Source organism: Pongo pygmaeus, chromosome 5 (assembly GCF_028885625.2).
Source record: "Pongo pygmaeus isolate AG05252 chromosome 5, NHGRI_mPonPyg2-v2.0_pri, whole genome shotgun sequence".
NCBI lineage: Eukaryota > Metazoa > Chordata > Mammalia > Primates > Hominidae > Pongo > Pongo pygmaeus.
Window position 1 is genome coordinate 127,767,303 of NC_072378.2, and position 50,463 is coordinate 127,817,765.

The window sequence follows — 50,463 nt, forward strand, 5'->3', positions numbered from 1 at the left end:
TATATATATATATATATATATATATATATATATATATATATTTGGCTGAGCAAGGTGGCTCACGCCTGTAATCTTAGCACTTTAGGAGGCCGAGGAGGGCAGATCACCTGCGGTCAGGAGTTCAAGAGCAGCCTGGACAACATAGTGCAACCCCGTCTCTACTAAAAATACAAAAATTAGCCAGGCATGGTGGCACATGCCTGTAGTCTCAGCTACTCGGGAGGCTGAGGCAGGAGAATTGCTTGAACCCAGGAGGCAGAGGTTGCAGTGAGGCGAGATCGTGCCACTGCACTCCAGCCTGGGTGGCAGAGTGAAACTCTGTCTCAAACCAAAACCAAACCAAAACAAAACAAAAACAAATATTTTTTTTTAATGAAAAAGAATCTTCTTTACAAATTAATTATTGGTTTCTGCGTTTGGTTACATAACTGGATACTTTTCTCCCAATTTGGGATTGTTCATCAATATTTTATTCTAGCATTTTTATATTTACATTTTTTCAATAACTCATTAACATGGATTTTTCTTTTCTTTATAAAAACCTTTCAATTTTTTGTTATGATGTAGAATATATTTCTCTGAGGTAGTGGTCTATCTTGATGTTTAGTCACTTAGCCCAATGCATTATTCGAAAATCAAACTGATTTAAAATTATACTTCTATCATATACCAAATTATTTCAAATGCTTGGGTCAATTTCTTGTCTTTTTTTCTTCTTCTGTGTATCTGCTTGTTTTTAAACTATTGACAAACGTCTTGTTTACTTTTCTAGTTTCTTTCCTTTTTTTTTTTGTTTGTTTGTTTAGGGAGACAGGCTCTCACTCTGCCACTCAGGCTGGAGTGCAGTGGCATGATTATAGTTCACTGCAGTCTCAAACTCCTAGTCTTAAGTGATCCTCCTGTCTTGGCCTCACAAGTAGCTAGGATTGCAGGCATGAGCCACCACACCTGGATCCTCTTTCTTTATTTTTCTCAAATATAGAAAAGTCTTTAATTTTTTATTTTTTTTTCCAGAAACACTTTGCATTTCTAAATTCTCTCATAGGCACTGACATTTATTTGATTATCTTGGATTTTCTAAATAAATAATCTTATTGCTTGTAAATAATAATAAATTTGCCTTTTTTTTTTTTTTGATGGAGTCTCACTCTGTCACCAGGCTGGAGTGCAGTGGCATGATCTTGGCTCACTGCAGTCTCTACCTCCTGGGTTCAAGCAATTCTCCTGCCTCAGTCTCCTGAATAGCTGGGACTACAGGCGTGCGCTGCTATGCCCGGCCAATTTTCTTGTATTTTTAGTAGAGACGGGGTTTCACCATGTTGGCCAGGATGGTCTCAATCTCCTGACCTTGTGATCCACCTGCCTTGGCCTCCCAAAGTGCTGGCATTACAGGCGTGAGCCACCATGCCCGACTGACTCTTTTTTCATAATTATACTCTACTGATTTCCTTTCTCCTTCCATTCTTCCCTCCCCACCCTTCATTCTATCCCTGTTTCTTTTTTTCTCTTTCTCTCTGTCTCTCTCTTTCTCTAGTTTAAAGCTTTCTAAACAATGCTGAAAAAGAGTAGGTAATGGTGCAGTGTCATCTTTATCACATTCTTCATGACTGTAATGGAAATAGTGGGGTTTGGCTTTGCTTTTGTTTTTCAATCAAACATAATAGTTGCTATTGGATTGATTACTAATATACTATTTGGGCCAAGTGCAGGATAGGTTGAGAGCCTGTGAACAGGCCTCCATGCACTTTTGTAAGAGGGGTGTAAAGTAAGATTGAGAATTCTCTTTCTCCTTCTCACCCATCATCCTCTTCTTTAGGCTAGGCTTGCCTGTATTCGTTGCCAAGCAGAACTTCATCGTGTTTTCAGATCTTTCTGAAAACTGTCCGTTGGCTTTCCAGGTGGGCTAATAAACTGCTGGGTGGTTTGCCATTCAGTAAGTTTAATCTCATCAGTATCGTGTCTTCCAGAAATTGCTTGAAGTCACTCTTCTCTGATTTCCCTTAACTAAAGTTAATTCCCTTAACTTTAGTTCTTTTGAATTTCAATGAGAACTAAGTAAAAAAATAAATAAATAAATAAAAAATCAGCTCAGCCAACCAACTTGAAATAGTTCCTTTAAAAATAAAAATTATCATTTTTAATTCTCTAGTGTTAAAATATAAATGAATCCTCCATTAAGTAATAATGACAGATGGAAATACTATATTAAAAACTCAGCTCCTATCACATATCTGCAATGGTAACTCACTTAAAAATGTTATCCTGCATTGGACTAAGTGGTTTCAAAATGAAAATATGAATATAAATAAACTGTTCTTTTACAGAAGAACTGAAAACTAGCAAGTATACTGAAAAAGTCCTTCTTATTCAAATTAATCTATGAATTATTTTCCTTTTTTGATATTGACAAAGAACCTTGCTAAGAAACAATGTTGAATTTTGTATCAACGCTGAATACTAATTAGGAAAAAAAAGCACCCTTATTATTCTCTCTGAATAACAAGTATTTTTCCAGTTGGATCACTGTACGTTTGTGCATGTTAATGACTTGTTTTTCAAAGATTTACCACTCTGATGTATGTTTTGCAGTAGTAGATTTCCTCGTGTCCTCCACAGTGAAATATCATCATTATTTGAATCACATTTTTGGCAGGATGGTGTTCTTTTACATTTTGGGGGAATCATAGGAGCCTGAGAGAGGAGGGAGACAAATCTTATCTATAAAGCTTATTCATGAATTTTTGTTTTGGCGTGGGAAATTTGCCCCTGTGTGTAACAAGGGCATTTAACAAAATCTGTAATGCTTGTTTGAAATAAATTAGTTTCTTACAGCAAAGCTGTAAGAAGCTCTCTTTTCAGTTGTTAACATGCTTTCAGACTAAGTTCCAAATTCAAAATGAATATGAACGCCGCCTTCAATCTACACCACTGCACCTCATCTTTGTTCTTTTTTCTTCCTTTCCCAGACACCTATATTCTCATTTTATTTCTTCAATGGACATCAATTAGCACTTTGGTCCCTAACCCAGATCGGTTTTGTCAGCACCTCATGCTTGGAGTTTTTATTCTCATCGTTTGACTCAACTAGTCCTCTGATTTCCCTGACTCACTTCCCTGATTTCCAAGGTAAAAGCTGGCTGATCTGTCAGACCAATTCTAAATCTGTCCATAGTCTTTTTCTCTATGCTATACTCTCACATCAACTCATTATTATGACTCGGTGTTAAAGATGTGGTAGTATGAAGGGTTACATTATTTTTCAGGAACTGGATACTTGGTTTAACATGACTTTGCCCTGGACAGCCTGGCCAATTATCCTGACTCCCCTTCTTTCAATCATACTGAAGATGTTATATAAGTAACGTGTTATTAAATATATTTTTAATGTCTGCAAATGCCCTTCTTTTATAGCTTTCAAATTCAAGAAAGTTATCTCAGAATTCTATAAAGCCTCAGAACAGATAGTCTTCAATGACACACACTGTGGATGCTAAGATTTACCAACCCAGTAACTTCTTGGGCTGACTGAAATTTTTTTCAAGAAGGCAGCTGTGCACCTCCTGCTGGTGGGTTGGTGGCCTCACTGGTGCAGCCACTCCACTAGTGGAAAGGCCCACGTGTTCCTTAGAACTGTTTCTTCTTCTATATGGCCAGAACAATCCTCTGCTCACCCTCCTAATTGGTACACTGATGAAGCTATTTATTTATTTATTTATTTATATTTTTTAAGACTGGACTGTGGCAGAGGGTAGGGGGCTGGCTTTGCTGTGTTGCCCAGCCTCTGTGGCCAGAACAATCCTCTGCTCACCCTCCTAATTGGTACACTGATGAAGCTATTTATTTATTTATTTATTTATTTATATTTTTTAAGACTGGACTGTGGCAGAGGGTAGGGGGCTGGCTTTGCTGTGTTGCCCAGCCTGGACTCAAACTCCTGGGCTGAGGTGATCCTCCGGTCTTAGCCTTCTGAGTACCTGGGACTATAGGCGTGTGCCCCAGCACCTGGTTGATGCAGTCTTTTACATACAGGGCACTACCCTTGCAAATAAAAGTGCCAGATAAAAGAACTGTACAATCTACGTTATAGGTCTGGTTCTATTCCTGATCCAATATGTGATTCTGGGCAAATCATTGTCTCTAGGTTGGACCTCAGTATTCTAGGAAGTAAAATGAGTGTTTTGGATTATATGATATTTAATGACATCTCCTGTTCTAAAATTTAAAACCCTCATTCATCTCAAGGTTACCTTTCTGTTTGTCTATGACTTGCTGTCCTGGCCCATTGGCTGTTGAGAGAAGTAATGAGGCAATTGGGGTATCTGAAACTCAAGGTTTCTAGGAAATTAAGTCCTGGCCCAAGTATGCATTTTATTTTTCTCCATGTAACTTATCCCCACCTAGTGGTTGAAAGTTAAAATAGCAACTCATACTTGGAGAGAAAAGGGATTTTATTTATCACACCCATATGAACATCATTTCTTGGGGAAATGATACACGGTGTATATATGTAGGCCATGTTTTTTAACATCAGGTTCAAGATGATGGCTGACAATCCTCCTGTATCCACCCTGCATGATAATTACAAGGGCTGGAGTTACCAGAAAGGCAGAAAAAGGTTTTTTAAAAGGTTGTTTCTAGAAGCTGCTTTGAAGACCTTTATCTCTCAAATGACTAAGAATTTTTCGTGTGCCTTGGTTTTTTTTTACAGTTACTTTGAGTAATGAGATTTGAAGGCAACTAACCCCTGACAAAATCAGAGACAGCATGAGAGAATAAGAGTCATCTGTTTAAAGTTGACACACAGACAGGGCAAAGTTTATTTATTCCTTTTTAAATCCTGGAAGGTGTATGCAGAAGGGAACTACAATACCCAATTGTCGAGAACACACCCCATTTGAACAGCTGAGTGGAGTTTCTGTTTTTTGCCACTTCTTCTCATTTGTTCAGGCTGCCCCTGTGGGCCACTGAACAAGTAGGCTAGTTATAGAGCAGCTGGGAAGTTCAGGAGCCTAGGTGAAATTTTGGATAAAGGCAGTGGCATAAAATAAGGACTCAGGAAACAGATGTACTACTCAGAATTCTGAAGCTCAAAACACTTTGTTATAATAGTTGTGCTTAGGCTTTTTATTATGGATGAGGATAAAAGAGTGGAGTAAGAATCTTTGCTATTACTCAGAGTCTTCTTATTTGAGTTCTTCTAATACTGTTAGGCCACTTTTGTTAGATCAATTTTATTCAGAAGCCAACAGCTAAAATTTAGGCCAGGATCTGTGGGATCATTTAAATTCCATGTAATTCATCAATTTGAAGAAAGAGTTACAATAATTTTCACCCAAACTATTACATAAAAGATTCTTTATAAATTAACGATATGACTTGGAATTCATTCTTTTACTTTGTCTTGGTTAAGCTTGCTGGAAGTTTATGAATTTTGTTGATCTTATCAGAGAATCAGCTTTTGTAACTGTTTATTTTCTAGATTGGTTTCCTACTTTCAATGTTTTAAATTCATGCTCTGATTTTTTGTCTTTTTTTCACTTCTACTTTCTAAATTTAATTTGTTAATCTTTTCTAGCTTCCTAAAGTGGAATAGGTTATTAATTTTAACCTTTTCTAACTTCTTGTTAAATATATGTATTAAAAGCCAAATATTTCCTTTGAAGCACTACTTTTACTAGCTATAATTTCATTCAAAATATATTTTAATTTTTTTCAAGTCTTATTCTTTGACCCTAGTTTTATTTAGAGATGTTTTGTTTAATCTCCAAATATTTGGAGATTTTCCAGTCGACTTTCTGTTATTACTTCTAGCTTAATTCCGCTGTGGTGTGAGAACATACTTTGTCTTAAATCTATTACTATAAATTTGCCATGTAGGGAAATAATAAAAATGTGAGCATAAATTTGTTTTCTCATTTTCATAAAGTTTCAACTTTATGAAAATGAGAAAACAGGATGGGTTGGGTGGCTCACACCTGTAATCACAGCATTTCAGGATGCCACAGAAAGGTGACTGCTTGAGGCTAGAAATTTGATGCCAGCCTGAGCAACATAGCAAGACCCAATTTCTACAAAAAGTAAAAAATAATTCAGGTGTAGTGGCAGGTGCATGTAGTTCCAGCTACTCAGAAGGCTGAAGTGGGAGAATTACTTGAGCCTAGGAGTTTAAGGTTACAGTGAAACGTAACCATGCCTGGTTGTTAGAGCAAGACCCTGTCTCAAAAAAAAAAAAAAAGAAAAGAAAAGAAAAGAAAATGAGAAAACAATATAGAAAATATCTAACACCAAAGGTAGTTACTTGAAAAGATCAGTAAAATAGGTAAACCTCCAGCAAGGCTTACCAACACACAAAAATGTAGGGAGAAGACATGAATTACCATTTCACAAATGAAAGAAGGATCATTACAACTGATTTCATGGACACTCAAAGGAGAAAGAGGGAATACTATGAATAAATGTGTGCCCACAAATTTGATAAGTAGATGAAATGATGAAATGGACTGATTTTTTTTGAGAGACACACACTAGCAACATTCACTCAAAGGGAAAAATAATAACCTTAATCTCTCAGTATATATATTAAAGAAATTAAATCAGCAATTAAAAAATCTTTCAAGAAAGAAAGCACCAGGGCAAGATGATTTTTAGGTGAATTCTATGCAGCAATTAATGAAGAAATAATAATTATTTTGAATTTCTTCCCAAAATAGTAGTAAATACTTCCTAACTCATTTTATGATGCCAGAATCACTCTAATACCAAAGCAAGATAAAGACATTGTTAGAGAAAATAACCGACAGGCCAATATTTCTTGTGAATATAGACACAAGAGTTCTTAACAAAATATCAACAAACTGAACTCACACTACTGGAATTCTGAACTCACTATACTGGAGTGAGTTCAGAATTGAATAATTAAGTAACTGGATGGTAGATCATGAGTCAGGTTTCTTATTTATGGAGTGGGAGATTACAGACAGGCAAAAAAAGAAGGCTAGAATGGTCTACGTTGCAATAGATTAGAACTGGAGACATCAGCATGAACTCATGTTCAGCTTAATATAGGTATAGATGGCCATTTATAGGAATATTTATAAAAACATAGGTTAGTATAGATACGTATTTGAGAAGGTCTAGAAGCAATGATTCCCCAGTAGTAATGAACACACCCAGTACTCAGATCTTGGTTTCCAACACCATTTTCCAATACAAAGAATCAGGGCTCTTTAGAGAAATTGCTGATTCTAAGACCAGGGCACAAGCATAGGAGATGAGCCTGGAGCATTGTGTGGTGCCAGAAAACAAGAAAGTGCTGAAAACAAAATATCAAACAAATGCACACACACACACACACACACACAAACAGAAAACCTCTCATAAAACATAAAACACTACAATGGGGTATGTCCATGAGGCATGAAAGCCCACTAAAAGAGCTCTCTATGGCCAAAGCTGGAATAATCTGAGCAACAAAATAGCATGGTGTTGGAGTAAATGCAAAGTATAAAACAAATATCCATGATTCCACACAGATGTAAATAAATGACTGAATAACTAACTTCCCACATCATCAGTGTAGGCTGTGCACAGTAACTTCCATAGAGAGCAATAGGGAAGGGGAGAAATAATAATTTTACACTGGAGAAATCTGACAAACACAATCTCAGCCAGGTGATCACAGTTAACATCAAGAGTGATGTCATGTTCCAATAATAAGTAATGAGACTGAAGCCATAATAAAAAGCCTCCCATCAAAGAAAAGTCCAGGACCAAACGGCTTCACTGTGAATTCTACCAAACTTTTAAAGAGAACTAATACCAATTCTACTCCAACTATTCCAAAAAATAGAGGAGGTGGGAACACTTCCAAACTCATTCTGTGAGGCCAGTATCACCCTAATACTAAAACCAGACTAAGACACATCAAAAAAAGAAAGCTACAGGTCAATGAACAATAGGATGTGTTTTACCCAGTTATGTGCATATTTATATACTAATCCTCCCCTTTGCAGGATACAAATTTCAATTTTTTAATGAGCCTAACTACAATAAACATTGCCTTTTTATCACATAAATGCTTCTATCCATCCAAGGGCCACTCAGGGAAGTTCTTCACTGGGTTGCTTTGTCTTGCCTGAGCAAGCAAGGAAACTCAGTGTTTATATTATTGAAGGAATGTCTTTGACATTCTTTTAAAAAAGACATCCTACTGAATGAACCTGTTAGCTTTCCTTCATCTAGATTGAAGTTTCTCAGCCTCGGCACTATTGATGTTTCAGGCTACATAATCCTTTATTGAGGGTGGGGGTGCTGTTACGTGCACTGTAGGATAATTAGCCTCATCCCTGGCCTCTGCCTTCTAAACATCAGTAGCACCTTCCCTTCCAGTTGTGACAGTAGAAAATGTTTCCAGACATTGCTATATGTCCTCTGGTAGGCAAAATTATCTCTAGTTGAGAATCTGTTGTTTAGATCAACAAAGGACTTGAAGGTCATGAGCAGCCCTCTTGAGTTTATGTTCCTGGGGTCTACTGTTTCCAGTGGTCAGCAACTCAGTGATGACAGAGTTTTTACTGTCCTCACTTAGTTTCGTTTGTATTGTAGCCAGCAGTCTTCTGTGAGTGGTACACAACACCACTATGTTGTGCCCAGAGCTGGTTGATTGCACTCCCATTCATTGTTTGTGGTCTGTTTGTCCACAACATTTCTACAGAAAATGAGAAGTATTTGTTGTCAAGATTTGGAATACATAGTTAATTGGATCTTCAATCAATCTGTACCTCATCTACCTCTCCTTTGTGTCTTTTCCCAACTTCTTTAACCCATACGCAGACCTTCATTGGCCAAAATATGGGCCAAAACTCAGGTGGAAAGTTGCTCTGTGTCATTCCTTGCACATTACCTTTGTCATATTTGGCTTACCTTCCTCTGAATCCTATGATAAACATGGGACCTCTGAGCTCAAAATAGTGAACAATCTGAAGGGAATCCCAGTTTTTAATGGTATATTCATTATAATGCTAACTTCTATGTTTATTGGTTTATAATTACTAATATATTGCTGATATCATTTTGAAAAGGGGAAACTGAAGGATTTCTAGAGAAAATGTACTTCTATATTATTAAAATATGTCAATTCCTTAAGAAAAAACTGTTTTGCCAAAGTTTATCTTACAAATAGAAAGACTTTAACTTTGAGTCAAGTTAATGGCCATGCTTACAATGTTACTATGTATGAGTTCATGTCACACTAGAAAAAAAGACCTGCTAACAGAACTGGAGGGCTTTAGAACAATTTAAAAATTTTAGTAGGTGGCATATAAATGTAACAAAAGTTCAAGAAATATCCTAAAATTTGGTAAATACTTAGACATTAGACAGGGTTAATATCTTCTTTATTTTATCATAGTTTCAAAATAGTATTAACATAAAGGGTAGCACAAAAAACATAATGTTAAAATAATAGTATAGTTTATGCAAGGCATGAATTTACTTACTGTGGAATGCCTAGACAGATGGGCTAACATTAATTTGGCAGAATTTTACAATTATGAACATGCCAACAGCTGTTCAAGCAAATTAAATTATAGTATCAAATATCCTTATGAAATGGGTTGATTCATTTAATTTGTCTAATATTTTAAAATAACAATTATTCTTTTATTTTTTGACCATCTGAATTCTCTGAGAAACTATTTATATAATAAATTTACATGTTAGATTTAATGATTTAAAGAAGACATAATTGCATCAGAAAAATTTAATAATCCTTGTAAAGTCAACACAATCCAAGTTGAAATATTTGTCCCATATTACAGAGAAAATTTTAATATCCAGACCATGTTATGTAAATAGGTTTTATAAGTCATTAAGAAAAAGAAATAACTTAGAGAAGTAGCTAAACAGAGTGAACAGTCAATTAATCTGAGAGAGAGAAACTGGCTAAAAATAATTTGTAAAGACTGTTGATCTCACTAAAGGAAGAATACAAAGAAAACAATTAAAATTTTATTTTATCAGATAGGCAAACATTACAATGATTTATAATAGAATTGTTGAGAGTTAGTGAGATGTGCAAATTTATTTCATAAGAGAGGTAGTATAAATTAATATATCCTTCTTGGAATCCCATGTGATAAAGTCTCTCAAAATTTAATTTCAAGTGATATATATTTTAACACAAAGAAAGTTTTCCTACTGTAGATGCACATGTTTTCTTAAGTAAACATTCATGATCACCTTTTATGTGCCAGGCACTATGTGAGATACTGGGAATAAAATGGCAAATAATATTTACCACAATTTGCAACCAATTAAAATTTCCATGCTAACAGGTTGGTTATACGAACTTACAATGTAGTATTGTGTCAACCTTGAAAGAACAAAGTAAGTCTGTAAGAACTGGTATTTTAAAAAATTTATCAATATCTCTGGATAAAACAAAGGATTAAATTATATGTAAATAAATGTTGACAAACTGCATGATATATTTCCTTTCTGGTAAAATAAATTTAAATATGCATAGAAAGAATACAGAAGGTTGTCTACCAAAATTTTACCACTAAATTGTTAAATTGTTGATTTTGTTTTGAATCATTAAGGCCACTTTCCTAAGTCAATAAATAAATGAATAAGGAAGTAAACTAATCAAGGTTAGATCATCAAACACTTAACTACCTAATTTTTAAATTGTATTATTCTTTACATGTTTTTCCCCAATAGCATGAGCAGAAAACTTCATTAATGAAAACTATTAATGGAAAGACCCTAGCATATAAAAATTCTTGTAATTTATTTCAATGGTCTTTACAATGAAGCAAATCTAAAATGAAACAAACTCCCTCAAAACATAAAATTATGTCGGCCTCTTTATGTTTCCCCTCTCTGCCTTTTACCTGGGACCTGGTGCCTATTTTCTTTAGCCGAATGGTGGCAGCATTTGAACACTGTTACTCATTGCCTGCTGGGCATGTGCCCTGATTAGGCAAAACCAGGGTTGGTATGATGTGCTCAGGTAGGTATGGCTAAATGAGACCTCTATGCTGAGACCATATCAACAGGCTCCACAGTGCGTTTGTATGAAAATACATCAAAGAAGAAAAGAATATCTACCTTTGATTGCCATGTATGAAAATTATACATATTTTAGAATGTTTTAATTTTTAGAAAGACCTTAATATAAATTAAATAACTTGAGAATTAGTATTAGTGCTAGTAGTGCTTTTCACAATTAATCATATATTTTTTTTACTTACACTCTTGAAAATGACACTTAGTAATTCTGAGTCTTAAATTACTCCTGCTTCTCTTATTAAAAGAAAAGTAAAACATGTTTAATGTGTTTTCTGGAGAATGGTGAAGAGCTATTTTAAAGCAGTCTATTTCAGTTTTAGGAAATTAGATTGTCACCATGTGAATGTACTCATTGGCAGGATGGTACATAGTTTTCACATAGTTTTCATATTCACCATTCTCTTGGAACCTAACACTTTGTCTGAAATGAATAAATAAATGATGGTCTAATTCACCACCTGGTGATTAGTTTCTTGGAGCTGCTGTTCTGGTTAATATCATCATAAAATAATACTAAAATTTGCATAAAATATAATTTTATGGATTTGCATTTTTAAAATATCTGGAGCACAAATATTTAACATGAATGTTAACAAAACATCTTTAAGACTTTTACATTACTTTTCTTGCAGTGTGTGAGTGTGGTTTGGTAAGCAGTTTTTAAAAATCATCTTTAAAATTTGTGGTTCATAGCAAAAACATTGAGTGAGATACTGAAATGTTCATATAACATCAATAAAAAATTATTGTGTCAACTCTTAGCAATTCTATTATAAATTAAGAAAATATATCTTCTGTTTAGCTATTCCAAATCCATGTTTAACCACATACTGATCTAAATCTTGCACGAAGGCTTAAACTTTCTAAAGTTCCTGCTTCCTCATCCATAAAGTGAGGATGAAAATACATCTGTTATCTTGGAATATTCACTATTTGGGAAGATTCAATATGATAATGTACGTAAAGCACTTAGTATAGGGCCTGGAACATACTGAGTTTTATAGAGAATGCTCTAGTTTATTGTGACTACTGAGTATACTTCTGGAAGTGGGAAATTTCTGGATTAGAGCAACACAGTGTAGCAATGGTAAATGGGGTAGACTTTGCATAGGGATTAATCTCCAATTATAGGCATGGCTTACTCTATGAACGCACTTGTGTGTGTGTGTGTGTGTGTGTGTGTGTGCATGTGTATTAACTTTTCTCCAGTAGATGGAATGGATCATTGTCAATACTCAGCCTCATTCTGGCCTATGATTTTTGTTACTGCAGAGATATTTCTATCTTGTATTCTAAAAATATATTTGAAAAGCTTCACCAGTGGAAACTGAAAAACAATTTTTTGGTGTGTAACTTTTATATTTTAGAAATTTTTGGCCATGATTATTTTCTATCATGAATTTTAGAATCTCTGGCCAAGTTCCCAAATCATAACTTTTGGATTTCTTGGGATTGAATTAAATTCATCAGTCATTAAATATGCTTCTAAAGTAAAACCTGAACAAGTCAGTCAAAAATTCCAAAATTGGAGTGACATCAGCAAGACGGCAGAATAGAAATTCTCCACCTCCGCTCTCTCCCCACAGAAATCCAACTAGCAACTGCTCACAGACAAGAATAACTGTGGGAAATCCCATAACTCAGGAGTGAGGCTGAGAGATCCGCTTGGACCACCAAAGTGAGAAAAACCATGTTCAGGGGATCAGAGGAATGGTTCTCTTTGACTGCACCACCCATACCCTAAGACACTACAGTGCCACACACAGAGGATTCCCATGGACCCATGGTTTCTACAGTGAGAAAAATGAGTTGGAGGTAGACATTCAGTTTCCATACAATTCTGGGACCCTTCATAGAAATCTAACTCCTGTCAGCCTATGGGAAACATTGGGAGTACCAGCAGGATTACATCATGACTAGGCAACAGCATAGTGCTACAGGAACACAGTCCACAAGTTTGCCAGGATTGAGTCCCTAGCCAGCTACTCCATACAGCCTTGGTACTCACAGAGAGAGCATGTGGCCCCACTCAACCTAAACTGAAGAGCAGTGACTCCAAAAAGTCTTGGTGCTCTGCTTAAGCCCACCATAGTCCAGGAGGCAAGACTACATGCATATCTATGAAACATGGCCTCTGGCCCTGCTCATCTTATGTGGTTGAGCAGCTACCCCAGCCACTTCATCCAGTCTCAGAGCCCAGCGTATAATCCTGCACAACTACAGATTCTGAGCAACAGAATCACTCAGCCAAGGAAGAAAATCTACAACCCTGTCCATTCAGAGACAAGCATAGAGTCCAGCCAGAAGCCCCATTTGACAGTAGAGTCCAGTTAGTGGTCTCACCAAACCACCGAGTACAACCAGCAGTAACATTAGACCTCAGAGCACAGGAAGTGACCCAGCCCAGTTAGGACACCTGAACCACAGTTAGCCTGTCTGAGGTTGCTATTAGCTGATTCCTCCAGAATCCTGGGCTAGACTATATAGTAAAGGTCTATCACCACCAAAGAACACCTGCAAGGGCTGGAAGAGATGGCTGTCTGCTAAAACACACAGGTATCAATATAAGGACACAAAGATTATGAAAAATCAGGAAAATATATGATACCACCAAAAAAAAAACAACTAATAAAGCTCCAATAATTGACCTGGAAGAAATGGAGGTCTATAAAATGACCAAAAAATAATTCCACATAATCAACCTATAAAGAAATTCAGAAAGCTCTAAGAAAATTTAAATAGAAACATAAATAAAATTTGGAAAGAAATGCATCAACAAAATGAGAAGTTTAACAAAGAAATATAAAAAATAAAAAATAAAAATCCTAGAGATAAAGAATATAACAATTGAGAAAAATCCAATAGGTGGTTTAAATAGCAGACTTGATCCAGCAGAAGAAAGAGTAATGATCTCAAAGACAGGACATTTGAAATTATCCAATCAGAGAAATAAAAAGAAAAAAAGAATGAAAAAGAATAAATAAGACCTACATAAATTATAGGACACCATCAAGCAAAAACTATCCACCACATAATAGGAGTTTCAGAAGGAGAAGAGAGATATAAAGGCCTAGAAGGCATATTTAAGAAAATAATGGCTGAAAAATCTCCAAATCTAAGGAAAGATGATAACATTCAGATATAGAAGCTCAGAGACTGCCAGTAAAATTCAACCCAAAGAGAAGTTCACCAAGACACATTATAATCAAATTGTGAAAATTTAGACAAAGAAATAATACTAACAACAGCAAAAGATAAGAAACAGATCACATTCAAAGCTTTCAGCAGATTTCAGATTTTTTCCTGCTATGTGCAGCCTAGAGACTTAGTGCCCTGCGTTCCAGCTTCTCCAGTCTGGCTAAAAGGGGCCAAAGTACACCTCAGCCCATGGCTTCAGATGGCACAGACACCAAGCCTTGGTGGCATCCATGTGGTGTTGAGCCTGTGGGTGCACAGAAGTCAAGAATTGCGGTTTGGGAACCTCTGCCTAGGTTTCCAGGATATATGGAAATGCCTGGATGTCCAGGAAGTTTTCTGCAGGGGTGGAGCCCTCATGGAGAACCTCTGCTAGGATAGTGTGGAAGGAAAATGTGGGATCAGAGCACCCATACAGAGTCCCCACTGGGGTACTACCTAGTGAAGCTGTGAAAAGAGGGTCACTGTCCTCCAGATCCCAGAATAATAGATTCACTGACAGCTTGCTCCGTGCACCTGGAAAAGCTGCAGACATTCATCACCAGTCCATGGGGGTAATACACTGGAAAAGCTGCAGACACTCATCACTAGTCCATGGGGGCAGTACACTGCAAAGCCACAGGGGTGGAGCTTCCCAAGGTCATGAGAGCCTACCTCTTGCTTCAGTGTGACCTGGATATGAGACAGCGAGTCAAAGGAGATCATTTTGGAACTTTAAGGTTTAATGACTACCCCATTGGGTTTTGGACTTGCTTGGGGTCTGTTGCCCCTATGTTTTGGCCAATTTCTCCCATTTGGAGAGGGTGTATTCACCCACTTCCTGTACCCCCATTGTATCTAGGAGGTACCTTACTTGCTTGTGATTTTACAGGCTCATAGGTGGAAGGAACTTCCTTGTCTCAGGTGAGACTTTGTACTTGGGCTTTTGAGTTAATGCTGTAATGAATTAAGACTTTGGTATACTTTTAGAAGGGCATGATTGTGTTCTGAAATATTAGGACATGAGATTTGGGAGGGGCCAGGGGCATAATGATATGGTTTGGTTGTGTCCCCATCCAAATCTCATCTTGAATTACAGCTCCTTTAATCCTCATGTATCGTGGGAGGGACCCAGTGAAAGGAAATTGAGCTATGGGGGTGTTTACCCCCATGTTGCTGTTCTCATGATAGTGAGTGAGTTCTCATGAGATCTGATGGTTTTATAAGGGGCTTTTCCTCCTTTTGCTCGGCACTTCTCCTTGCTGCCACAATGTGAAGAAGGACAGGTTTGCTTCCCCTTCCTCCATGATTGTGTTTCCTGAGGCCTACCAGCAGTGTGGAATTGTGAGTCAATTTAACCTCTTTCCTTTATAAATTACCAAGTCTCAGGTATGTCTTTATAAGCAGCATGAGAACAGATTAATACACAAGCTCTAACCTATCAATAATTACCTTGAATGTAAATAGATTAAATTATCCAATAAAAATACAGAATGGCCAAATACATTTAAAAAACATACAACTATATGCTGCCTACAAGAGACCCCCTTTTCTAGTAAGGGCACACATAGACTATGAATAAAGTGATGGAAAAAGATATTCCATGAAAATAGAAATCAAAATAAAGCAAAGGCACCTATATTTATATAGACAAAATAAACTTTAAATCAAAAGCTACAAAAATAGACAAAGAAGGTCATTACATGATGATAAAAGAGGTTAATTCACCAATAGGAAAAAACAATTGTATATATATGCCCTCAACATTTGAGCACCTGAATACATAAAGCAATTATTAAATGATTAGGAGGTAAAAACAGAGTATACTACTACAAGACAGGATCCAGGATGCAAGGGTAGTTCAATACATGCAAATCAAATCAATAACACCAGGTTAAAAAATGAAGAAAAAATTATATGATCATTTCAATAGATGCAGAAAAAATATTTGACAAAACTCAACATGCTTTTATGATCAAAATTCTTAACAAATTAGGTATAGAGGAAATGTACTTTCACATATTTAAAGTCATATATGACAAACCTGTAGCTAGTACCATTCTCAATGGTGAAAAATTGAAAGCTTTCCCACTAAGATTAGGGACTAGATAAGAATGCCCACTCTCACTACTTCTTTTTTAATATAGTACTGGAAATTCTAGCCAGAGTAATTAGGCAAGCAAAAGTAATAAAATGCATCCTAATTGGAAAGAAAGAAGTTCTTTTTTTCCAACTGCCTGTATTTGCTGATGACAAGGCCTTGTATATAGAAAACCCTAAAGATTCCACCAAGAAACTGTTAGAACTGACAAATTCACTAAAGTTGAAGCATACAAAATCAACATACAAAAAATACTTGCATTTTTATATACTAATAATGAGGCATCTAAAACAAATTTTAGAATCACCTTTACAATAATGGCAAAATAATTAAATAACTAGGTGTAAATTTAACCAAACAAGTAAAAGACTCGTATACTAAAAACTACAAAACACTGATGGAAAAATATTGAAGCAAACAGAAATTAATGGAAATATATCCATGTTCATGGACTGAAATAATTGTGAAAATTGTGAAAATGTTTATACTATCCAAAGACATCTATAGATTCAATCCTACGAAAATTCCACAAGGCCAAGCACAGTGGCTCACGCCTGTAATCCCAGCACTTTGGGAGGCTGAGGCGGGTGGATCATGAGGTCAGGCTTTTGAAACTAGCCTGACCAACATGGTGAAACCCCATCTCTACTAAAAATACAAAAATTAGCCTGGCGGGACGTGCCTGTAGTCCCAGTTACTGGGAAGGCTGAGGCGGGAGAATCGCTTGAACCCAGGAGATGGAATTTGCAATGAGCCGAGATTGCATGCCACTGCACTCCAGTCTGGGGGACAGAGCGAGACTCTGTCTCAAAAAAAAAAAAAAAAAAAATTCCACAACAAATTTTCACATAAATATAAAAAATAACCCTTAAATGTGTATGCAGCCACAAGTGACCCCAAACAAAACAATCTTGAACAAAAAGAACAAAGCTGGAGGCATCAAACTCCCTAATTTTAAAGCATATTTGTAAAGCTATGGTAATTAAAACAGCATGGTACTATTAGAAAATCCAGAAATGAACTCATGAATTTCTGGTCAATTGATTTTTGACAATAGTGCTATGAATACACAATGAGAAAAGGATAGCCTCAAATAAATGATGTTGAGAAGATTAGATATCCATTTGCAGAAGAATGAAACTAGATCCTTGTCTTATTGCATATACAACAACCAACTCAAAATGGATTAAAGACAAACATAAGACCTGAAGATGTAAAACTACTGGTAGAAAATATAGAGGAAATCTCAATGTCACTGGTCTGGGCAACAATTTTTGGGATATGACACATAAAGCATAAACAACAAAGCAAAAACAGACAAATCAAACAGCAGCAAACTAAAAAACTTGTGGACAGCAAAGAAAACCATTAACAAAGTGAAGCTAACCACAGAATGGGAGAAAATATTTGCAAACTATACAGCTGATTAAAGGTTAATATCCAAAATATATAAGGACCTCAAATAACTCAATAGCAAGAAAAGAAACAACCCAATTAAAAATAACAAATGACATTAACGATCATTATTCAGATATACAAATGGCCAACAGGTACATGAGAAAATGCTCAGCATCACAAATCGTGAGGAAAATGCATATTAAAACCACAATGAAATATCACATCTGTTAGAATGGTCTTTATAAAAATGATAAAACAAGTGTTGGAGAGGATGTGGAGAAAAAGGAACTTTTGTATACTGTTAGTGGAAATGTAAATAACTATAGCCATTATGGAAAACAATATAGAGTTTCCTCAAAAAACTAAAAACAGAACCTACCATGTGATTTAGTAATCCCAATTCTGGATATATATCTAAAGTAACTGAAATCAATATTTTGAAGGCATATCTGCATTCCCACGTTCATTGTAGCATTAGTCATACTAGCCAGGATATAGAATCCACCTGTCTACCAGCAAATGAATGGAAAGGAAAATGTGGCATATATACACAATGAAATGCTATTCTGCCTTAAAAAAACAGAGAAATTCTGTCATTTGTGGCAACATGGATAAAACTGTAGGACATCATGGGAAGTTAGTCAAACAAGGCATGGAAAGACAGATAACATGATTTCACTTCTAGGTGGAATCTAAAAATGTTGAACTCATACAAGTAGAGAGTAGAAGGATGGTTAGCAGAGGTTGGGGGTGGTGGGGAGGGAGGGAACAGGGAGTTATTGATCAAAGGATACACAGTTTCAGAGAAACAAGAGGAACAGGTTTTGAGATGTATTACAAGGCAGGGTGGCTATACTTGATAATAATGTGTTATATATTTAAAAAATAACTAAGAGTAAATCTCAAGTGTCTCACCATAAAAAATGACAGGGAAGCAAGGTGATGGGTATGTTAATTAGCTTGACTTACTCATTCCACATTGCATACATATATCAAAACATCACACTGTATCAACAAATGTATGCAATTATAATTTATCAATAAAAAAATAATTTTTTAATGCCAAAATTATTTCCCATTACTTGTAGAATTAAGGTCAAATTCCTTGAATGATGATACGGCATGGCTGTGTCCCCACCCAAATCTCATCTTGAGTTCCCACATGTTGTGGGAAGGACCCAGTGGGAGGTAATTGACTCATGGGGGCAGGTCTTTCCTGTGCTGTTCTTGTGATAGTGAATAAGTATCTCAAGATCTCAGATTTTTATAAAGAGGAGTTCCCCGGCACAAGCTGTCTCTCTTTGCCTGCTGCCACCCATGTAAGATATGACTTGCTCCTCCTTCCCTTCTGCAATGATTGTGAGGCTTCCCCAGCCATGTGGAACTGTAAGTCCATTAAACTTCTTTCTTTTGTAAATTGCCTGGTCTGAGGTGTGTCTTTATCAACAGTGTGAAAATGGACTAATACAGTAAATTGGTACCAGTACAGTGGGGTATTGCTGAAGAGATACTAAAAAATGTGGAAGCAACTTTGGAACTGGGTAGCAGGCAGAGATTGGGACAATTTGTAGGGCTGAGAATACAGGAAAATGTGGGAAAGCTTGGAACTCCCTAGAGACTGGTTTAATGGCTTTGACCAAAATTGTGGTAATGATGTGGACAATGAAATCTAGGATGACATGGTCTCAGACGGAGATGATAAACTTGTTGGGAACTGGAGCAAAGGTGACTCTTGTTACGTTTTAGCAAAGACACTGGTGACATTTTGCCCCTGCCCTAGAGATTTGTGGAATTTTGAACTTGAGAGAGATGATTTAAGGTATCTGGGAGAAGAAATTTATAAGCAGCAAAGCATTCAAGAGGTGACTTGGGTTCTGTTAAAGACATTCAGTTTTTTTTTCTTTGTCTAGAATTAATTTCTTTTTCTTTTCTTTTTTCTGTACTTTAAGTTCTAGGGTACATGTGCACAACGTGCAGATTTGATACGTAGGCATACATGTGCTATGTTGGTTTGCTGCACCTATCAACTAGTCATTTATATTAGGTATTTCTCCTAATGCTATCTCTCCCCCAGCCCCCCACCCCCTGACAGGCCCCGGTTTGTGATGATTCCCCTCCCTATTTCCAAGTTATTTCATTGTTCAATTCCCACCTATGACTGAGAACATGCGGTGTTTGGTTTTCTGTCCTTGTAATAGTTTGCTGAGAATGATGGTTTTCAGCTTCATCCATGTCCCTGCAAAGGACATGAACTCATCCTTTTTTATGGCTGCATGGTATTCCATGGTGTATATGTGCCACATTTTCTTAATCCAGTCTATCATTGATGGACATTTGAGCTGGTTCCAAGTCTTTGCTATTGTGAATAGTGAAAGTTTTCTCCTGCCCCATTTATAATTATTATCATTATATTTGTTCATGTGTGGTAGGAACACTTAACCAAAATCAATTTTCTTAGCAAATTTTAATTGTATGATCAGTATTTTTAGCTATAGGCACTATACTGTACAGTAGATCTGCAATCCTATGTTCACTGCAGCATTATTAATAATAGTCAAGATATGGAAATAATCTAAATGTCCACTAGCAGATAAATGAATAAAGAAAATGTGGTATGTATATGTGTGTGCACAGACACATACCACATGTATAAATACATTCACATACGTGTGAATATTATTCAGCCTTAAAAACTGAGGAAAATCCTGCCATTTGCAACAACATGAATGAACCTGGAGGACTTTATGCTAAGTGAAACAAGCCAGACACAGAAAGACAAATACTGTATGATCTCACTTAATATGGAATCTTATAATGTTGAACTCATAGAAGCAGAGGGTAGAATGGTGTTTGCCAGGGGTTGAGGGAAAAGGGAAATGGGAAGATAATAGTAAAAGTGTACAAAGTTTCAGGTATGCAAAATAAATAAGCTCTAAAGATCTGTGATACAGCAAATAAAATTTCTTAAATTTCTATTGACTGTTCTATAAAAATCATAGTGTCTACTCAGCAGTCACCATTACAATAGAGTAATTACACAGTACTACCATGTGAATTAGTGAATGTTGTAAAGGGAGATTTGTATGTAATTTTTATGATGGATAACAAAATGTATTTCAGATAAGCTATAGACTTAACTATTTCAAATTTCAAATTTTATTCTTCATGAAATGAAGTTAAAAAGACTATTACTTTTTTTTATCAGCTCCGTATTACATAAACAAACCACAATGATTTATAGTCTTTAGCTCCTTAAGTGTTACTGTTCATACATTTCATTGCAGAAACTTTCATGTGTTTGATTACGGGATCCTATTTCAGCCTCTGCTCAGGGTGTTACATAATGCTTATATTACATTTTTAAAATCTAAAAAACTTCTGATTTTCAAACTCCCTTGCTGTTTGTGTGAGTTATTTACCGCTGTTACAAACTACCCCCAAATTTTGTGTCTTGTAAACACATTTATGAGCTTGCAGTCTGTGGGTCAGCAATTTGGATTGGACTCAGATGGACAGATTTATTGGTTACATCTGGGCTCACTCATGTAGCTTTAGTCACGTGATGACTAGACTGAAGCTGGATGGCCTAGGATGGTCTCATGTCTTCTGGTTGTCTGGCTGTCACTTGGTTTTCTAGTAATGCTTCCTCAACAAACTGGAGTTTGTTCACTTGGTGTCTGTATTCTAAGAGGGCGAGAGCAGAAACTGTAAGGCCTCTCAATCTTAGGCTTGAAAGTTACTCAACATCACTTTTACCACATTTTGTTGATGAAAGCAAATCACAAATTATTATAACTGAAGAAGGAGAGAAATCAGTGTTATTTATCATGAGTGGAGCTGCAAATAATTTGTGGCTACTTTGCATCTACCACGGTGATCTTACTCATATAAGATTATGGATCCACATTATCAGTGGAGAGCAAATGTCAAAACCATCACGGACAATGTTCCTATTGCTACCTGAGTAATTTTGATAAATAGTTTTGATTCTCTTAATATAATTAGTTGTAGAGGATATGAATAAAAACCAGAGAGTAAGGTATCAAATTGTTTACTTAATCTAGGGAAAGAATTATTACAAATCCCTGGCAATCACCAGAAGAGTAGAGTAAAAGTTGATAGCGTGATGGCGATGTAACATGGTGTGAATAGGGCATTTAATGGGAGTAGTTTGCATCTTGTTAAATCTGACCCATGATTTATGAGCTGTAAGTGAATGAGCATGTCCAGGAGCTACCTACTGGGGAAGACAGTGAGTCAAGGAAAAGGTATAATAACTGTGAGTTAAGTCAAAGAGATGTAAATAGATAAAATATCTGTGCAGACAATGAGGACTATATTTGTCCATTATTTAAAATGGAGCAGAGGATACAATTGAAGAAGCTCAACCAATTTTCAGTGTAGCAGAGAAAAGGTGAGTCTAAGGGACTCCAAGTTCAGGTATTTGAAAGAAGTCATATGTGATTGAAAATGTTTGATACTACCATTTTATCGAAAATTTGGAAAAAAATCATTTTTGCAGACAGAATGGTATGCCTCTAGCTGTTGATTATGATTCAGGAAAAGAACATGAGGACTTTGGAAACAATTTTTGTTTGAACAATAAAGGGCAGGCAAGATATCATTGTATGTGTTTCTCGAGAAATCAACTAAATGAACTGGAAACTTAGAACTAACAACACATGAAAAGGAACAATAAATATTAACCTACCTTTGGACAAAGACAGGTTGTATTGAGTTCTGAGGAAAGAAAACACTGAAGGTATCAAAAGACATAAGTTCAAAAGGAAAGGGGGAGATAGCTGCCACTGAAAGGCAAATCAAGGAAGAGTTATACCTCACCCCTACCATTAGACATATATAGTGAATGTGGAAATTAAATTGACATCATGTAAGTCTTATGCCAATCCAAACACCAGGGAGCAATCTTCCTGTTTCCTCTTTCCTTTTACCTCACATGAACTTCACTAGTGGAAAATACTGGGGCCATGTGTGTTGCTCATGCTACCTGTAATCCCAGCACTGTGGAAGGCTGAGGCATTGGGTGGATCTCTTGAGCCTAGGAGTTTGAGACCAGCTGGGCAACATGGTGAAACCCTGCCCTACAAACAAACAAGCCCAAATATTAGCCAGGCATGGTAGCATGCCTGTAGTCCCTCCCTACTTGGGAGGCTGAGGCAAGAGGATTGCTTGAGCCTGGGAAGTGGAGGTTCCAGTGAGCTGAGATCGCACCACTGCACTCCAGCCTGGTTGACAGAGTGAAGTCCTGCCCTTTTCCCACTATGAGGGAAAAAGGCTTAACCTGTAGAGTTGTTGGGAATAGGAGATAAAGGGTCCTAATGGAGTTCTGTATTGTGACCCCCATATTCCACTTCAGCAGGCTAACAAGTGTCCAGTAAAGGTAAACGTGAAATAGTGCTGGCAAGCTACAAGAGATGTAATTTCTGAATTTCATCACAGTGGGAAAGTCTAAGCCTGAACAAGGAGAAGATATTAAGAAAAATTCTCTGGTAAACCAGTTCCAGGAGAGGAATTTGAGGCCTGTGGTTCACGGAGCACAACCACAGAAACAAAAATCCTCATATCCAGCTCAGTTAGATTAACACAAAACCCTTGTGCTAAAGAAAGATCTAACAGAAAGAAAGATACACCTGGAACCAAGCAAAAATCTGTTTATCTCATTTTCTGTTGTCTACACAAGGTGTCGATGTTCAACAAAAAATTAGGAGGTATATGAAAAGCCTAGGAAACTAACATATCCCCAAGACACAAATGAATTAACACTAGACTCAAAATATGACATAAGAATTTAAATTTATTATGCTAAAGGCTCCACTTGAAAAGGAGGTCAACATACAAGATCATATAGGTAGTTGCAGCAAAGTGAGAGAAATTATAAGAAATCAAATAGAAATGCTAGCAATCTAAAGCACAGTAACAGAGACAAAAAATGCCTATGACTGGCTCATCCATAAACTCAACACAGATGAGGCAAAAATGTCATTGAACTTAAAAATAGTTTATTAGAAATTACCAAATATAAAATACAAAGATAAATAAAGAGTAGTATTAAACTAAATGGGTTTCTTCTAAAGTTACCGCTGTACTTTGAATTTCTCTGTAGTAAACTGCAACCTAACTCAGTATATACAAACTGCAACATAATTTGAGTATATTCTTTTAACAAGTAGCTGAGTCTCAGCCAATCATCATAGCCAAAATTCAGCCAATTATAGGTTGTCAACTGATCAGACCATGCCTAAATAAGGCAAATGCTGAGCTGGAATCAATCAGGCTGTTTCTGTACGTCACATCCTTTTTCTGTCTGTAAATATTACCTGCCCAAGTTGCTGAGTGAAGCTCTCTGAACCTCTCCTGGTTCTGAGTGCTGCCTGGTTCATACTTTGGTCAAATAAATTCTGCTAAATTTAATTTGTCAAAAGTTTTTCTTTTAAAAGTAGAAATAAAAAACATAACAGAGATAAAAGAATGGAGCAGGAGAATTTTGGAAGAAATAATGGCTAAGAATTTTCCAAAATTAATGACAGATATGAAATCACAAGTCCTGAAGCTCAGAGAACACTAAACAAGATGTATATATAAAGATGATATGGTTATTATATTCAAGCTGCTGAAAGCAAAGGACAGGGAAAATCCTAAAAGTAGAGAGAAGGGGCCAGGCCCAGTGGCTCACGCCTATAAACCCAGCACTTTGGAAGGCTGAGGCGGGTGGATCATGAGGTCAGGAGATCAAGACCATCCTGGCTAACATGGTGAAACCCCGTCTCTACTAAAAATACAAAAAATTAGCTGGGCATGGTGGTGGGCGCCTGCAGTCCCGGCTACTCGGGAGGCTGAGGCAGAAGAATGGCATGAACCCGGCATGAACCCGGGAGGCGGAGCTTGCAGTGAGCCGAGATTGAGCCACTGCATTCCAGCCTGGGCGACAGAGCGAGACTCCATCTGAAAAAAAAAAAAACTAGAGAGAAGGAAAAAAAGACACATTACCTTACCTACAGTGGAAGGAAGGTAAAGAGTATGGCTGACTTCTCACAAGAAACTATGAAATCTAGAAGACCATGAAATGACATCATTAAAATGCTGAAACGACAAAGAAAATGAACAAAATCCTATCAATCCCAGAATTCTGTATCTAGAGAAGATACCTGTAATAAAAATTAAGGGGACATTTCTTTTCAGGCAAACAAGTACTGAATGAATTCATTGCCAGCAGATCTACACTAAAAGAAATATTAAAGGTAATTCTTCAAGTGGGAGAAATATGATACCAGGCAGAAACCTAATCTACACAAAGAAATAAAGAGCACTGGAAACTGAAAAAATAAAGTTAAGAGAACTGCCTAGAGGAGAAAGTATTTCAAGGAATGTTGTGGATGAGGTGGGGGTTTTAAGGCAGGGGAGGTGAGAGAGGTAGGCCTGAAACTAAGGCTAGAGGGTGGTGGTCAAAGTATATTAACAATAATTGATTTTTGCATAAGAGATATATTTACGGTGGATTTTACCTGGCTAAAATATTGCCCTTTTTGAAAGATTGCATCACTATGGGATTTTTTTCTTAAATTATTCAACTCTGTGGTACAGATTATAATTAATATAAGAGACTCCCTTTTAAGGCTTCAGTCTAAGATGTAGTAAACCAACTGATGTACGAAAAGATTATAGCAATGCTTTTAAATAATCCCTAGGCCACTTCTGTTTCAGTGTCAGCAGAATTCTATGGTATAATTATTGCATACTTGTAAAAAAAAGCATCATTTTTTTCCTGAGGTAAATTTAAGAAAATTATGATAGATTGAGGGATAGAATATATAATGAATTCAATAGAAGACAAAACAAATAAAATTGTAGCAGAAAATTGTTTAAATATCTATTGAGAGTCAAACAATAAAAAATATAATTAAGAAAATTAAAAAGATTTCAATTAATTTAATTCTAGGTATATTAACATCCTATGTGGATTAGAGATGGTTAGCATTTGGTAACCATTATTAAGTAACACTACTCAATACAAGTACCACAAATAACATTTTTTTGTTTTTTGAGACCGAGTCTCGCTCTGTCACCCAGGCTGGAGTGCAGCGGCGGGATTTCGGCTTTCTGCAAGCTTGGCCTCCGGGTTCACGCCGTTCTCCTGCCTCAGCCCCCGGAGTAGCTGGGAGTACAAGGGCTGGCCACCATGCCCGGCTAATTTTTTGTATTTTTAGTAGAGACTGGGTTTCACCGTGTTAGCCAGGATGGTCCAGATCTCCTGACCTCGTGGTCCGCCCACCTCGGCCTCCCAAAGTGCTGGGATTACAGGCGTGAGCCACTGCGCCTGGCCCATCTCCTCTCTTTATAGATCATTCTTGCTTATAGTCCAGTCTTGCAAGGACTTAACATAATAGGAACAACCTACTGATTTATTTCCCTCACCGTCTCTCACATCTTTCTTTCTCTGTTGAATGAGTTTACACTTAATTCCAAGGGCAATAATTATAATCAAATCCTTGTGTATACATTTGTTGACATTCATACATCTGTGGGTGGAGGTTAGAGCCTGAAAGGATTGGGGTTTAAGGAAAAACGGCATCAGGAATATTTAGAGACAACAAGTGTATACAACTTTTTTTCAGGAATTTTGCTGCAAAGTGGAGCAGTAAAACACATTTGGAGGGCAAGGACATACAGTAAACAGCTCTAGGTTTAAGTATATGTAAGAGAGAATTTCTTATTTTTAAAATTGAATGTTTAAGATATTGGCATGTTTGTATTTTTACTGAGGATGTGAAAAAATGTAGGGTATTGGCTTCTTTTAAAAAATATTTAAATATTTTTAAATGCCTTATTTAAAATGCGAACAAATTCTTCTTTGTATATCCCTAGCAGCTACTTTCTTGCTTGTCTCATTTTCAGAGCCAAATTTTTTATTAAATTAATTATATTTTCAGTTTAAGTAATATAGATACATGCATGAGTGTGTATGTATATACATATACATAAACATATACACTTACATTTCTTAATGGTTTTCTTATATCAATATTTTATTATATTTGTTCTTTAGATGCTATCTCTGAATTTCATACTATGAAAGATTTAACACTCTTTCACTGCACACTACACACACACATTTCTTTTTATCCTACATTCCTAGAATCGTTAACTAAAATTTGTGGTGAAATAAATATCTATTGTTTAATTATTATGGTTATGTAAATATTATTGGCATCTGACCTACACAGCATAATCCTATTTCCTTCTTATGCAAACTTTTTCTTCTTCCTTAAGTTAATAATTGCTTAATTTCTCTCTTTTTTAGTTTTCTCTGTACTGAACACAAATCACTAACTTTTATAGAGCTCTATAACTTTTTCCAATATCATCAAAGTCATCAGGTAATGTATGTTTTATTTAATATTTTTGAAAGTATTCTTTCTGGAATCCCCCATCCTCATGATCCATAATATGATTGCTCTCTCCATCTCAATCTTCCCTTTATTAATATCAAGGGAATTCCCCTCTCTTCTGTTTCACATTTCCTGTTCCTCAAACTCAATGTTTTACCCTTTCTTGGTTTGCCTGTTTATTTGGTAGAACTTATATTCCAGGAGTTTCCAGTGAAAGTTTCAGAGGAAGAACATTTTTTGAGATCTTGCATATAAGAAATATTTATATTTTATCCCCACACCTGGCAGTTCAGCTGGATATTCAATTCTAGTTCTAGCTAGCTAGTTCTAGCTCCTCAGGATTTTGTAAGTATTGCTTCATTATCTTCTACCTCCCAGTACTTTATCTGAAGAGTTCAGTGGATTTCTTACTCATAATCCTTTCAATGTGACATAATTTTCCAGGGAAATTTTGGGGATTGCTATTATAATAAAACTCATGGGAGATACTTGTTTTCTCAATGATTTCTGCGGAAATTACTCTATCTTTTAGTATTGAGTTATTGCTGTGGCAAAATATGAATGACTCTGTTTATTCTGTCTTTGTATGTGACTTGTTTACTTTGCCTGGATTCCATTTACTCTGTCTTCATCTATTATGTTCAGTAATGTCAACAGGATATGGTTCAGTGCAGGTTATTCAGTGTCTTTTTTTATTTTTTATATTTGCTGCCAATTCAAGATGTTCTTTATTTCAGGAAATCTTCCTTGCATTTTTTTATTCAACTTTTTTCTTTCTTCTTCAGATAGGAAAGAAAAATTATGTGTATTGGTCCTTTTCTTTCCCTATATATATAAATTTTGAAATAATTGTCGTGTCTTTTTCCAATATTTATCCTTTTCTATTTTGAGTGATTTCTTCAGGATAGCATATTAAGTACCTGACATTATTTATATCCCTTATAATTGCCACTTTTGTTGTTTCCTGTAACTATTTTATGTTCTCCTCATCTCTAGAGCCCTTCAAGTCTATTTACCATCTTTTCTGATAGTTTCAATTTTTTCAAGAGCTTATATCACCGTTTTGGAATACTTGATCTTAGTGATCTTTCTTGTCTGTAATTTCTGAGATGATAGGTAATTATTGTCTGAACTCTTTTTCATTTTTATTAATTAATTAATTTTTATTTATTGTTTATTTTTTGTTATACTTTAAGTTCTGGGATACATGTGCAGAATGTGCAGGTTTGTTACATAGGTACACATGTGCCATGGTGGTTTGCTGCACCCATCAGCCCGTCATCTACATTAGGTATTTCTCCTAATGCTATCCCTCCCCTAGCCCTCCACCCACCGACAGGCCCTGATGTGTGATGTTCTCTTCTCTGTGCTGTGATCTCTTTGTGTCTGAGCTCTTTTTCTGTCTTCTAGTACAGTTTCTCTTGTGATATAAGTTGTTAAATTTTGATTGTCTTACTTCCCCATTTTCCCCAAAAATATCTTTTAAGGATTTTTTTTCATTTTATTAATATATATTTTCCAATTTCTATTATGACATATCATTGCTTGCTAAGATTATGGTTATCTTGAATGGGGTCAGTTTAGGAATATCTGAAGAAAGGACAGAGGAAGAATGAACTAGTAAAGCCTACAGCATTGATTAAACACAGTTGCCCTAATAAATCTCTGTCAAATCTGTACTTATTTTTTCCACAATCTTGTCTCTCCTTAACTGTCTGAATCGATATATTTTGAATTTTGTCTGGGTAATTATCAGGATCCAGGTGTTTGGGGCAGCACACAGTAAAAGCCCTCATCTCATCAGCTCTTAGTTGTATTATGTGGTGACTTTCCCTTCTTTTCCCTTCTTTACCAAGTTGCACATCTGACAGTGTCCTCTCTCAAAGGGGAAAAATTACAGATAATCAGAGTCACACGTTGGCCTGATTTATCTTTCAATGAAGATTTTAAATCATATCTCTAGTATGATATTTTAAAATCACTTGTCTAGTTATATTCCATGTTGTGACTCTAGACCTGACAAAAAGGTAATGCATAACCTGTATTACATCAAGGAATTCAGTAAGTATCTTTGTCTTCATGTGTAGTATATTTTATATTATTTGATAAATATGCTTCATAGCCTGCGATTTTCAAATATATTCATATCCTTGTTCCAAGGAAGATGTCATCTTGGTGGTTTCTTTTTTGCTTTCATTCTCGATATTTCATCATAAAGAAAAGTGTGAAAATCCTTTTACACTGGAGTAAATAGGAACCACTTTCAGAGAAAAAGTATACCCATAGGATATTTAATCAGGAAAAATATAATTTCTCTAATATACTAAAATGTTTGTGTAAATACAGGTACTATAAATTCCCAAATTAACTGTAAGATAATACTGCTTCTTAAGTTTTAGCCAGTTAAGTATTTTGGAATATTTACCAAGAATTTTATTTTTATGTTAGGAAAGTTAACCATAGCTTTTCTTTTTGTCAATTTTTAAAAAAGTTTTTGATTCTTACCACTCTACATGTGTGGCCATGAGCTGTGTGTTTTGCATACAAAAGAATCTAAGCTTTTCTACTGTTACTGAGGATGGGAAAAGGAAGAGGATGATGACTGCACTGAACTAATTCAATAATATAACCAAATCATTGATAAGTCAAGGCGCATATTTAAAAGAATATAGAAATGGATCAAACATATTCCAGAGTGGTTGTTTAATTTTAATGAAAAGCCTTTAAAATTTTTACATAGTTTTATACTATTTTACTCCTTCTGCCTACATCTTCTTATTTAGGTTTTTCCATTCCTCTGTGTAATAAGAAGGAATGGTTTTACTATTATCTTTTTGTAGAGGAGCAAATTTAGAGTCCTCAAATTCACGTTGCTAGTAACAAGCTTAAGTTGACATTACAGATACCCTGTCTTCAATCTCCTGACAGTTGCCTCAACATGGCCATCTAAATATACACTTGCAATCAGCATTCTAGGAAAATGAATAAAATATCTTCAAGTGCCATAAAATGCAGATTTTTTTGAACACAATTTCTTCTCTTAAATAAATTAAAATTTCCCTGTAATATTATTTGCATCATTATTTTGTGGCACAATACAACATAGCCTACAAGTGCCCTAGCTTTGATATCAGGCAGGCCTGGGATCAAAATTAGGCTTTCTCATCTGGGACCTGTATGTGATTTTTGGTAAGTCCTTAACCCTGATAAGTCTTAGTTTTATTATTGGTAAATTAGGATATTAGTATTTATTTCACATTGATCTTTTCAAGTTTGAGTAATTGTATGTGTGTGACTCAAACATATAATTGTCTATCCAATATCTAATGCTAATTATCTTCCCAAATATCACAAACTTACCTTGAAAAGAAGTTATAATTAGTAGATTTAGGAGCACGTCAAACTATTTCTAGTTTATAGTTAAGAAAAAATGAGGCACAGAAATGTTAAAAGACAAAATTAGAATGTCTGTTCAGATTAGGTTCTCCAAGAAATACAAATCCAGCAAAAAATATATTGCCTTAAGTTAAAATTTTATTTCTTTCATAGAGACAGCAATCAGAAGTAGACAATATAGAGCTGTAGAGACTAGAAACCAAAAGTCTTCTATTTTATTGCTCTCCTACCTTTTCTTGCTCCTTCATAATCTAAGACAGCATCAGTCTCTAGTTACATTTACATTCCAGCCAGCAGAGGAAGAAATAACAAAGAATAAAGGACAAGGCATAAAGGAGATTCCTTGAAAGCTGCAACTTAACAATTTGGCCACAGCTTTATCACGTAGCTACATCTAGCAGTGAGACTAAATAATATAATCTCTATTCCAGGAAGACTCTGTTGTGCTAAGGATTAAGGGTGTTCTTACAAAGAAATAAGAGAAGAGTGAATATCATGTTATCTAACTATCAGTGCATGCCATTATATGTTTTGTGTTCATTTGAGGTTTATTTTTAAGCGTCTAACTTATTTCCTCTTCTATTAATAATTTTTGCATGAGAAGATCCAGATTCTACTATTGACATTATTTCTTTTATATCTTTAACAAATATCTTTCCATCAAGATGTACTCTTACTTTTTTCCCACTGTATATGGGATTCCAATAACTACCCCACCAGTATATAGAAGCAGTCTAGATCTAGTTCCAGTATAGCTCCTCTTTAAATTCTCATTTGTATTTTGGTCTTCGTTTAAAATCTTTCTCTAATATAGTTCAATATTTCAGTTTTATTTAATGTGTAACTGGTCACACTATTACATCAATGACTGTGGTGTGTTACTTTCATTTTTGAGGGCTTGTGATAATCTTCTAATATCTGTTATGGAAAGTTTCCTTTCACTATTATTATCCATCATTATTAGAGTTTTTCTATTTTCTTCATAATTTATTTTTTAGGCAAATTTTAGCCTCAGTTCTAAAAATCTTTCCAGAAAGTACGTCTAAAAATCCTGTTAATATTTCTCATTTATTGTACAAATTTATAAATTAACGTGGATAATGTTGAGTCTATTGAGAAACATTAAATGACTTTAAAACTGTTCAATTTTTTTTGTAGTCTTAAAGATTTTTCCAAACAGATCTACCATAATTATACACATATGTTGGCCCTTTTGTTGACATTAAAATGAGGACTTTTCTTCCATTTTCACCTATTATATTTCCCAATTGCTTTTATATATAAACGCTATTGATTTATATATAGTAATTTAGTTCTTAACCACTTTAGTAAATTTTTTCTTTGTAGTTACCCTTCTAGTTTATTCTCATGTTTTCTGAACACTGTCATATCATCTATAAAAGAAAGTACTAGCACATCTTCATTCTTAATTTTATACCTCTAATTTATTTATCTTTATTATTTGGTATCCTCAAAGAAAAGTTAAATGATTATAATGCTAGTGGTCATTTTTATTTTATTTCTGACCTTAAAGGGAGTGCTCTTAAGATTTCTCCATTAAGAACAATCTGGCATTTGGTTTTAGAGTAACACATCTTACAGTATATATTCACGTATTTATTCTTATAAACATTTAATATACTTTTAAAATTTCCAGAATGATTGTGTTCTTGATCTATAATAGCAATTCCTACCATTCCCTTTTATATTAATATATCTGGAAAAATTATTAACTATCAAATGGCTATTGGGTAAATAATATGACAGGAAAAAAGAGTGGAATCATGCTGTAGGATGTTTAATGTGGACCATGCCAGGAACAAGCAGTACCATTGACCTACTACTATGAAGCATATGGATCTAATTGTGTAAATAATTGAGATTTTCAGACGCATTACCTATTAATAAGGCAAGAATTTTTACTATGTGTGAATAAAACTTCAATAACAGTGGTTGAAACAAGAGAGCAGGGTGTTTCTTGGTCAGGTAAAACTCAGATATAGGAATTCAAGGACATCTCATGGCTCCACAGCCCTCTGGGACTCAAGCCACCTCCAGCTTTGCATTCTGTCATCCCTATGATAGTGCCTTGCGTTTAGGGGTCAGAATTGAATTTCAATCATCACATCAATAATCCAAGCCACAACATGGAGGAAGGGAAGAGGAATTGACATGTGCCCTTCATTTTAGGACATGTTCCAGAAATTGTGGATACTATTTCTGTATGTCTCTGTGGTCCACACTTAGTCACATGGTTGCTTGTGCAAAGCAAATTGGAAATTTAGCCTTAATTCTGGGAGACCATATTCCCAGCTAAAATTCTACGATTCTTTTACTAATAAAGAATGAAAAATAGATATTAAGAATTAACTAGCAGGTTTTTTCCAGCAGGCTGACTTTCATTATTGAATTGAGCTAATTAGATATTCTTTAAGCTTCCTTCTTGAAGCAGAACATTGTATTACAACTGTATCACACATATTTTTTAGTACACATTTGCAGATTATTATAAATCCTAGTATTTCCATCTCCAGCTACTTAATATTTTCCATGAAATATGTTAAAGTATTTTCATGAGAGGGAAGCATTCTAAAGCCATTTGTGATGTATTTTGTAATCACAATGTAGCCTGGGAAACTTCTGGAAGGTTTTTGTTGATAAATAGTTTTATCTAATACATTATAAACAAGCCTAACCTTGTATTTAGGTTCTGACACAGTATTCTGACACTGAAGAGGCTGGAAAATTTAATTGTCCTAAATGTTAGCTAATACATCAATTTCTTCTACATTTTCACCCTATCCAGGAAAACAAAAAAGCAAAGTGTTGATATGCTGTGAGGTAAGCAAATATCATGACTTCCTCTTCCATTCTCCAATAAAAGCCCTGCTACAGTCGCAATCCCCAGCTCTGGCACAATGGCTTTTCTTCCTTCCTGGGTTTGTGTACTAGTTGGTTCCTTTTCTGCTTCCTTAGCAGGGACTTCCAATCTCTCAGAGACAGAGCCCCCTCTGTGGAAGGAGAGTCCTGGTCAGCTCAGTGACTACAGGGTGGAGAACAGCATGTACATTATTAATCCATGGGTATACCTTGAGAGAATGGGGATGTATAAAATCATATTGAACCAGACAGCCAGGTATTTTGCAAAATTTGCACCAGACAATGAACAAAATATTTTATGGGGATTGCCTCTGCAGTATGGCTGGCAATATAGGACAGGTAAGAATGACTCTTGTTTTCATTGTAATGATCTACCAATAGACCTATGAAGTATTTGGGAAATTGGACTTTGTATATACCCTACTATGTTTTAAAAAATTGATTCTTTATCTTGTTCTCTTTTCCCTTATAATCATTGTTTTTCTACCTATCCTTCTCCTTATCCTTATTCTTTTGTGGGTTGTGTGTTATTATTAGAAGGTTCAATGAGGCATAAGACATAGTTATCAACTGTGAAAAGACATCACATCTCATCTATCGAGCATTTCACAAATATTTGTTGAAATTATACTAAGTGCCACACTCCTTTCTAGCAATGAGATGAACAAAACAGTCAAGGGGATATACAAAGCGATGTCAAATTAGTTTGAATTTCTTAAAGTTCTAATTATGATATGAGGTTATAAAGAAGCATCACATTGTTCATGAAGATCTTTCTCTGTAAAATGTTTGCTTCCTCTTGGAAATAAGGTACCTTACAGTGTATAGACAGAAGTTACATTTTGGGATAAAACATACATGAATTGAAAGATACTTTTGTTCTGGTTGATAGAAGATCATGAGAAAGAGTGGTGTCTGTTGCCCACTCCCCGCTGATAACACAGCCAATAAAGAAATTATTGTGTGTGAGAGAGAGGTTAAGAAAAGAGCAATTTCATTTGGAAGAAAAACAATGATTATTTTCTAATATTTACATAATGCATATTACAGGTGAAACACTTTTGGTGCTTTTTCTCACCTCACATCTTATAATGTAGTTAATATTATTATCCCCATGTCATAGATGAGAAAACTAAGGCATTAGAGGTTATTTAGATAAAGTCAAGCTAGTAAGCGGTAGAGCAGGGGTTTGTTTTGACTCTCGACCATCTCTTTTCATCTGTATGCATATTGCTTCATAGTTTCGATTAGGAGGTAGAGGAGGAAATAGAAGAGAGAATCCTTACAAAAGCAAATAATATTTAGGACCTATAATTCAAAAGTAGAAAACTGTGTTGTTGTTAAGGAAAAGAAAAGATATTTATTAGAAACTAAAAAATAAAAGATAAAAAAAGAATGATGGGAATACAAACACATATCATTCAGAAATAAATGCTTTTGTACCTACAAACAAAATCTATGTGGTTAAGCAATAGTTACAGCCAGTTTCAAAATGTGTATAATAAATACAACTGTGCATCCTCTCTCTTCCAGGCAGATTAGCTGATCCAACCCGAAGGACAAACTGTGGCTATGAATCTGGAGATCATATGTGCATCTCTGTGGACAGTTGGTGGGCTGGTATGTTTGTTTAAGTGGCAAAATAGATATTAACCTTTCCTGAAAGAAAGCATTCAAACCTAAAATCTTAGGGACAGAGACAGAACTAAAACAATCCTGTTCCTATTTTAAAAAGGAGTCTATTTCACCTCGTACCTTAAGGCCTTTAGGTCACATTAAGGGATTTAACAGCCACAATGTCAATAATGATTCCTTAGGTCATATCCAGCTTTTCACAGAAGGACGAAAACAAGGTTCTGCAAAAGCAGTGGCCTCTGAGGGGCCAGCTCTGGCAGTCAGGTGGGAGGTCCAACTGATGACAAAGAATCTCCAGAATAAGGAACGATGAGAAGTGAGACACCAAGACAAATGAAGCTTTTTCATTTTGCTCAGACCAGATGTGGTTAATATTGAAACCCATAAACATGCCAGAGATTAATACCTACTGCAATTCATTATACCAATCAGTAATCTCAGGCTTTAATCATATGCTTAATGCTCAAATAACCAGAAAGTATTTTCTAATTCTTTCATTTAGTTTTATGCTTTAATAATGAAAACAATTTATACCACAAATCCTTAGAGGTATTTCCCGATAGTTAGAAACACGACCACATTAAATTTCACTTTTTCAGAGCAACACACATCATATGTATCCTTAAGCATTTTCGTCTTACTACCCTTAGTTGTTCTTTTAAAAGACTCACAAATAGTAGTGGCCACAGATCTAGAATTCAGAGTTTGTTATTCTTAGATTGGTTTAGTAGTTTGGAGGATTAGCCTGCTACACTGCGGCATAGGATTCCATTCACAAATGCCTGTCTAGGATGAAATATTCTACATCACTGATTTCTAGTGGAAATCAGTATAAGCCTAATATCCAACTAATGAAAATGTCTGAGTCTGCTGCAATAGGTTATATATAGGCAAAATTTTTTAAAATGTGAAAATAGTCTTGTTTGATTGTCAGTCCAATTATCCAATGATCTATTGTCAAAACTTACCCAAAATTTGTGCTTTAAAGGATAAAATAAGATAAAAATTTAGTGATACCATGGTTACAAATTAAACTTATGTGTATAAAATAGAAAACATTCATTTACCAAAGCTATGATCATGTTAAAATATTTTAGAGAAAAATACAAGTACAATTCACAATAAAACCATAATGAGAAGTTTTGTACCATTTTGTGGAAAAGTTGATAGCTTTCTTCCATTTTTACTTAATGCTTTGAAAAAATGAATATTATGATATCCATTAAAATTACTTTTTGTTTTAAAATATAGTCAACTACTTTAGCCAATATGTTATATATTTATGACTATAGGGTTATTAACAGAAATGCAATCAAAGTTATATATTTGACCCTTAGGGGGATTTTTGTTCAATATTTTTTTCCTAATGTTTAGCTTTTATCATGTTTCTGGGTCTGTGAATTTTTTTATTACTTATGCCTTCCTTAAAAATATCCTCTTTGAAATTTGTTAGTGCTTGTAGTAATAATAAATCTTTTGTTCTTACAGATTTGAATTATTTTCTGTCTTCATTACCCTTTCTTGCTGCGGTTGATTCTGGTATAATGGGGATATCATCAGACCAAGTCAGGCTTTCGCCCCCACCCAAGAATGAGGGGAAGTTTTGTTATGATGTTTCTAGCTGTCGTTCATCATTCCCTGAGACAATGAACAAGTGGAACACCTTTTACCAGGTTCCTTCTTTATACTCTTAGGAGATAGGAAGAGAGTTTATTTTGTCATATAATTTCGTCTAGGATTTTTTTGTGTATTGCATAATATTTTCCTTAGTATGCAAATGTAAATTGCTATGCATGATATATTAATAGTATGTTGTAGAGTGTTATGAGTCATTAACACCTACTGCCTCAATACAGTATTAACATAAATCTATCCATTCTTCTTGCTTCAAATACATTATACAAAAATAGTGAGCATACAGGATATTTTGCTGAATGGTTAATAAGCTATTCTGATTAATTGAATCTTCATGTCCACTAGGATATTGGAAGAAATTTGACTAAAATCAGTGAAGAAAAGATATATTTACTAGTACTTTAGTAGATTATTGCATTAGTTTAGATCTAATGAAACATTTTAAGAAGATATTTTTGTTACTCACGATTTTATGGTAATTTTAACAGTGTTAATAGGAAAAAATAAAGACCTGATCAGTATAAAATATAAACTCTGAAAATACTTGAAGTTCAATACTTATAGATGCATATGCTATTATTAAAACTAATGAATATTTTTGTGTTCTTTAAAGAGTGTTAGGCATTAAGGCCATATACATACTTTTTCTTAGAAATAAAATTCTTCTTTTATGTACAATATTGCTAAAATATATCTGAACTTGACTAAATTTCAGGGAGAAGGATTGTATAGTTGCTCAAATATTAATAAATTTTACCTCTTTACCTTAGTATTTGCAGTCACCTTTTAGTAAGTTTGATGAACTGTTGAAGTACTTATGGGCTGCACACACTTCAACCTTGGCAGATAATATCAAAAGTTTTGAAGACAGGTAAGAATGAATCTTTAAAGTATCTTTATTTAATATGATAAATAATTTTGGGCATTATTTATATGTTTTTCTTCTTCTTCTAGAGCATTTTTCAATCTTTATATTAAATAATAAGCCTAACCATTGGAGATTATAGTGAGGATGTGTAAATATTTTAACATGATCAGGCTTAAAAAAGTGTTTTATGAAGAAGGGGAAAATTTTGAGAAAAAAAAGCCTTGCATGAAAAAACAAACAAACAAGCAACAGGCAATACATTTCCCTAAATGTAGAAAACAAAATATAATATAAATATGTAGATGACCTTTATTATTTAATCATAGACACTGTTACAAGAAAAACTATAGATAAGATAAATGTAGCAGAATTCGCTTAAGCAATGAGTGATTCATTAATCAGCATCATCCTGAACCAGTAGAGGTTCAGAGAGCTTCACCCAGTGATGCCGGCAGGCAGTATTTATAGACAGAAAAAGAAAGTGACATATAGAAACACCTTGATTGGTTACAGCTCAGATTTGCCTTATTTGGACATAGTGTGGTGAGAAATTTGCCTTATATAGGCACGGTTTGATCAGTTGGCAGCCTGTGATTGGCTGAAGCTCAGCTGCCATGATTGGCTGAGACTCATATTTGTTACAAGAAAATACTCAAGTTTGGTTGCAGTTTGTTTACAAACTACATTAAGTTGCAGTTTGCTACATATCGTGGCAATTTTAGGCCAAACTTAATTGAACAATTCCTCACCTTTTGGTCTGCCTCTCAATTTTGAGAGGTTGACCAAAACCTTGGGCATTGACACCACTCTCTGTCACTTTCATCATTGACTTACTTGGTATCAGTATGGAATTCACAGTTCACAAATCAGGACAGTTGACTGATTATTTATGTTCTCTTTATATTTTCGTTATTCTAATTTTAATGAGACCATTTGACATAGAATGAATAGCTGCATAAGAGGATTTAAGACTCTGGGGAGGTTAAGGTGCACCAGGGAGACTATTGTGATGGCTGTCAGGAGGCTGATACTAAAAGACAGAAGGAACCTCCATGAATTGAACCAACATAAATCAAATATATAAATAATAAGCCAGAAGAAAAATCTACTTGTTTTAACCAATTAGCTTGTTTGTTGATTTCTTACAACTGAGCTTCTACCCTACCTGATGAATTTACTTAAGTACAGCAGGGAGTGTTAGCTAGCGCACATATTCCTCCCTAAAGGTAGTCCAAAGCAATCCGGTTACCTAATATACCTTTAGCAAGAAAATCTAAAGAAGTTTGCTGGACAATTATAGCCTCTGCAGTAGAGTCAGCTGTAGTAACTAATATATGAAACATATTTCTAAGCATAACCTCCTTTACGTTTATACAAAGCCAGGGAAGGAATTTTCTACCCAACAATACCCATTAAGAAGAATTCATACTTGCTGGTAAATTCCTCTTTATTCCATAGTTCAAATTAAGAGTTGCAGACCAATATCCAGTTTCCAATTAGTTATGGAGTGACAGGAGTACTCTTGGAATCCCTTAATTGCCAATGGCTCCTTATTTTGTAATTATTGAGACATGGATTTGCCCACATATATGGTTGATTGTTAAATCCTCCACCAATAAAAATATATTCTGGAAGAACCCTACAGATAGTCTCCTGTGTGAGATGCCTTGTGCATTATTAGTCAGCATTATGAGTCAGCAGTAGTAATATTTGTCTAAGGCCTCATTTTTTAATCATTGTATGGTTACTAACAACTAAAGGATTAGGGTTATAAATTTGCCTACAAACGTTGAATTATCTTACTTTTGTTTTTCAAATTCAATTCTGGCTTAATTTAATTACCAAACTCTCATTATAGGTTTTGCCTACTGTTAGATTTAAACAGGCAATCTGAATATTTGAGTCTAAAAGTCTAGCTGTTTAGAAAGAACTAGATATTGCACATGGAATATCAGTGAAATTTCTTACAGGGTGAACCAGAGTATCTCTAAGATCATGTGAGGATTTAGGTTTAACATGACATAGGCAATACTCAGTTACGTTCCATGCAGAAGTAATTGAGTATGAAATCTTCATTATCACATTATATTGCCATGTATAAACAGAAAAGAAACATGGGCCAAAAAGGAAAAGGAGAAAAGACTTCATGTTGACAGAGGAGAAAAGACTTTATTCATGATCTTGGGAAAGCTGTCTACATCAAGGATGCCATCTTCTTCTGGGGAAAAAAACGTTCCTAGTAAGCTTTACCTGGAGATCTCCAATGGGTGTACAGTCCCAGGGGTCTGGAGGGGCTCTCTCGAGTTGAGAAATGTGGATCCAAGACTCAAATCCCTGAAGTTGTGCTGCAGAAAAGAGCTTGATATAGACCCTTCTGATGGAGTTCAAGGGCAGTCTTTCTTTGGTGTCGTTTCCAAAAGAACTGATCTCTAAGTTCTAGATCATGGAAGATCTGGTTGTTATCAGCTGGTGGGCTACAAAGGGCTTCTTTTATCTGGTGAAAATATGATTTGGCAAAATGCATTGAAGCCTCACAATTTTGAGTCATATCAGAGTTTAGAAGAACATGAGATATATGAGATTTTATTATTAGAGACATAGGCCTTCCAAAAACTATTTCATAAAGAGTCAATCTGTCTTTTCCTATAGGAGTGGATTTGATTGCTATCAATCAGTAGGACCTTTGACCAATGCAATCCAACAAATTCTATTAACTTTGTCTAATGCCATTGTGTTTGTAATACCTTTTTAAACTGTTTTACAACTTTTCTGGTAAAATGAGTGCCTATATTGCTAGAGATATTTCCAGGAAGGCTCTATAAGGACATTTTCTAATAATCTTTTCACTATTGTCATAGCATTTGCCTTCCTGCATAGAAAAGCACTTATAAAACCAGGAAATATGCACTGAAGGTGGCAATTGAATTAAATATGTCTGTAGGTGTTCAAATGATCCAGCATGTGCCAAAAATGTATCACTTGAGGTTTTTATTGCCTTACCAGCATTATCAGTTTAACAAACCAAATATTAGTGATAAGGCATTTCAGAATAGTCACTCCACCAATATTTTCCTCATAATTTGGATTATTTTATCTCTTCCATGATGAGTATAGAGCTTTTAATAATGGAAGCTTTTAGGACCCAGGAATGACTAGGAGGCCTTCTGTGCTTTCCATGAGTCCATATTTAACATTGAATTTATATTTTTTAAACGTCAGTTTTGGCTGGCACACCCAGCACTTTGGGATGCCAACGCAGGCAGATCACGAGGTCAGGAGTTCAAGACCAGCCTGGCCAATATGGAAAACCCCGTCTCTAGTAAAAATACAGAAATTAGCCAGGCGTGGTGGTGCGGGCCTGTAGTACCAGCTACTTGGGAGGCTGAGGCAGAAGAATTGCTTGAACCCGGGAGGCAGAGGTTGCAGTGAGCTGAGATTGCACCACTGCACTCCAGAGACTGGGGACTGGGTGACAGAGTGAGACTCCATCTCCAAAAAAAAAAAAAAGTCAGTTTTGTATTTCCAAATAAGATCAATAGCTTGCTTATTAAATAGGTTAGCATAGGTAATTTGACTTGAGTCAATCTCATGATATTTGTTCAAACTGCTTATCTAAACAATTTCAGTTCTGGCTGACATAGCATGAAAATCTGCCAAAGCATTTTCTCAGTAATCAATTAATTCTTGTTCTACTTGATGTTGGGTTAGAAGTTTTATGAATCAATCAGTCTCTTCCTAACAGTTCTGGGAATTCTCATTTGGTCCAATGGGAAGATCAGATTTATAGGAATTTCATAACATTTCTGGAACATATATTAATAACACATCCATACAAATACAACTTAAAGAAGGTTTAACATTACTTATTATTTGACAATGCTTTCCATATTATTTATCAAATAGGCCCAATTACTTTAACATCTCTCTTTTTATAAGGATGGATATCCTTTTGAGATGTCCCAAAGGCCCATCTGCAAAGCCCCCAAATTAATTTGAGGTCAATAAAAATACTTGATTTAGAATTTGATTTTTTGGAAGCTTGCCAAAAATATCAAAGGTTTAAAATACTGATCAAAACAGGATTACAGATCACTTGGAAATAATGGTCATCCATTTTAATCAGAGTGATAATTTAAAGACTTTAAAGGCAAATACAGAAAAATTACATAGTTATAGAAAAAGCTTCGATCTTTTATAGAGAGGACTCAGTTGTTTAAATGATCGAAAAACCTAATGAAGACAACACGAAGCACAGGAAATTATCTTAGTAAAATGCGGAATCTTTGTTTTCTAGGACAATTACTTCAAGGGTAAAGAAAAACTTTTCACAATGTCCTACTAAGAACAGACTAATACTCCAAGAAAACCTTGGCTTAACACAGGGAAACAAATTCTAGTTTTGCATCAGTGTACCTTTGATATTAATGCTCGATTTTTAGAAAAACGTATAAACAATTCTCTTCTAATTTTAGCCAACTTGATCAACACAAAATTTTTCTTTTCACAAGGTTTATCTTTCACACACCTTTTATAACTTTCTTATACATTCAGGTTTTGTCCTATACTTCTTCTCTTCTCATTTTAGAACAACCTGTCATTCTATACCCAGATAAAATTTGCTCTTCTGTTTCTTGAACAAAACAAAACATCCTCATATATTATAGCTTTTCTTACCAAAAGCACATTTTACCTGTCTGCTTGCATATAGCTTTGTTTTCCTTATTTCTAGTGATTTCAATTATATATAATTAAGAATCTTAACTCTTATTAACCTTAATTTCCAGTGAACACTAGGAAACAAGCAATTGTGAACTTTTGTACCAGTAATCTGTAGACTGATAAATCTATGAATTATACTTTCTAGAAGCATGTGTTTTCTCATGGTAAATTTGTCAGTGTGGCACAAAATATGTTTATTAACAGTCCCAAAAAGCAAAGGAAAAGTCAGGCACACAGACTTTCAGTCAGGCACACTGACAGGAAAAGTCAGGCACACAGACACTTCAAAGGGTGAGGGGAATGGAATTCATGGGGCAAAAAGGAAAAAGGAAAAATAATTCTCAGCAAACCAAGAGAGTCCTGCTAGCAGGTTTCTTACCTCACGGTTTGAACACCAGGCCACCACTCGAGCTGAAGAGAGCAGGCTCGTCCGGTGTGTAAGGTGCAAATTCCCTGTGGCTCCACCCCATGCTGCCAGTGAGCATGAGGGCATGCTCAGACAAGGCCCTGGGCAGGTTTCCTCATCTGCACAAAAGCATCTGATGTAAACACTTGTGGGGAAGGTTGGAGGATCTCTGGGGACCCCTTTTTATCTGCCTAGGCATTTGGCTGTCTCAACACTATGGTTCCAATAACTTCAAGTCTTTTCTTTTGAGCTCACCCAGTTTCCAGAAGAGACACTTTCAGTCACCTGCTTCAGAAGTGAAGGCTTGGCTGTTAGTATTATTGAAGTCAAGAGAGAAGGAAGAAGCAAGGGGAGAGTGTCTTTGCATTCAGTGTATCATTTACACTTATATCCCATTTCCAAGGTGGTGTTCCTACCTTCAACCATGTTTAGTTCACACAGTTCAAGGACCCTCTGTTCTACCCTTTCCAGGGCGAGGAGTGGCAGTTACCTACTATTTGAAATCTGGAAGGAAATCTTTGTATATGATTGCTTCTTTAAAGTCTTTTAATCTCCCTGATTTTAGCAATCTCCATTTACCCAGAAGGTATTACTCAGACTTAAATCGAGGAGAATTCTACAAATTATATCAGCATTATTTTTCTATTTTCCTCTCTGTTTACTTAGAATTTAATTTTCTTGATTATATTAAATCTTTTCAACTAGTTCTTTTCAATTTTCAGCTTCGAAAATCTTGTTGTTCCCCGCGTGTTCTGATTTTATTTCTTCTGTCATTTTTATGGAGATTTGGTAGGTTGCAAAAGTACAAGTATTTGTTAAAAACAGCATTTTTACTAAAAAACTCTTATACCTAAAAAATTCCCTTCTATTGTCTCTTTAATTGGGATCAATTCAGAATATAATAAAATATTGTGTTATGGGTAAATTTATATATAGGCACACTATTAAGAAAGCTAAAAATACATGTTTTCTATTAATTCACCTCACTGAAAGTTTAATAATAGTTCCTCAGGCAATTTGAATATTTTCAAAGCCTTATATTGGTGAAAGGTAAAGCTTTTAATATGATTATTATGGAAGATTTCAAATGCCTGCTTATGTGCTCTGATTTGTTAATCTACCTATTTATGAGGTCTCTGGTTTGTCAAGGTCTATGAATTCGTATTACAAGATTCAAGGCTAATGGTTGTTTCTTGAAATGAAGTAATAATGTACAAATTAAGATGTTTTGCTTTGAAGTTCCACAGACCTGAGTTTTAAATCCTGGCTCATTTGACCTAGGAGTTCAAACAAGGAGAAACTCAATTTTCTTATTTTTAAAATAGCAATAACAATAGTACATGCCACATAGGGCAATTTTGAGGATTAATTAAGAAATCCATAAGTTATGCTTAACGTACTGCTGGCATATGAGAAATATTCAATATAAAGTAACTATTATCATCACAACAAAAAGCAGTAGTAAAGAACATGGGTTTTAAAGGCAGATTGACAGGGTTTAAAACAGGGCCCTGCAATTTACTGTGTGTGTGGCCCTGAGTTAAGTTAGCTTTGTTTGAAAGAAAGCAGCAGCCCAATCAACAATCACTAAACTTCAGTGTTGTACAACTGTGTTTATTGCTCAGATGTCTGGGGTTTAGATATGCAGCTCTGGGGATCTTTCCTGGGTTCACTCTCATGTTGGCTGATTTTGATTGGCTCCAGCAGGGATGACTGGGGAAGCTCAGCTCTGTTCCCCGTCTCATTCTACATCAGACAAGCCTGGTTGTTTTCCATAGTGATGGCAGAATTGCAAGAAAGAATAACCAAATTGTGAAAATGCATTTCAAGTTTATGCTATGTCAAAATAGTTAATATTGTATTTTTTAAGTCAAGTTACATGACTGAGTCAGGAGTGGGAATTTCTGCCTATCACTTAGTATAGGAAGAACTGGTAATGAAAGTTACATAGCAGAAGACAGAATTGTAGGGATTGGTGAAGAACTGGGGCCATGGTTACAATCCATTACATGCTGTGAAACAACCCTAAAAGCTCATCAGTTACTTTCTTTGGGCAAATATATATTAAGGAGTATTTACCTGAGACAATACTGTATATTTTGTAGCTTGCATATACTCAAAACTCTGTGGCTCTGTATCCTCAGATTGGCTGATTTACGTATACCTGTGTTTCAACTTTATGTGAATCATTTCAAGTGTACTTTAATTCTTTCTTTGGTGACCGCATTCTATCTGATCATTAGGTGAACTGACCAACAAATCATTCAACTGATGCATTTGAAGAGTTTATTATTGAATTTCTTCACTGCTCTTGTGATTTCTGTGTATCGAACTGGTACACTCATCTCTTCTCTCCCAGGGATTCTGACTTACTTCCAATTTGTTTAGTACGTTGTTACTAGAGCTCTGTGGCCCTTGCTCAAAATCTTTATGACTTCACATTTCCTTTCATCTTTGCTTGGTAGGTGACTGTAATGTATTAAGGGGCATTGAATCCAGACCAAACACTTCTGTCATCAACAATCCAACTCTGCCTACCCTACCACTTCCAAGTATAGGGCAGGGAGGATCCCACAAGCATAGGAGTCAAACAGACAACAGGTATTATCTGGGTTATGTTATAGTTTATTTAATCTCAACAAGCATAATGCAAGCACCCTCTGTTTAATGTATCTTTTCTATGTTGCTGTCAAAATAAAATCAGATAATCGAATTTCTAGACATTATAATAGAATATAACTAGAGAAAAAAATCTTCAAATATGTGGATGATATGGTGTTACGGGAATATAGAAGAGAAGAAAGTGGTAGATTCCACCTCAGGTGGGCTGGAATGCCCTTCACCTTTGTGAAGAAGGTAATATCTATGATGAGACTTGAAACAGAATGTACCCGGTGAACCACATGGTGAGTATACAATGTCTCAGGGAGAACAAGTCTGTTTGCAAAACTACAAGTTATTTAGCATGCTTAGACAGCTCATAGAAACAGAAGAGATGACTTTTATAGTTCTAAAACTACTGAATATAACTTTAATCTTTCCATTGTAATTATTTGTCCCCATTTCTTAGGAGAAACTAAACTTTCTCACCTATTATGGGGACAAATAGTTACAAAGGCTTTTCTAAAAATTACAGAGTCTTTTCTAACAATTACAGAGGCTTTCTTTCTACCCGAGGCTTCCTGTGGTAGAAAAATGCCAATTATTTACAATTTAGATATTAAAAATCAGACATCTATTTTTCTAGAAATCTCAATGTTTCTGGGATCCCCTGGCTTTAAGAAATCAACAGTTTCACGAAGGATATTTGAGTCTAGCAAAAATTTTGCTTTAGACCTTTGATATTTATCTGTACGTTGGCAAAGAGTATGATTTAAAAATGCCTTACTTTCGGTTATTAGGTGGTATTCAAGTATAATGTGCTGAATTAAAGAAGATAAAATGCAATGTAAAATCAAACAATTAGTGAGATGATTCTTCCCAGATTTAGAATTTTAATGAGCTGTCTTCACACCTCCTGAGGGATGGAATAAAGTCATCAAAACTATTTTCTAAATTATAAAATTATGAATTGAGTTTGTTGGCAAGAACCAATATTTTCTGAAGGCAATGAGCTTGAAATTCTGAGGTGACTAATTATAATTAAATACTTTTCCGTTTGTCTTTTAGATATGGTTATTATTCTAAAGCAGAAGCGCATTTTGAGAGAAATTGGGTACTGGCTGTGGATCATTTAGCTGCAGTCCTCTTTCCTACAACCTTGATTAGATCATATAAGTTCCAGAAGGGCATGCCACCACGAATTCTTCTTAATACTGATGTAGCCCCTTTCATCAGTGACTTTACTGCTTTTCAGAATGTAGTCCTGGTACTTCTAAATATGCTTGGCAATGTGGATAAATCTATAGGTAAGAACCTTAAAAGGATACTTTTAAAAATCAGTATTATGTTGAACAAATAGAGGAAGAAATAATAATTAAATCAGTGATATAAACATTACAGCACTCCAAAAATAAAGTTAAGATTTCCCTGTGGGTATCCATTCTATTCCTTTAGCAATAATCACTCTTGATATATAGAACCATTTAATGAGCACACAGTTTAATCTTCTTACTCATGGTCTGTCCTTTCATCTGGAGACCATGTTGAAACTTGAAGTTGGCAAACCAACTGAAACACTTTTGTTTTGTTCTACATACCAATATATATTCCTTATTTTGCTCATCAGATCATTAAAAAAAAAAACACCTTTCTACTTTACTCTTAAATTTAAAGAAAATGAAGACATTTCAAAAGAAAACCTGCCATGATCAATGAAATTACTAGCAATTTGGCTTGCTTGAGTTCCCTTGATCCAATACTATTAGTCATGGAAGAAGGGTTTTATTCTAGCCCTTCAAATGCTGGATCTTCTAGTGAGGTAAAAAAAACAGAGGATTCTTTATCTACCAGTTTGAAAGTGACTATGTCATTCCAATTTGCCATACATGCACTGAAGCATTGAGCCAAACTTAAAACATAATTATATTATTAATGTTTTTCAAAGCAAAAACATCAAATCTGAAAGATAAAAATGGAGTAAATTAAACATGAATAAATTAAACCTATGTTTAAAAAAAAGTCTGCATCAGTTAGAGTAACAAAAACATCCAAACACCTTATAGACTTCATACAATTGAAGTTTTTCCTTTGGTTCTAGTGCAGCATTCTCTGTCAGTAGGCAGCTTCCCTTCACACAATGAGTAGCAGACCAAGTCTTCTTCATTCTGTGAAAATTTTTCTTGGAGCTTTTTCCCAAAAATGAGTTGATCCAACTTATTCTGTTTAATAGATGTATAGTGTTATTATTAGTTATTGCCAATAATATAACAATGACATTTTATATATATTTTCTTGCATAATTTATTATTTTACCACCAAATTCATAGAAAGAACATGAAGTAAAGTTGGCAAGTCAGATATTGCCAAATGGTATTGCCAATAATGCAATGAATGGCATGCCATGCTTACTTTTCTTTGTATAATCTATGATTTTACCACTAAATTAGTAGAAAGGAAAATAAATAAAATTATGAGCCATATATTGCCAAAAGGTACTTTAAAAAATTTGCAAGAGATTACATGTAATCATTTTGTATCTTTTACAGGTTATCTTTGTACAGAAAAATCTAATGTATATAGAGGTCATTTGGAATCTAGCTCTAGAAGTTATGGAAATAACTCCTGAAACATTTAACTTGAAACTTCAGGAAATGAGTAAGGAATTAAAGATTAAAAACTCGAACTTGACAATCAGTAATTTCAAAAAATTAACGTCATCATAACCATGTAGTTTATTCTTTCTGATGTTTTTGATTTATGCTTATTTGTTAAGATCTTGTACGTGTATTAAAAACTTAAATTAAATGCATTCAAATGAAAATAATGATTATTTTGCTCATGATTTTAAAATTCATTAATAATTAAAATGTTTAAGATAAAAGGATATTGCATTATGCTACCAAAAAATAACTGAGAAATTAACAAACATATTAAACTTGTGTAGCTCTTTTGTTGTTATCTTATCATCAAATTTCATGACATTTAGACTAATATATATTGCTGACTTATAACCAAAATCCAGATCATTTTGAAATAAAATACTGACAGGCAGTTCAAATTTTTAAAATTCATAAAACTGAACTGGAAAATAGAATACACTAACTCATGTGTCGGTTTTCTCTGTGTTTTTGCTGACCACAAGTTTACAGCAATTACACGATAGAGTTCCCCTCCTTTCACCCACACTTGATAATGAATTCATTATATATAAAATATATAATTAATAAGTGAGAATACACTGGCCAGGAGGTGGTGATTTCTAGAGCTGACATGAAGCTTTCATATGAAGGTTTTCCGGGTCCTCATTCACAGACTAAATCTACCCACTAACTGTTGGAAAATGAAATTGGACAAATTGGTTTGAATATACGGGTACTGGATTAGGAAAGATGTAGTTTAAATCTCAGCAATGGCTGGGTGTGGTGGTTCATGCATGTAATCCCAGCACTTTGGGAGGCTAAGGTGGGCAGATTACTTGAGGTCAGGAGTTTGAGACCAGCCTGGCCAACATGGTGAAACTCCATCTCTACTAAAAATACAAAAATTAGCTGGGCATGGTGGTGTGTACCTATAATCCCAGCTACTTGGGAGGTTGAGGGAGAAGAATCGCTTGAGCCCTGGAGGCAGAGGTTCCAGTGAGCCGAGATTGCACCACTGCACTCCAGCCTGGGCAACAGAGTGACTCTGTCTCAAAAACAAACAAACAGACAAACAAACACGAAACTCAAATCTGGTTTGCCAGTTGAGTTGACCTTGGGCCATTTTTCTAGCACTGTCTGTGCTTCAGTTTACTTATTTTTAGAATTAAGATTATAAAACCTACATTGCTAGATTATTTTGGGGAGTCAATAAAAACATAAATACAATGGTGGCTCGAGTTGCAGAAAAAACTGGGTTCCTGTCACATGACCAGGAAAGATTAAGCTTGCAGACACTTTGAAGGGGGAGGGGGAATGGAATTTACTGGGTGAAAAGGAAAAAACTCAGCAAAACAGAGGGGTTCCTGTTAACAGACCCCCATCTCACAGATTGAATCCCAGGTTACCACACAGGAAAAGGAGAGGCCAGGCTCCTACCCCCTGCAAACAGCATGAACTTCCCAAGGCTCCACCCTGTCACCCTAGAGCTCAGGACTATTGGAGATTCTCCGGAACCAGCAGTCTGGTTTTTCAGCCTTTGAGCTGTTTTAGGCTTGAGGATGGGGCTTCACCAGGGAAACCTTTGGCCGCTTCCATCTCTATCATTCCCCTCTCTACAAAAGTAAGTCTAACTGCCCTTAGAATAAGGATAAGGAAAAGGTTAAGGATAAAGATAAGAGAAGGATAAAGACAGATCTTCACTGCTTCCTGCTGACAGGGGGCGCTATTTTAGGGAAATGGCAGTCAGAGCTCCCTCAGAGGCCTATCTAAGGGTTCCTGGCAAAAGGAGCCATAGACAAAGGCTTTGCAAAGTTGCATGATGGTTTGGAGTTTGATGGCCTGAAGGTGAGAAGAGACAAACTGGGTTATTAGAAAACATATACAGAAATGGAATAAGGGAGGGGTAAGGACAGCTGAAAAATCCTGAGGCCTTTTACCAGTTTGCACAAGGAGAGGGATGCCAAAATCCTGACCAGTAAAAAAAAAAACTTTTAACCTTTTGTCAGCATATTAGGTTTCTGGGTTCTCTTCCCCAGAGCCTAATTCTAAGCCAACCAGTTTAAGGTTTGGGAAATTAACTCTTCCCATTTTGGAGGATGCATCTGAGGGGAGTATCCTGTAGTTTGGAGACACAATTATCTATCAGCGAAAGGGATAGATGAAAATAAAGGAAAGAAGAAGGAATTTTTTCAGAGGAGTCCCAGGGGTTCAGGATGTATTCAAAAGGGGTACAGACTAAAGATTAATGGCTACTCTCTAGAAAGAGGGGAGCAGGTGTCCCTGGTTCCTTTCCTTTCCTAGCAAATGCCCAGGGCACATGGAGAGGGAAAATGAGACTTTCCTCTTTCTTTCCTCTGTCGTTGTGTTCCCGAGTCTTGGTGACCACAACAGGCTGCCACCCATGGGTGTTAAAGTGGCTTTCAACCATGTTAACAGGGGGGCCTAGGGGATGGGAGTATCTGCTCTTACCCATGTATGCCCTATCATCCCTGCTGTCAGTAGCCTTGAATTCCCTAGACCTCATTTATGCC

General features: G+C 35.5%; 1 protein-coding gene across 1 annotated transcript; it reads left to right on the forward strand.

The window, feature by feature from the left end:
- The first annotated feature begins 33,455 nt into the window (after positions 1-33,455).
- On the forward strand, positions 33,456-48,117 carry C5H6orf58 (chromosome 5 C6orf58 homolog). The gene is made up of 6 exons (XM_054492922.1): positions 33,456-33,768; positions 34,963-35,049; positions 36,553-36,737; positions 37,470-37,570; positions 46,362-46,600; positions 47,840-48,117. Exons 1-6 carry the CDS (start codon positions 33,468-33,470, stop codon positions 47,917-47,919), a joined length of 993 nt encoding a protein of 330 aa, XP_054348897.1. The 5' UTR covers positions 33,456-33,467; the 3' UTR covers positions 47,920-48,117.
- Positions 48,118-50,463: the final 2,346 nt, after the last annotated feature.

What these genes read in the sequence shown, in the direction of transcription:
- C5H6orf58 (XM_054492922.1), top strand. Translation starts at nt 33,468, where the DNA reads ATGGCTTTTCTTCCTTCCTGGGTTTGTGTACTAGTTGGTTCCTTTTCT. An exon ending in TGGCTGGCAATATAGGACAG is followed by an intron (nt 33,769 to 34,962) that starts GTAAGAATGACT and finishes TCTCTCTTCCAG; the next exon opens with GCAGATTAGCTGATCCAACC. An exon ending in AGTGGAACACCTTTTACCAG is followed by an intron (nt 36,738 to 37,469) that starts GTTCCTTCTTTA and finishes TCTTTACCTTAG; the next exon opens with TATTTGCAGTCACCTTTTAG.